The 72089-nt window shown below is 43.1% G+C and overlaps 1 protein-coding gene across 3 annotated transcripts; it reads left to right on the top strand.

Annotated features, from left to right (window-relative positions):
- Positions 1–20585: 20585 nt before the first annotated feature.
- Positions 20586–70822, top strand: PDGFRA (platelet derived growth factor receptor alpha). 3 transcript variants are annotated; one of them, XM_034771897.1, is made up of 23 exons: positions 20586–20766; positions 30315–30375; positions 32144–32458; positions 38538–38801; positions 38968–39098; positions 40503–40674; positions 40778–40967; positions 42602–42717; positions 44473–44596; positions 45611–45804; positions 46316–46410; positions 46518–46650; positions 54214–54318; positions 55587–55697; positions 56018–56171; positions 56677–56843; positions 58402–58517; positions 58940–59062; positions 59659–59770; positions 63611–63710; positions 63834–63939; positions 65735–65970; positions 67197–70822. In XM_034771897.1, exons 2-23 carry the CDS (start codon positions 30327–30329, stop codon positions 67342–67344), a joined length of 3261 nt encoding a protein of 1086 aa, XP_034627788.1. In that variant the 5' UTR covers positions 20586–20766; positions 30315–30326; the 3' UTR covers positions 67345–70822. The 3 variants fall into 3 exon arrangements, with proteins under 3 accessions (XP_034627788.1, XP_034627789.1, XP_034627787.1); XM_034771898.1 differs by lacking the exon at positions 20586–20766 and adding an exon at positions 22224–22445; XM_034771896.1 differs by lacking the exon at positions 20586–20766 and adding an exon at positions 23322–23345.
- Positions 70823–72089: the final 1267 nt, after the last annotated feature.

Raw genomic sequence — 72089 nt, 5'->3', positions numbered from 1 at the left:
TTTAAAAACAAAAAGCATGACATACTATTTAAAGGGGGCACTATCAGACACCAGTTTGTTTTTTTTTAAATTGATCTGTAAACAAAAACATTATAACTAGATGGTGATTAAAAGTTATAATGAAGCAAATTCAATGCCATTATGTGACCTTTTTGGGAACTGGTCTATAGTAAAACGTTGTACATTTAGAAATATTAGTAGCTTTTGAACACAAGTCCATCTGATGTGAGTATGAGCGTGGAAACACATCTCTAATATGGCACCTCCAGGCCCTCTCATTGATTGGTAACTGGTTAAGAGATAGGAAACAGAGCACAGGAATAAATGGTCAGTTCTCAGAATGGAGAGAGGTAAATAGTGGTGTCCCCCAGGGGTCTGTACTGGGATCAGTACTATTCAAGATATTCATAAATGATCTGGAAAAAGGGGTAAACAGTGAGGTGGCAAAATTTTGCAGATGATACAAAACTACTCAACATAGTTAAGTCCCAAGAAGACTGCAAAGAGCTACAAAAGGATCTCTAAAAAACTGGGTGACTAGGCAACAAAATGGCAGATGAAATTCTATGTTGATAAATGCAAAGTAATGCATATTGGAAAATGTAATCCCAACAATACATGTAAAATGATGGGGGTCTAAATTAGCTATTACCACTCAAGAAAGAGATCTTGGAGTCATTGTGGATAGTTCTCTGAAAACATCCACTTAATGTGTTGTGGCAATCAAAAAAGCAAACAGATGTTGGGAATCATTAAGAAAGGGATAGATAATAAGACAGAAAATAACATATTGCCTCTATATAAATCTATGGTACGCCCGCATCTTGAATACTGTGTGGAGATGTGGTCACCCCATCTGAAAAAAGATATATTGGAATTGGAAAAGGTTTGGAAAAGGTTCAGAAAAGGGCAACAAAAATGATTAGGGGTTTGGAACAGCCTCTGTATGAGGAGAGATTAATAAAACTGCGACTTTTCAGCTTGGAAAAGAGAGGACTAAGGGGAGGCTATGATAGAAGTCTATAAAATCATGACTGGTATGGAATAAGTAAATAAGGAAGTGTTATTTACTCCTTCTCATAACAGAAGAACTAGGGGTCACCAAATGAAATTAATAGGCAGCAGGTTTAAACCAAACAAAAGGAAGTATTTCTTCACACAACGCACAGTCAACCTGTGGAACTCCTTGCCAGAGGATGTTGTGAAGGCCAAGGCTATAATAGGGTTCAGAAAAGAACTAGATAAATACATGGAAGATAGGTCCATCAATGGCTATTATCCAGGATGGGCAGGGATGGTGTCCCTAGCCTCTGTTTGCCAGAAGCTGGGAATGGGTGATGGGATGGATCACTTGATGATTACCTGTTCTGTTCATTCCCTCTGGGGCACCTGGCATTGGCCACTGTTGAAAGACAGGATACTGGGTTAGATGGACCTTTGGTCCGACCCAGTATGGCTGTTCTTAAGTTCTTATGTACAATTAATGACAAAATCATGTAAATATCTGGTAAAGTCATCTTCCCTTGTTGCTGTTGTAGGTAAATTACATAATGTATTGAAAATACTATAACTTTCCTGATATAGTACTCTTCAAACTTCCTAATTTTCTTTGAAAACACAACTTCCATCATCATCATCCTGGCAAATCCCAAAGGTATGTGGACTCCTTGAGTATCAGGACCACCTGGATTGATGTCTGACAAATTGCTTAAGAAGGTCTGGCTGGATATTCAGTTTATGTCCATCAATGGCAACCTTATTGCACCATCAAAGTTTTTGGTGCCCATGTGATCGCTGGCCATATGGCCGCATTCCATGCTTCAGAATTTGTTGGTCTTCTAGTCTAATAACGAGAGCTTCCCAAATCAAACCAGTGCTGATGTCAGGTGGGAAAACAGCTGGATCCTCTTGACTTTGGGACAGCTCTCCTCCTACCTGGGGGATTGGTGCGGTGGCTGTGTGCCCCGCTTCTGCCAGCCTCTGTTACCTTGCTGCACTGGGTGACTTTGTCGGACTGGCAGTGCCTCTCACTCTGCAGCACACACAGCACAGCAGGGGTGGGCGGACAGCAGGAACGGGCCACACAGCCATGGACACACAAAGCCATTGCTGCATCAACCCCATGGGCCCGGCGAGGTGAGCCGACCTCACGGATAGGAGTCTGGGTAGCTGCTGACTCAGGTTTGGGGTTGGGATGGAAAATGACTCCACCTGCTCAGGTCAGATCTGGGTTGGGCCTAAAACGTAGACCTGAGCAGACCTCTAGGAAGATTGCAAGTGAAAGTCAACACCAGAGATAGAAGCTGCAGTTTTTCTCTTCACTGTGCTTTTCGCTTCCCTCTTGTGTGTGTTTTGTCTTATTTTGTCTTCTAGGAAATGGGATCAGACCTTAACAACAGCACCAGCCCATCTCAACTAACCTCTTTTCTTTTCCCCACAAAGGACGGTTATTATCATCAGAGATTGTCAAACGAAGGACATTTTCCTTCTAAAGACACTCTCCAGCTAAAGGGAACAAGACTGGATACTGGGCTAGATGGACCTTTGGTCTGACCCCGTATGGCCGTTCTTATGTTGTTGTTGTTTGTTGTTAAACTGAAAGCCTTATTTAATAATAACTGTTTTTTTTTCTTTTCTGTATCTTTCAATAAAAGGTTAAAAGGATTGTTAATGGTGTGTTTCCATGGGACTATGCAGGCTGAGATCTCTATATAGCAAACCCCGAGCCTTGTTTAAAACTATTTCCTGTTGGATAGTGACAGGGTCATGTTAACACCTTTTATTCTTTGGGCCCACTACTCCATGTAAATTAGTACAACAGAGCTCAGGATGTAGCCATTTGTAGCCACAACTTAAAAGCAGAGTAGCACTAAGTAATAAACACAACCTAGGTATATAGCTATAAAAGGTGTAGGGAGAGAAGGAAGGGGGGGATGAGGGAATGGGGAGAAGATTAAAACCAAAAATTGGAGGAAAAATGGGCTTTCATTGTTATGGGTTGGGCTTTTTTTTTTTTTTTTTTTTTTTTTTGTCAGAACAACAAATTTTTGGAAACAAATCCAAAACAAATGGAAAAACAGTTACCACTGACCAGTTCTTATGTTTATGTTAATGCCAATTGTGAAGGCATTTTAGGGTTTGGTCTTACACCGTTCAGGTCAATGGGAGTTTGTCCATTGACTTGAGGTGGGAGCAGAATCAAGTCCTTAAAGAGTAACAAACTGTTCTATGCAATGTTTATAGATCTGAATTTGTGAGGCAAGGAAATGAGGAAAACTAATGTTTTTGTGAGCTGTGCATCTTTCTCAGCAGTTAGTGAATATGCCATTATTAGTTATCGCACCTTCTCCCCAACCTTCATTCACTGTGGACAACTTCCACAGTGCAGAATGTGGAAAAAATGCCCATTTTAAGTGTGTGTGTGTGTGTGTGTGCGAACATGTGTGCTAGAAAGACTGATACATTATTAATCCATGCTCCAGGTAGCATGACATATTTCTACATCTTGTTTAGTGGAAAGAATGTCTGTTTAATATACAGGGGTAAGTTTTTATCTAAATGCTTCTTAGGGTCCTGGTTGGTTCTTGTGCGGTTAGTTCCATTTTAATAATGTTTTTGTAAAGAAGAGTAGTTGCACATGCTACTGCTGCCCAATGTTAACTCTTTTTCAAGAAACAGATACTGTAAATACCATTAACTCTGAGTAATGCCATCTTTCCCCCTTTATTATGTTTCTTGTGAAACCTTTGCAGGCGCAATCACATTGGGCTGATTCTCAATCAATGTAAATCAGGAGTAACTCCATTGAAGACAATACAACGGGTTCTCCATTCAGCTACACCAGTTTTAAGCTGGTGTGATTCCACTGAAGTCAAAATGGTATAAGGAAGTGGAGAGTCAGGCCCAAAGCAGTTACATCAGCATAAAATGGTGTAAGGGCTAAGGATCCAAAACTCTCTGAAGACCCTCTGGAGTCTTTTTATCATCTTCCATGGGCATCAGGATCAGACCTTCTAGATTTAACAGTGGCCTGGAACTTGTGTAACTTTCTTTATCTGCCTTGTTCCTCTCCATGATAACAGCAAACCCAGCCTTTCCACCAGATCTTGTGTATAATCCTTTTATGAGACTGCTGTGTGAGGAGCTTCAGATGTTGCTAGCATGATGCATTCCATAGAATACAGCATATTTGCAGCAGTTACTTTACTAAAAGATAGGAAATAGCTAGATAATGTCAGACCAGTTTGAAATCCTAGGCAGATGGCTCAGTGGGAGGATATATCAGTGCAGATCACCTCATGGAAAGTTCCACACACTATTCTGTTGGGGGCAGGAGGGGGTGATGGGTGAGGTTTGTACCCCTCTTCAAAAAAGAAGGCTGAGGTCTCACCCCCAAACTGGCAGGTCTCAGGGGAGCCTCAAGGCCATCTGTGTGTTGACCATGTCCTTCTGCACCAGCTTTGATTCTCAGCAGCCCTTCTTCCCTGGTTCCTTAGCAGTATAGTTCAATGGCAGCTGTGCTCTTGGAGACTCTCAAGGCCATGGCTGCCTCTGGCATGCTCGTGGGAGTGCTCTGCCAGAAGGACCACACAACTTCAAGCTGTGTTATCTTTACTGACTGGAGTTGGAGGTTGTATGCATTGTCCTTCCCCTAGTCAGTCCACTACTTCCTCCTACCCCTAGTCCCTGTTTTCTCCTCTGTGTAGAGCCTGGGCCATGAAGCATCTTCTGTAAGGTCTAGAGAAAAGGAACAGGTAGTCACAGAGGTAGTTGAACCCCCACATACACATGAGAGGGTGACAGTCCATGCATGGCATGTCTACTCCAGGCCACAATGTTTTATATTTATTGATGAGTATTTCTATAGCATGTGATATATATATATATATATTTGATAGCCATATAGGCCAGGATTTTCTTCAGTCCTGCCCTATAAATATTATAGTTGTGCACACTCCGAAGAATTAACAAATCTGTTACATAAAGCACCTCCCCACCTCACCCTCACTCCAGGCTGTGGAGCTACTTCATGGAGCCTACGTGTGTGCAGTGTATGGAGTAGGCTCACAAGGCCCTTGTGGGGCAAGAAGGGAAGATGCAAGCAGAAAAGGATCCCCAGCCCTGCTCCCTGTGCATGACCATGTGGAGACCATGTGGAGCCATTGTCCCTCCAAACCCATGCAATGGAACCACACAGGTTTTCCTTGCTGAGGAGCTTCTGAACCTGTGGAGGCTGCTCCTGATTTTGGACTGAATGCATAAGATCATTGTAAATATCTGTTTAAAACATGGTGATAAACATATCATGTCACGGGATCTGAAGAATCTGAGCTAATGGTCCTAGTTCTGAGAGATAGGAAACACTTTGAGATTTAAGATATATCCCAAAGAGCATCTCCTTGTTTTTACTATGAGATGAGGTTGTTGTGTTTCACTTCCTGGAATTTTGGGCTGTACTGTTTATGCTTTCCTTGTCTCCTTTTCTCCCTCACAAAATATATATAACATATACGTTCTCAAATCAAAACGTCCTACACAGTCTGGCTGAATGGGTCATGCTTCAAATGGAATCAGACAAAATTGGCTCTCTTTTTTTTGTACCTTTCCCAAACAAAATTCTCGCTCTTTCCCCAAAACAGCTGTTTCCTTTCCATTTATACTCCTAACACATGAGCCTAGAAAAAGTGTGATGAGAACATTACTAACTATTCCCCAAACCTGACCTTTTGGACATGTTATGTGCTCAGACATTTGATAGCTCATGGTGCATAATGTGTGTTATACCTCATGTTGTCCTTGCAGATGTTTCAGTCCCTGTTTTATTGCTGAAATGTCCTGCCAATTTTTAATAATCAAATGTAAAAAGATACCATATGTGATTACTGTAGCCTGGGAGAAAATGCTCTGACATTTAAGATCTGATTCTCTTCTCACTTAACTAACTCTTCCTGATGTAATTCCTTGGATTTCAACAGAATTATTCCTTATTTATACCAATGTAACTGAGAGAAGACTCAGACCCTTGATGTATTTTTCTACACAGAGTTGGCTACATTAATTGCAACCATTAATTGATGCATTTCACTTTCGAAGTAAAATCCTGCTCTGTTTCTAATGAGTGTATCTTTCAGTTGTGTCTGTGTATGATATGGCTGGGACCCTGGGTAATATACTGAATATAGTCTAAATTTATACCTTTGCCTTTATTAATTTAAATAACAAAAAGAAAACTTTAATATCTGCCTATGCTTTCTCACTGTGCTTGGCTATTGCAACTGGCCCTAGTTCCCTCTGCTTGAGAGAGTCTCAAACCCATCTCATGCTCTTGGATTGCCTCTAACTGGACTCACCTGATTTAACCTTGGAGTGACTCAGCAAAAACACCTCTTTATGTGTATGCAGGGTTCAAGGTCCTGACATTATGACAGCTCAACAGAAGATCCTTTCAACCCAATGCAAAGTCCAGAATCTGCCACCCTATTAAATACCTCCCTCCCAGAATAACACCCATGGATGCCATCCTTGTTTCTCTTCTGCATAACACTAGGGGATCCAGTGCCAAAAATTCCATGTTGCTACCAGAAAATCTGTTGTTGTTTTGCGTGGCATTTCCTTTTGTGGTCAGGAATAGGTTCCATGACCCCCTAAGTAACTTCTGGAGCTCAGAAGGGTACAGAAGTTCTCCCACTCCCTCCCCAACAGAATTATCCAGGGTAGTGAATGGGTTATCCCATGTGGAGAGGGACCATAAGACCAAGGAATACGTCCAGGAGTCCCTGGTTATGCTTTCTGCAGTAGCTTCATTCTGAGCAAGCCCTCATACACCATTGCTTAGGCACTAGATCTGGTCAAAAATTTTCACATGAAACTTTTTTTTTTTATTAAAATTGGCCTCTCTTTGAAACAACAAGCTTCCATGAAAAGCTTTTTTTTTTCTTCAAAATTTTCTACTTTTTCATCAAAAGCAAAAAATTCATTTTTAAAACAATTTCCACTCTTCAGGTTTTTTGACTTCCCTCCCCCTTTCTCCCTTTCTCTTGCTTTCCACATTATTCCTTTTCACCACTGAATGCAATAGAAATTAAAATGTTTGTTTTAAACAAACAGCAAATTTAAAACAAACGAGACAGAATATTGAACCCTGTGAACCAGAAACAACTTTGACATTTCAAAATTGTTTGTGAAATTGTTTTTCCATCTCTATTCTTGACCACCTCTGGACATACTCCAATGGCCAGATCCATTCCACCTTCTCAGATACACAAGCACAGAACATCCCTTGGGTTCCCCGTATCCCATGTCCTAAGCAAGACATCACATCTCCCTATAATCCATGCTCCATCAAGAAGCAGAATCTTTGCATGTGGCCCTGTTTACGACAAGCAAAACATATGGGGCTGCTAGTGGCTCTCCCCTAAAGTCTCTATGAACTTTCTTGGGGTCCCCAGTCACTTCATACTTCTGCACAATGGTTCATCCATCTATTTGATTATTCTTCCATTCTAAATGGTAGCTAATGGTGGTCTCTTTGGAGAATCAGCCTCAGTTTGGTTTGTTGCATAGCTGCTGCCAGTGTAGATGGCTGTTGCTACTTCATGAAGTCTGCGCCTTCCCAGGCATACTGCTCCATCATATCCATTAGTTTCCCCACTACCTGGATCTTGGGCTTGAGTCAAGCAGTTGGCCACTCCATCACATGTCAAGCATACACAAGAATAGGGCTTACCTGGAAAGAGTCAGTACTGCTCCACAGAGACTCTCAACTGCTCCAAAACAGCAGTTTTCATGGTTTATAATCTGTAACTGCATCCTCATCCAGGCCCTAATACACCACTCATACCACTTCCATCAGAATAAGGGCCAATGATGTAGTCCAAGACTTTCTCCCACTGAGCAGCAGTACCTACCCATTTGAAAGCCATCAAATAAGTTGCTGGGTCATCTTCCGGTCTGTTCTTGGATAGGAATGGTGCACTTGGATTAAATAGTCTGGAAAACAGCTGCTTCTAGGAATGCTGCTGCTGCTATTGTGCTCCAGCCTGGATCTGCTGCCTTTCCTGGAACTCTTCCTGCTGTTGCTGTTGGGCTGCAGCCTGGGCTTGCTGGTGCTCCTGCCCCAGCTGCTGTTTCTGCCGTTCTGTCCTCTAGTGCCGGATCGCTCCCATTTTCCTCAGTTGTGCAGAGGCTAGCTGATCCGGCTCCTGACATCACATGTAAACCAATGGCATTCCCACTCTGATGCAAAGAGAATAGATACATGGGTATAGTCCAGATTTACCCCCTTCCTAGGCTGTCAAAAAGTAGAAATATAAACCTAAGTTTTCTCTTTGGCTGGTCCTAGTGCTTCCCTTGGCTGGTTCTAGTGCTTCCATATAATACCTCTCTGTCTGCCCCCAGAATGACACTCCAACTCCAGGACTGGTGCTTATCTAGCCTCGCAGAAACTTAACAAAGCTACCTCTGTATCTCTAGGCAGGGTTCAGGCTAACGCAACTGAAGAGCCCTGTTATGGTCCTGTTTTGTGCTGACATATATTCCCTGCCAAAAAAGCCCAGAGTCTCAGAGTATTTTTGAACCCACTAAGGGCTTGGAATCCTAGGTTGAAGCACTGGCTCTTGCCATCTTTTCATCTCTATGGGCAGCTCAGGGTTTTGATATGTTCTTTTCCTTGCTGAAAGGAGACCTTTCCCTAATCATTCATGTTTGCCACATCTGGGCCTGACTACTGCAGTAAATCTTGGTGCTACCCTTGAAGACAACTCAGAAGCTCTAGAGAGTACAAACTGGAGAGCTCAGTAGAGTGGGTTACCACGAGCACATTATACCTATGCTCCATGTGCTTGACTGGTTTCCCATCTGCTTCTGGGTCCAAATCAAGCAGTTGGTTTAATTTTGGTATGCCAGCATCGCTTGGAACAACTCTTCCCATCTGGCTCTGGCCTTATGCAACTTTGTAATAACGAGCTAGTCTGAGATGCCGTTGCTGACAGTTCCAGATGTGCACTCTTGGAGGTTAGAGATAGGATATTCTTAGTGGAGGGCTCCTTGTTTGAGTGCTTCCAGCTGTGAAACACTCTCTCTCTGGTGGTCTGACAAAGCCCAAGTTTACTGACCTTCAGAACTGTGCCACCCACCACAGCTAGCCCCTTTCCCTCCCGTTTACATATTGGCTCCTTCCCATTATCATCTCCAACGCCCTGATATTCCACATATGCTACCTCTTGCTCAGGGACTTGTGGACCAGGGTGGGCAGCTGTGGGCGGTGAGGATGGCATAATGGGTGTCAGAGGAAGGGAAGAGAGCTCTGAAAAGAGCTGGACTAGCCCTAGCATCAGCATCCCTATTTGGTATCCAACAAGGAGTCTGGTGGCACCTTAAAGACTAACAGATTTATTTGGGCATAAGCTTTCGTGGGTCTGAAGAAGTGGATATTTTATCAGACTCCTTGTTGTTTTTGTGGATACAGACTAACACGGCTACCCCCTGATATTTGGTATCCAGTGATTACAGCTACAGTACCCCTGAGACCTGACACATTTGCGAAAAGTGAGTTTGCCGCATCCCTCATGCAGAATAACCTACGTTGCGGAGAGAGACTTAAAAGGCATCCAGCGTCTTCCGGCTTCTACTCTCTGTTTCAAAGTAATTGATGGAGTGGTATGTACATAAGGTGACTGCCTCACCCAGTTTTCCTCCTCTGACCTTTATCTCTATTTAGATGCTAATAATGGTTTAAGCTAATGTTTGCCATTCAAGATCCTAAAGCAAAGCTGTGCATTGGGCTGTAAACCATAACAGAGCAAGTTACTTTTAACTTTCCTCTTTCCTAAGTCAATATTGGGATAGGCTGCAATGAAAAAAAAACACCAACATACGGAAAAGAAGTTAGAACCAGGGCGTTCTTTAGAAGCACTCTGAACAAGCGATTGCACAGGGCAAAGGGCAGTTAAGGGGCACTGACAGGTGCAAGTGTGCTGTGGGACCATTTGTCTCCCAGAAAAAGAAGTCACTCTGTTTCTTACATATTTACAATGGTGTTTGTCCATTGAAACTGTGTAACTACCTATATAGTTTAACCACACACAAGCAAAATTCCATGGCTCTGACTTTCAGTGTTTACACTGGTGACATTAATAACAAACGCAGGTCTGATCCTGAAGTTGGAACGCTAGGATCAGACTGCCAACCAATCCTATATGTACAGCTACTGACATATTTTCTTTGGAGTAAAGCAATTCCCTAAATCTTTCCATTTGTTAGGCTGACTGAATGCTACCTCCATTTTGAAACTCGTGATACTGGGCATCATAAACTCATTTGGGGCACCAGCCCTGTGAAGGCGAATTATGATTTTAATATAACACCTGCTATCAAATATGTCTATGTGCAGCTTCTAACAATTTTCACATCTATATTATGAGCTGTAGTAACATCCTTTTTGGGGTATTTGAGGTAGTACAAACTTGGAACAGAACACTTAGCACCATGCACAGTCTTATATCCCAGTGCAAGTGTGTAAAACACTGTCAAATCAGAATGGCTTTATATTCAGCTTTGCTGAAAGAAATTGTGCTCATTGTGTTTTTATACCTATTTCCAGTTTCTTTCAGTAAAAATGAATAGCAGCAAGAAAGCCCTGTATTTGTCTTTACTGAAAGACATTGGAAATGCCTCTTGAATACATAACGGGCCCAATTTCCAGTGTCTTTCATTTTCATTGATACCTATAGGGCTAAATGTATTACTTTTCTTGCATGAATATGCTAGCAGAATAAGAGGGGGGCTGGAGTCTTTTTTCTCACTCCCAAGACACCCACACAGGAAAACAGGAGGAGGGACCAATAGATAGACTTAGGCTGCTAACTACAGCAGTAGGTATGGGACCTGTGGCTCACAGCTGCCAGAGGCTGTGATCATACAATATGGGGTACCCCCTAGAACCTGCTTTGTGAATGTTGCCAACATGTTTCCTTTTTGGTACCAGAGCACTGCAGAACACTTTTTTCTCTGGTCCTTTGAGCCATTCTGCCTCCATTTGTCTGACCTCATTCTAGTTGGATGCTGTATAATACATTGTCCCCTTTTTAATTCTGAAAAGTTGACAGGTGCTGTATTCTGTTGCAGCTTCTCACTCAGACTGATAATCTCCCCTCAAAGGGAACCAAGACACTACCTTTCTTTAGGTTTGTTTTTTTACATTAGACATCCAGGTCTTGTCTACTCTGTTTTTCATAGAAGACTATGGATGAGTTGTTAACTAGTGGGATTTTGATATCACAATAACAAGAGGGAAGCCTGAGCAATTGATGAGAAATCTCTTCCTCTCTCAGACCATAAGAAATCCCTTGGCAGTTTGTCTGGTTAAGCGTTATAACTCAAAGGTACAGCAAACAGCTGGGGTAAATGATTACTTTGTGAAAAGTTCAGCTTTAACTGATCACTGAGAATACACCCATTTCAGTTCTCTGGTGCCACAAGGAGTCCTGCAGCAAAAAGAGGAATGAAGAGACTTAATAGTCCTGATGTTTCTGCTAAAAAAACAAACAAAATGTCTCTTCTCCTCCTGCCACTTAACCCCCCCCCCTAAAACAAATCTTTCAAGCCTCCTTTATAGATCATAAAGAACAACTAAGGGCACAAACCTAATCCTCCCCTTTCCTGCTGCAGCCCACCTTTAAGACACTCCTATTAACCTGGGGTGAAATCCTGGCCCCATTCTTGTCAACGGCAAATATCCTATTGACTTCAGCGGGGCCAACACTTTAGCCCTGGAACCAGGGCTTAAATTCAGATGGACCTATCTGAAGTGTTGCTCCAGTAAATACTTTCAAACCTGTGGGAGCCCCTGCTCTCCTCCCTCCCCCTGTGGGGCTAAAGCCCCCAGTCCCGGCAATCCTCAAGCTCCAAGACACACACCCCTAGCTGAAGCCTGGAGCCCCAAATGGGGGTGGGGCATGGGGAGCTGTGGGAAATAATCTCTGAGAATTTAAATCCTGCCTGGAACACACCACTCAGCTACATAAATCAAGCCCAGAGACATCTTGGGGTTGCAAAAATTTATGATAAGCTGATTTTATATCAGTGATATAAGCTAAACAAATACATTGATATCAGACAGGGTGGCCATTAAAAGATATAGTGCCATCCTGACACACTGGGAGTTATGTAGGCAGGCCTACATTTTCAAAAGCTACTAGTGATTTAGGGTGCTTCAGTTTTTGAGCTCCAACTTGAGACACCGTAGAGGTGCTTGCTTTTCAGAGTTACTGAGCAAATGCCCTCTGAAAATCAGGCTCTTTCCAAATGTGTCAAGCTGGGCACCCAAAATTACTAGCCACCTCTAATAATGTAGGCCAAATATTTTGGACTATTGTGACCTGCATGTAACTCGTAGCTAGAAGAAGGAAATGTGCTGCTTTATCACATGACAACCCCCAGCCAATCATAATGTGACCTGTTCTTGTGCTAAAATAACAGTTGCATCCTTGATATTCTTTTTAATGAATTTAGTTAAATAATTACTTCTACATTATTTGATCTTCCTGCAGAATGATATATTTATGTGCACACAGTTACTTGAAACATATTCTGCTCTCAAGGGTTAACTTGGTTACTGGAACCAAACTGAACATTTAAAAATGCTGCTACCATAGAGAATAAATGTCTTTAAAACCCTTATAGCATATGTTAAATAAAAGGGCTCCCAAATGATGTTCTGGTTTGAATTATTTGTCTTTGCAGTACATCTTTGGTTTTATTGCCAAAGAAAAGACATGTAGGGCAGCCACATTCTTATCTGTTATACCAGTTTAAATCTGGAATATTTCCACCGAGCTAAATGAATTTACACCAGATTTAAACAAGGGAACATAATCTGGCCCAATTCATATAGTGCTTAGTTTTCAAAATATAATTTGGGTTAAAAACACTTCCTGCAGCAGCTGGATGTTCCTTTCAGGTTTCCTATCTAGGAACTGAGCTGGCAAGGCGTTGTCAGATCTCACAGTATCAAAGGCTGTAAAGGGGAATGGTACTGATAGTCAATAACTGCATAAACAACGTTGTCTGAATTTGGCAACATTGATTTGCTGTTGTAATCCATTAATTGTTGTAAACTGAAAACATTTCAAATAGAACAGGCTGGAGACTTTTAAAAGAACAAAGCCTAAGAGAATTCTGTCCGTAATTAAATATGGCAACTAAGGGGGATTGTCAGCTGGGGTGGATCAGTGCGGATCTACCCCAGTGGAGGATCTGGGCCTTAACCTCTGCTTCATTGGGCCACCTTCATCCCTGCTGCCACTTCCCTGGGGGAGCTATCAGCAGAATGTCATACATGCAGTGAATCTGACCGGCCTCAGATTAGCACTGCCGAGTATGTATACAATACTAAGAACAAAGGTAGGTTCCTTTCATGATCAGATGCAGAAAGCACTGCTGGACCAAACAGATCTAATTCTGTTAATCAATCATTAGGAATGAACTGTCTTGGGGCATTATGAATATTTAACAGTTCATTCCAAAATGAATATTTTTTTAGAGGCAAAAAAAAAAAAACAGTTCTGAAGTGTAGCAAGGCATATGAATACCTTCAGACAACGGCTTTGCATTGGGTCGTCTCCCAGCAAAGCGCTCACATTCACACCTACATTATATAGCCTGTTTGAAACCACCAGCATCCTTTGCAACAGTAAGCAGAAAATCTTCATAAAATAAAATTGGCTGCAAATGAGAAGAATTCATGATGGAGATTCCTAAGCAGGAGTCGTATTTGTCTTTGTTGTAGTGAACAGAGGCAGCAGTTGGTTTCAGCGAGACGGGGGCAATGCTATGTACAAAGGTAAAATTTGAATTGTCGATGCAGAATTTGACCAATGTCACTTTGGTCTGTTGCCAGGCGCCTTGAAAGAGGTTGAGTTCTCTGTTGGACTGGAGTGCCCTCTAGTGGTTTTAACTGTAGCCACCAGGAAATGTTTCAGTGTTTCACAGATTACACATTTCTTCCAAGATTTACTCTTCTCTAACTGTCCCGCCCTATGAAGGCACGAGGGAGTTACTATGATTTTAAGAATAGTGCAGACACCTCCTCCAAATTGCTTGAAAGCGTCCCATATCAACTAAACTCTTGCAACAACAAGCCCCAGCCCACATTGTGCAATACTACTACTGCCGCAGCAGTCTGCAGACGTTTTTTTCCCAACCATCTAACAGATGTTCATACCGTGATATTTTGAAAGTCGCATAGCACGCAGATTAATAATCCTTTCGTTGACTAACAACACACCCCAGATCGTTAGGATTTAATGCTCATCCTCATGCCATCTGGAGGCTTTTATGTTCAATGTCCCTCTCCCCTGCTTTTGAGGACATTCGTTGGCTTTTTCATACCTGTGTCCTACCCTATCCATCTATCTGATCTACCAACGGTACATTTAACTCTGTACCAATTTCTAGCTCTGCCACAGCCTTCCTGGGTAAATCTCTCTGTGCCCCAGCCCCCCAGGTATAAATGAGAATAATGTGCTTCTTTCCCCCCATCCTTTGCCTGCCTGGGCTAATTAGATTGTTAACTCTTCCCAGGCAGGGACTGTCTCTTGCTATGCGGGCACAGTTGGTGCACCAATCCTGGGTGGGTCTTCTAAGTATTGTAATATAAATACTAATATGAGGATATGCGTTTGTCTGTCTCTTAAGAAGGCCGAGGAAAGCAATTTCACTTAGGAACTAATGGCAGAAAGTGGTGAAAAGTGGCACGGGGGACGTATGGAAATACTGACTGCTCCAGCGAGCATATCAAAGAGTCAGTTTTTCCTTGCCTCTCTGGGCTGGATGACCTCACCCCTAAACTGGGTTAGGGCTGCTTCAGGCCCAGAGCAGCCTGTTTATTCTGCCACAGTCAACACCCAGGGCAGGAGCCGAAGGAAAACAAAGCTTGTTTTCAGAGAATAAAGCTTTCAGCCTTTTTGGGGAGGGTGCGGAGGGGGGACATCCTTTAATGTTAAAAGCCAAATGCAACAATGAGTAAAACATCTCCACGTTGCTGCAGCAGTCTCAGTAGAAAAACTTTGGGCACAACTACCTTAGCCAACAATATTGTGAATAAAAATAAAGGTAGGAGGAAGGGGGGGGGAGAACTAACCGTTAACTTCTTTTGTCTGGCTCAGCTCCCCTGCAGTGTCACTGGATCCCTGCTATTCAAAGCCAAATTATGTTGAACAAACAGACTGAGTGGAACTGGTGTTGGGGAAGAAAAAAAAATCACAGGGAGACTGTAAATGTGTGCACGTCAGCAGAGGGCCTGGCTAGCCTTGTCAGACTCAATCGAGGTGACGACTGGATTTCTTTTTCTCCTCTCTGCTTTTGTCTTCACAACGGCCAGTGTAGTGTCTCTGGGAAGCTTGATTTACTTGCTCGGCTAGTTGTTTAGTCTGGCAGGGATAAGAACCCTCTTGCTGTGCCCCCCACCCACAAATGTGGCGAGAAGCGGAGGCGTTGAGAAGCCCCCTTCTCGGGGGTTTGGTGGGGCGCTTCTCCGAGTTCAACGCTTGAAACAAGATTTGTGCTTTGAAACTAAAGGTGACATCGCGGGGGGGCAATACACCAACCCAATCCAAACGCGGTTGTTTCTCCTAGCCTTTCAAGCAGCCCTTTAAGAAATCGTCCTGAAGTGACTCGAATAACCTCTGATGATGCTAAGTGGTTTAACGATTCCAGAGCAAAAGCTGGAGACGCGTGGAAATCAGGCTGCTTATGAAAACGTCCCGAGACGCGAGGGAATTTGGTTTCAGTGTTTCTCGCTTGTAGGGCTCATTTGGACGGGGATCAAAAACGATTTCCCAAAAGCCATTTCCTGTGGCCGCTGATGCACATGCTGCTCACGGGTGCATTCGAATGTAAGGATCGGGCTGGAAAGTCATTTCTGTGATGTTTTCTACAGTAGGGAAGAAGTTCTCACTTTTCTGAATGCTACTCGGCCCCAGGTAACTGTGGTTACAGCTGGGAGTGCACCGGACGTGCCAACCTGAGTGTCGGTGCGTAGCAAGGTTTGGCCAGGCTCTGTGCAGAAAAGTCACAGATCCGATTTGGGAGATTCAGTTTAATGGATCCAGAGATAGCGGTCGTTTATTTAGCAGCCAGCTCAAAACAAGGGATTGATTAGTTCATTCCTTGTAGCTCGCCACCTTAGAGCGTATCGGGAAATAAGCAAAGTTAGCTGGAAAAGTACAAGAGATGCGTGTCCCTGACTTTAAAGAGTGTCAGCTTCAAGGAGATAGTCACAAAGGTAGGGCGGGGAAGAGGAGGGGTTTAGATGAAATCGGTCAGCACAGTGCTTCAAAGTCCATGCTGTAAATGCTTAAACATGGGTAAGGATAATTAAAACCAGACCTCCTCGAGCTGAGACAAAGGACTCCATCCCCGCTCCATCTGATCCCGACCCCATGTACAAATGAAGGCCGTTAAAAACAGTGCCCGATCCGATGCTGCCAGGTTTGGAGGGCGGCATGAAGGCACACATAAAAGCCAGGGAGCCCAGCGAGCTCTGTCCCGCTACAGTAGAGGACAGGGATCCAAATTAACAAACCATTAGCCTGCCTAATAGCTCAGCTAGTTAAACTCAACCCATCTCGCCCCTGGGCCAGAGGGACGCGCAGGAAAGGGTCATTATTTACAGCAAATTGTTTCTTCTCCTGGGGACCAATAGCGCTGCGGGGGCCAGAGAGGCAGCTTGAAGGCTCCCAGCGCAATAAACAGACCACATGAACAGCTCTGGACAAGGAACTGCTGCTCGCTTCAACCTCACTCCCCGGCTACCCCCTTTTCCATGTGGATTCCTCCCCTCCGCTTTTGGACCCACCACGAGATCTGGGCTTTGAAGCACTGGCGAACTGATCTGTGGATAAGATCTACCATTGCCCTGCTGGCTGGGCCAGCGCTGCTGTGTATACACACGCTGAAGTATAGGTTTGAAGTGTAAACATGTACTTTGAGGCAACAGCCCTGTCAGCTGGGCTCCCGATGTTTTGTTTAAGACGCGAAGCTCCCATCCGTCTGCCACATAAACAGTCTGGGAAAGAAAGTCCCCCCGAGAGCACAATGCCCTCGGTTTCAGGCTGAACTGCCCTTGCCATTAAGTCGTTGGAAGCGTTTGTAACAGAAAGGGAGGCATTTGAACCACGTGGGGTAGGGCCAAAAGCCTTACAGCAGCGAAGGAAAGCAGCCGAACGCTTTCTCTTTGCTCTGCGAAATGAATCCGAATCCAGCTGCGCTTGGATGGAATTCGAAGTATAAGAAAATTTGTCACAGAAGCCGAACGGGGAAGGAATGTGAACGGCTTAAGCCGTGTTTGGGGGGAGAGGGCTTGTTTAGGAGGACCGACGGTTTGTTTCAACACGTCACCCTTAAACAGGCTGATTCTGGCAAAGCCATGGGGAACCACAGTGCTGGGGGGTTGGGGTTGTTTGAAAATATCCAGATGCTGAATTATATTTGAAACTGGTTTCTTAACCATCCAGGTTCCTTCTCTCCTTCCACTAACCTCAACCCCTCCCCCCAAGCTAGTGCTTCACGTCCATTCCTCACCGTTGCTTGCAAAAGTGGGCTACATGTGACACTGGAGTGCCACCTCATCAATGTTTTTGCACGCCCCGCACGACTCAGTGATCAGTGACAGGATCCCTGCATTTCCCAAGCCTGTTTCTCAGCACAATAAGTGGAGGAGCGGAGAGGAGTGGGACAGGAGCACAGTGGGGTCTCTCTCTCTCTCTCTTTCTCTCTCCCCCAGCAAATGGCCCGGAGGCGGCCGGGATAGTAACAGGGGCAGAACGGAGCCCTCCAGCCAAAGGCACGCATATGGTGTGCATCTCCACTGCTTTCTATCAACCAGATACCTAGATAAGAAAAAAATAATAAACACCCAGCCTTGTAAATGGGAAGGTTTCTCGCCCTGTTTCTAAGCTGGGGACCACACATGGCCCCCTGCTTTGCTCTGTACAACAATCTTGTAGGATCTTAGAACAACAGAATGGAAAGGGCGTCTCGCTCTTCCCTGTGTAAGCCATGCAGGGCGAGTGACACAGAGGGGGCTGGAGTCAGCTCGCCTGGGTAATGAATAGGGTGACTTAGGTGACTGATAAGATAAACGGCTGAAAATGTCGAACTTCAGGCACCGGTCCCTGCAACAAGCCAGAAACAGAGTCAATACAAACTGGATTATTAGCGGTATTTCCTGCTTCGGAGGCGTGTACACGTTGGGTCCGATCCTAACCTCAGCTGGAGGCAAAGGGAGTTTGGCCACTGATTTCCGTGAGAGCAGGACAGGGCCTATGGCTTGTAACTAGCCACGTTGTATTTACCCTGAGGGAGGAGAGGCACTAGATACATATTTCATGTGATAGATGGCTGATAGAGCCAGTGATTAAGACGCTAGGTCCCGAAATACCAGATTATCCTCCAAAGAACTGTACTGCTAAGGTGCCTTTACTTTTTCTCTAAACGCTGTAGGATCCCACATGGAAGCAGTTAGCGAATGTTTGTTAATGATCATAACAAAAGCATTATTCAAATTAGACAGGTAATTACAACCAGAAGGAACATTCCTTTCTTTTCTTTCTCTCTGTTCTCTTTCTCTCTTTGCAAGAGTGGCTCTCCCTTCACATCTGGTCCGGGCACTACAGCATCAGATGTCCCCTTCATCGTTTTAGGGATTTAATACCCAGGCGATATTCACGCAAATAAATCCCAGCCGAAACAAAGCTACTTTGCAAAGCTACTAAAGAGTTCTTTGCGATCCTGGAGTGAGGCATCCGAAGAAGTGAGGTTTTTACCCACGAAAGCTTATGCCCAAATAAATCTGTTAGTCTTTAAGGTGCCACCAGACTCCTTGTTGTTGTGATTGATGTGAGCCTTGTTTTAAAATTCCGAATTTCACTTTTATTTAAACCCTTGTAACCATGCAGGGTTGATCATTTTCGTTAGAGGCTTTGTTTTTCCTCTCTCCATCACCAGTTAAAAGAGCAAGGCCATTTGTAACCTTGTAGCTAAAATAATTCCAAGCTACATATATTTTTTCCTTGCTTGCTCATCGATTGGAGCCTGGTATTTATTTACAAGCATTACGGTATCCTGTTAGCATTCCGAACAAGGGGCTGTTCATATATCTGCCTCCAATGATTTCCTGAAGGAACATGTGGAAGCAATAGTGAGGTTGTGCACTCACCCAAGCCGAAGATGCCTTGGTGGAGAACACGCAAAAGGCTGCAGGCACTGGGAGCACCAAACAACCCAGTGAGGGGGGACCCTGCAAACGCAGCCAGAGGGCTCTCAGTTTGAATAGGATTACACTCCCTGCCTTTCACAGCTCTCGCTGCCCAGTCCCTTCGGGGGATTTGCGCTTCAGAGACCAATTCTCCTTCGTTTGGGAGGGAGAAAACCACCAGAGTCTATTGCATGACTTTGAGAACAAACTTCTTTTGTTTAGTAGCGAACGAAGGACGAGCGCCTATAAAGGCAAGGCGGGAAAAAGGGAAAGCTGTGCAGAAAAAAACCGAGGACGCAATTTTAACATAAATTCCTCTAGGACACCCTCCCCGGCATCACGCACCCCTGCCCACCCTAAGTTCTGCCCTGGAGAAGGGGATGTAAAACGCACCTCAGCTCCCATTCCTGGGGCTGCAGTGCCCCCTCGCACCCAACAGCTGAATAACTCCAGTGGCACGAAGCTGTGCTCGCTGTGCCTCGTTTGGTAGGAGCTAGCCAGAAAACGAAGAGCAGCCCCATCTGACTCCCACGATTACATCTCAGTCTCTCTCTCTCTCTCTCTCCACACACACTTATCTCCAGCAAATAGCAACAATCGAGCCCGACGAGATACGTGTATCTCCCGGCTGGGGATCAAAGCTCTGGCCGGAGACTATTCTAAACCGAGCCATTCAAACCCCAAAGGCTTCGACTGCAATGTCTGTTCAAGCTCCTTAATGCTTTGCGGTGGCTTTGGAAGTTGAGCAAGTCTAGGAAGAGAGGGCTAGAGCACATGATCCTCCCGTGTGAAACAGCAGGGTTCGGACAGCGTTCTCTTTCGTTGTTCCTTTCATTCATAAATACCAGGAGCTCGCCTCTATCTGTGAGTGCCAGGCGCTTCACAGCCATCCATCCATCCTCCTTTCTATAGCAAGCCCCAGCTCAGTCGGGCATCAAAGACATCACTAAGCTACCAATTCATTTCCATCTCAGCTTCTTCATCCATGCCCTGACACTGGGAGAGGGACCCCAGCCTAAGCAGCCGCCCACCTGCCCAGAGCGTGTGTGGAGGGAAGCTCATTCGTGCCATTGGGAACACGGTGGGTTTTCAGGAAACTTTTTCCCCCTGCAGTGCAAAACTCTCAAATTCGCCCCCCATTCCCCGGCCATATGGCTCCACTTGCCGCCCCTCCTCTCCCCGGCTGGAGGTTGACTGGCCCCCCTGCCTGCGTAAGAGCCGCTGGAGGCTGGGCTTCAGGCGCGGACCGGACCAGGGCGGCTCTTATTCTGAAGGGGCGGGGGGGGGGGGCTCACTTCCTGACAGCTATTTACTTAAAGCAAATGATTAGTTTTGGAAGGATGGACTCTAACATCGAATCAATTACAAGACGCGGTCTCTGAGAGCACTGCAGTCTGAACTGGAGGGAACGAGGGAGGAGGAGGAGGAGGAGGAAAAGTCAGAGAGGACGTGGACATATTTTTGACTCTTTCTCTAGACTTTTCATTGCGGATTAACGTGTGAACGGGAAGGTAAGGGGGGGGAGTTCCACTTTTTATGCTCATTCCAGTGGACGTTGCCGATCCGGATCCAAGGAATGGAAGGTTGCTGGGGATCAGCCCCTGTGTGGACTGGAGAGCCAGGGCACGGGGGCGGCTCATCTCAGGGGATCCTCGCTGAAAACCCTAACTCTGGAAGTTTGCGCCTGAGACTCAAAGGGCGCTGGAGACTTTAGCTCCTCGGCGGGCAGCTCCCTCCTTGCGGGGCTCGCACGGGGAGTTGCTAGGGCTGGGAAGGTGGTTTATCCCGGGAAGGTGACGCGTTCCCCCTCCAGTGAGAACGCTCTGAATGGAGGCAGCGCGCTTTGTTGGAGAGGGCTGTGGAGATGGGCAATGGGGGGTTGGATGGAGACGGGAGGCGGGCGAGGTCGGGGCACTCGCTGGACCCCGAGAAAGGCAGCGAGGGCACTGGTCGAGGAGCGAAGGATGGACACGTATGACCGATCCCCTTCGGCTCCGGAGATGGATGGAATAGGAGCTCCAGTGGCCTGGGGGCAGGGGAGAGAGCAGCGATCTCCCGGGAGTGGCGGGGCCAGGGGCCCCCGACAGTCCGGACTGGGGGGCGGCAGCCGGGGACCACCCTTCGGGGGACGCGGGGCCCCTGTCTGGACGAGGCTGCCCCGCTGGCGGAAAGGCTGCGCTAATGACAAACACATTTGGGCTGGGGCGGAGGGGCCACCGCGCCGCATTCCTGCCGCCGGGCTGGGAGCGATTCCGCGCCCCCCTATCGCCAATCTGGAGTGAAGCCCTTTGTGTGAAGACAGGGATCGGCGGAGGAATCTCGTAACGGGAAGGGAAGCGGCGAGTTTGCCGAGGAGCTCGGATCAGCTCTCGGGGCAGCGTACGCGGGGAGCTGAGAGGGCTTGGCGGAGGTAAGAGGAGGGTCTTTCTCGGACCCTCCCTTGGTCGCCGTGGTCCCAATCCCCCCTTGGCTTTTATCTAGCCCTCCTTCCCTCCATCAGGTCCGATCTGCCGTCCCTCTCTTCCATTGTCCCTCCCTCGTCTTTTCCTACCCCTCGAGCCCCCTCCACTGGCGGGGGACTGTGTGTCTGCAGGGGCAAATCATCCCCCACCCCGATCCTTGCGCCCGGCGGTTTTTACACCTCGCTCTCCGTTCTCCCTGCAAGCGGGGAAGCTGAACTCTGCGCTCTGGGCTGTTACCTGGCGGTGTCCCAGTTCACACACACCCAGCTGCGCTCCTCGTGCGATGCCAGAGCCACAGAGCTGCCAGCATCCCCTAGCTGTCTGCCCCGTCCCTGGCAGCCCGCCGCAGCCCAGACGGACGAGCCCTTTGGGTTGTGCCCAGGGAGTGTAAGGGACCATCAGCCCTTGTGCGGTGTTTGTGAGGTGTTTGGTTGGATTTTGTCGGGCGCTGAGGTTGAAACTTGCTGACCCTGCCAGGCTGGAGTCCCCTGGAAAAGTCCCGAGACGACTAGGCAATGGCTTCTTGGCTCTTTGCTGCATTGCTCAACATTTTTGGACTGGGACCCACAAGCGAGTAGACACTCCTAAGAACAGGGCTGGACCGTGTTTTGGAGCAAGATGGATGGATCTAAGGAGCCAGCACCAGCCCTCAAGACTCAGCAACACGTCTGGGAACAGAGACTGGGGTAAATCCCAGAGGAGAGCGTGCTGCCTTTAGTTCCTGTGAGGTAATTACAATGACAAACACCGCTTTAACTGCGCTGCTGCCTGGATCACAGAGTATTTTCTGTCCGGAGTTTTCAACCCCACCACATGCAAATTCTCCAATTGCTTTGGCGACGTCCCACCTAGATGTCCAATAATCCCTGCTTAGAGCGCCTTGCAAACAACTGCATCCCCGGGAGCAGATTTGGGAGTGAAATGTCTGGCGTGCACACCTCTCTCTCCGTGCCCATTCATCAGACAGGTGGTCCTCGGAATGCGGATTGCGCTCGCCCCACCGAGCGCGTCCAGCTGTAACTGCGTCGTGTGTCAGCCATGGAGCGTTCCCGGGTTGAGAAGGTTTGAGGTCAGGCAGAGGGAGAAACTCTTTCCCTCTATCCCTAGTGGACGCTTTTATCTGCGCAGGGTAGTCCTCAGCCTCGGATCGCCTAGAAGACCGGGCATCCTGCATAGACAGAGTGAATCCCTAACCTCTTCAAGCCCCCAGGAAAAGCGGCTTTAGGGGACCCTGCAGATTCCCCACAGCCGCTGTGGAGATCTGCTGGCACATGGAATAGTGTGGCCTAGGATTCGTATCTGAAGTGGGCCCCTAAGGCTTGGGGAGGGGATTGAAAAAGAAGTTCTGAACAAGCGCGACAGATCAAGGAAATGTGGCGCTTGGAAAACATTTGACTCACCCCAGTGAAGACCGATTTTGTGGGGCTCTTCCCCACCTCTTGTTTCGTTTCTGTCTGGCTCGCCTAAGGGTTGTTGCTTCAGCTTGGCAAAGGTCTTGCTATTGTTTCCTATGAAAATAGCGAAGTGGCTGAAATTTGACGTCACTGCTGGGGTCTCTCATTGTTCTTGAGCTCTTTAAATTAATCCTTTCTCGCTAATTCTCAGCTCCCTCGGCTTTTTCCAATATGGTAAACATTATAGATAAGTATTCCCTAAAATGTGTTGACTTTCTTCGCTTCGGGGTACCCTAGCATCATTTGGCCTTCACTATCTCGGAGTCAGTCAATAAGTGGCAAGCGTTGGCCAGACGTTTAAAAAACAGAACAGGGGGTTTGAAAGTGTGAATGTAAACATTCCCCGCCCCCCCCCAAACTAAACAAACTGATAACATCAAGGCAGTCTTTACAATGTCCAGTTGTTCTCTGGCAATGGAGACTGACTGGGCTTCCCAGCTGAGTCCTGTTTGTGTATGTGTGTGTGCATACAAGCCATAATGCCAAAGTCCTGTAGACTTTAACAGAAAGGGGTCAACACGGTTGGTTTTTTGAATGTAATCCAGAATTATATTCTCCGCCATAGGATTTTGGTTCAAATAAAGGACATCATTTTTTTATTGAAATGTATGGGGGTTTTAGAGTAGTTTTCATAGCACCCTATTCAATTTCCATGGACTTTACTGGTTTCATCTCTATTAAGTTCTCCAGGAATTTTCCATATGTGTGAGTGTGTGTACTTTGGTTTTGAACCCACACTGAAATTTTAACGTGACCTAGTGAGAGCGGAGTTGGGGAGAAGAATGGTTTGATGGATCTGACACAGTTTCCTCCAGGTTGAAATCTCAAACCTTGGTTTCTCGCAGAGAATTGGTTGCGCCCCATAGGGAGAGAAGGAAATTAGTGGCCTCTTCATCTGAGTCAGGTCTGGGAGGAGGGGAAGGGAAGAATTACAGAGCTCCGTCCTTCAGCTGTGTGTGTGTGTATATATATATATATATATTCTATAGGAATGTTGATTCTGCAGTTTTTTCCCTGCCAGCAATTAGTGCCATACGTTTCCGTGTGTGCATAAGGGAAACATCTCAGCCTCCTCCCATAAAGCTGGGGGCGGGATGTAGGTGGCGAGAACATACCTAACCGTTCACCATTTGTTAGCATCGACAGTTAAAAAAAGGCAGCCAGAGAAACTTTCCCCCGCAAACAAAGCCTGCCTGGTTTAACAGAAGTGCTGAGGTTGCTTTCGGCAGCCCCAAAGCTCTGGGGAGGGAGTGGGGGACAAGGCGTTAGCTAAACGGCTAGCGCCGGAGAGCAGGGCTGGTGCCTGTGTGGTGTGAGGTGGTGGATAGGCTGGATGATGCCAGACAATGTTTTCCCATGGGAAGAGGCAGGAGTAGATTATCCAATCTGGGGCAGGCTGGGCTCTGCAAAAGCCGTTTGCAGTGTTGTACTGCCCCCTAGCAGTCATTCTTATGGTTACCGCCTGAGCCCTACAATGTTTACGGCATATTGGCCAGATTCTAGACTGTGTCTGAGTAGTACCGTCCCCTAGGTTAGTTCCACTGCTTGATTTCAGTGGGGTTACACTGCTGTAAAGCGGGAGCAACACACTGAGGAATCAGGCCTATGGTTCTTGACCGCAAGAATTTCCAATCTCAGGGGCCGATCCTGGCATGGGATCTACTAGTGCAGTTCCCTGCAGCAACCCAGAATCCTCGTGAAGTCAATGTCACTCCAGCCAGACTCAGGGGCTGTGTCAGTGGATTCAGAGACAGGATCAGACAAAAACAATTTCTAGGACAGAAATCGAAGATTTTGAGGTTCACCTTCCATTTGGCTCAAGCAAAATTTGAACTATGGAGATCTGGCTTTTAAAAAAAAATGCCCTAGAATCAGGGAATATGATCTTCAAACAAGCATCTTCATTCTTAGCTTCTATTCAGTTTTTTTTTAAAGAAATGTCCCTGGCTAAGCAATGATTTGAATGAAGAGAAATATGTCCAAAAACTTGATAAAGTGTCAAGAAGCATGAAAGTATATGTAAAAAGTTCAAGGGAATTTCAGAATCCCCAAACACCAGGTTCCCCTGGTCATCTTACTTTTAAATGATGGCTCTGTTTCTGCAATTACATCAGTGTGTGTGGGGAGGGGACGCACAGAACTCTGCCAGCGTGGCTCTGACTGTAGGATTGGGGCCATATTTGCTATTATTTGTCACCAGATGTGTAGGCTACAAAGAGATCTTCATACAGCAGGGTGGTTTATACAGATTTTGGTACCAAGGAAAGCAGGATGTAGTAAGGTGCATTTTCAACCTCATTTTCTTTGTATTGTACTCTGGGTCAAAACTAGGGTTTGGATGCATATCTAATGATGGCCTTGAGCCAAAGAGGTTTGTTTCAGCTGTTTCAAAGAGCAGGGTTTTCCGAAGACTGCCTCACTGCGCCCCCCCCCCAAAAGTGCTAATAGCTTAAAATGCAAACAGACAGAACCTCCTGCCCCCATCCCCAGGCTTTCAAGTTAAACTTTCCTTTGGGTTTCCCACTTTAAACTGTCTTCTCTTTTTTAAAAATTTAGACCCTGATCCTGCAATTTGATCTGCAAGGGGAAAGCTTTATTTCTCTCTATGAAGTCAAAGGGGCTAAACATGGGGATTGCCCCATTCATCAGAACTGCAGGATTAGGGTCTTAGATTGTAAGCTCTTTGGGACAGATATTGCTGCCTGTATGTCCTGTATAGTGCTGGACACACTGTAAGAACTTAATACAGAGTTAGAATTGATATTTAATAACTATTTAATAATATTTGGGGGGAGGGATAGCTCAGTGGTTTGAGCATTGTGGTATTTAATAACTGTTACTTTGCTGTGGTACAGGAGAGATATTCAGGCCACCCTGAATGTAAATATTTTGAAAGGAGCAGTAGAGCAACCCTCTCTTTAAGAAAAAATATTTAATTTTAAACTGCACTTTGCTAGTGTATTTTAAGTGGACAGACACAGAAGTGTTTTTGGTTTTGGTTTGCGTTGTCCTTTCCTCTTAGCATGCACGGAAATCTTCAGAACTTGCTATTGTTCACTCAGGGCTGGCTCCAGGCACCAGTTTACCAAGCAGGTTCTTGGGGCAGCCACTTCCGAGAAGGGTGGCTGGTCCAGCTGTTCGGTGGCAATTCGGCGGACTGTCCCTCACTCCCGCTCGGAGCGAAGGACCTTCTGCTGAATTGCCACCGCAGATCGTGATCGCGGCTTTTTTTGTTTGTTTGTTTTTTGTTTGGCTGCTTGTGGCGGCCAAAAGGAGCCAATGACTAAGAAAAGTTACAGGGGGCAGTGTCCACATATTTACATCAACATAGTAAAGCACACCATTTTCATCCAATATTTTCCTTTTTCTTACCTTGATCCAGCCTTTTCTGGAAAAGCTCAGAGCTTCCCCAGAGAAGCCAGTTTTAGGGAGAACCTGCACTAAATGCATCAAAATCATTCCCAAATTAAGATAATCTCATCATTATGTTTCCAAAACCTGAAGAGATAATAGTATTTTGACCTGCTTCTGCAACAGTCTCCACTAGTACTGCAGGTGTGAGTAAACGTTGCAGGATCAAATCTTTTTACCAAGACTATTGCTCATATGAAGTTAAAATAATTTCCGTATAAAATGACAGTTTCAAGTTGATCCAGGGAGACTTGGAGTCGTTCAAATTCCATCTACCACCTCTGAGACTGACGCTCCTTTCTGCCAAAGAAATGCAGTTTGGCTGCATTAGTGTGGATCAACACTGCCATCATGTGGCCAATTGGATTAAATGCAGGTGACTGGTACCAAATGGGAAATGAGGCTATTTTCTGTAATTTAACGATGGATATACAATTTTACTTTCCTGGTGAAGATCTTTGCCTAATTTATGACAGAATGAAAGATTAATATCATTCTTTCCTCCCCATAGTGCTGGTGCTTTCCCTCTAGCATGTGCAGAATGACTGACTGGGTCTCTCATTATTTTCTATATGGATTTTTCCATCAAGGTTCACAACATTCTGGATACAAATTTTACAAATTTTGTTTTGAATTACACACCACACTCAATGGACTACTCATGGTGCTAAGCATTGTATTTGATAGCAACCGTTTGGCATACCAGATCCTTATAAATAAAGATTTTGATTATATTCCTTTCATGATTTAGTATCATCTAAATAAGTAACTGAAATATTAACATTTAATGTAGATCACTTAAAAAATCTAAATAAATACAATTACTGCTTTACTCTATACACTCTGCTTTATATATATTGGCAGACTAATTTGGAAATTTGAGCCAGATCTAACATTCTTTGCATGCCTCCCTATTCCCATTATAATCAGTGGGTGTCCTAGGGTGTACAAGGAATGAAGAATCACACCATATTTATGCATACACTGCACATGTGCTTATGACCTTGGCCCAGATCCTCAGCTAGTGTAGCTCTATTGGCTCAATTTACATCAGATAAGGATTAGGTTCGTGGGGTGTTCTGAACTGAACCTGGGGTGTTTACTGAAGCTGACTAAATGAAAATAGTTAAAATAAAGAGCATGGAGGGCTGGGATGGACTAACTCTTTCTCTTGTCTGGGATGAGACATTTTTTTTTTGCCCAGTTAGAGGCTGGAACTAAATATACTTACTCCCACCAATAGTTTGCCTAAAGTATTGGTACTGAGTTAGGCAAACAGGCAAAGCAAGCATATGCAAGAACCCATTGGCATGGCATTGTTCTTTAGATGCATGACAATGTGCAATTCCATTCAAACTGGAATCATGATGAAGAATCATATGTGTATCCCTATTCTCTCTTTCTCAGTTGCTGTAGGTTCCTCTGGACCTTGTCCCATAGGTTAATATGTCATCGATGGAAGGTATCAAAGGAATAAGATCTCAAAGAGCAGCCAGTCTGTCAATGAACATTTAGTAAATCCCTACATTGCTGCATTGGATTCAGGCACTTAGCTCCCATTGGCTTGCATGGTAGCTAAGTTGTTTGACTATGTCACAGCATAGTGTCATCACCCATAGTTACACTGGGTATTATAGGCCTGATTCTCCATGTACTTATACTGCTTTTATACCAGCATCACTTGCTTCATTGACTTCAAGTGAAGTTACTCCAGATTTGCATCAGGGTAAGGGAAGAATAAGATCCACATTATTTCTTTATAGACTGCATTGTTTTCAATGAATAGTCCATAAAAGCAATATATTGTGGTAAGAGATCCTTCTATCTGTAAAGGCAAAAGGAAACCTGGCAGACAGTATGGGTAACACTGTCTTGGGGAACGCGAGCTGTTAGCAGTCAAATCAATAAGGCAGAGTATGGGAATTCTTTAAAGATGTACAGTGGGTTACTTTATCTAAAGAAATACAGGATATAAATGTGATAAAAGTGAGAAAAGAGGCTGAAACCAGAGGACTTCTTTGATGTCCCAGAGTCTGTTATCAGTGGGAGGCAGATACATAAACACATGGCCATTATTGTTAATTGCAAAATCAGACTGAATGGCTTGTCTTTGCTGGAATGCTGTCTGTTGAATTTCTGAAGCTGTTGCATATGTTCCTTTAGCTGGTACACCTCTACCCTGATATAACGCGACCCAATATAACACGAATTCGGATATAACGCTGTAAAGCAGTGCTCCGGGGGGAGGGTTGGGGGGAGGGGAGGCTGTGCACTCCGGTGGATCAAAGCAAGTTCAATATAATGCGGTTTCACCTATAATACGGTAAGATTTTTGGCTCCTGAGAACAGCGTTATATGGGGGTAGAGGTGTAGTTTGTAAATCTTTATGTTGCCACCACACTGCTCAAGTCCTTCACAATGTATGAAACACATTTTGGTTTGCAACACTGCTTTATATGTTTGTTCCACATGTGGCAAGAGGCAGGAAAGACCGTCTTCACTGTTGAGGATATGAGAGAGATTCCCAAATCTGAGCCATTCTTTTTGGGTGACAGATCTGAGGAACTGACCCAAAAAGAGGTGTAATTAGAGGAGGTTTTGGAACAAATTGATAAACTAAACAGTAATAAGTCTCCAGGACCTGATGGTATTCACCCAAGAGTTCTGAAGGAACTCAATGTGAAATTGCAGGACTACTAAGTGTCATCTGTAACCTATCATGTAAATCGATTTCTGTACCAAATGACTGGAGGATTGCTAATGTGACGCCAAGTTTTAAAATAGACTCTAGAGGTGACCCTGGCAATACAGGCCAGTAAGCCTCACTTCAGGACGGGGCAAATTGGTTGAAACAATCGTAAAGAACAAAATTGTCAGATACATAGATGAACATAATTTGATGGGAAATAGTCAACATGGTTTTTGTAAAGGGAAATCATGCCTCATCAATCTACTAGAATTCTTTGAGGGGGTCAATAAGCATGCGGACAAAGGAGATCCCGTGGATATAGTGTAGATAGACAGTTATTTGTTGCAATTACCCCTTGGACACTGCCTGCTGTCTTATGGCAATTTGCTCTGTATAGCTTAGAAGGCCAGAAAACTCCAAATAATCCATTATTCTTCATGCTGCTTGGGAAAAGAGGTACTGTAGAAACACAGCTGCAGTCTTGTGCTCTCTCTTGTGTTTTACTAGAGAGCTTCAGCGTGTGTTTTAAATAGAAGGTCTCTTGATCAAGGGAATTCGTATTAAATGAAACAAATGCATTTATTGAACAAGCTAAAGAGTAGATACAGTGGTAAAATAGAACTTTAGCAGATGATGGTATTTTGTAGTATAGAAAGTGGTTTTAAATATATTCTTTCTCTCAGAATTGCTACCATCCCATTTTGTAAGCAGTCCAAAGGCCAGATCTTGCCATTAGTTACACCGATGTAATTCCATTGCAACTTCATTCACTTCTGTGGAGTTACTCCATGCATAGAGCAATGTAATTATGGGCCCAGTTCTGCAAGGTGCTGTAGGGATTGTGGGCAGAAGGTGCTCAGCACGACTGGGCCACGAGTGCAGAATTTGTGTCCATATCCTTTCCCGGAGAGAGCTCTGTATGCAATATGCAGTATGTACTCCTAAACTGGCGATGGAGTCAGAAGCACTGCAAATAGCTCATTGCTTTTATCAATCAGTTCACTAACTTTACTTTTTCCTGCTTTTCTATTTTTCTGTTTCAGTTGTCCGCAGTGATGGGTACTTCCCCAAGGACATTCCTGCTCCTGGGATGTCTCCTGACAGGTAACATTCCTAAATTCCCTGTGTCGCTTCATTTGTTCTCCTTTGTAAATCTGGGCTTAAATCAATGCTCTACAGTCAATGTTTCAGATAGATTTGTTTTCAGTGTGATCAGTGATCATGAATTACAGCACAGATGATCAGTCAAGCGGCTGTAAATTCTTTTTTTCTGACATTAATTATAATAAAAGCTGCCGGGAACACAGTCCCAAGCCTGTGATTAAATCTACTGAAAATATTCATATTTTTATGGACAGTCCATCTTTTGTTACTGATTAAGGATCACAGCTTGGTGCCTGTGAGCAGCCCAGTTAAATGGATATGATACAAGGGAGTTCCCTTGTGGAGGGGAATGGAATCCACTGTGAAGGTACTATTGTAGCCTCAGGGCTATAGTAACCTCTGCAGCTGCTTCTCTCTCTCCGGAGGGAAGAGGTTTGGCCAGTGGATCTGTGTCACTGCTGATGCACCAGTCATGCCACGTCTCTCCTGCCAGAGTTTCTTCAGCAGCACATGGGAGCAGAGCTCCATGATGTGCAGCAGAATGCAGGCTGCCTGGGTGGGATCCCTGCATCCTCCTACTCTGTGCCACATAACTGCACTGGCGAGCAGGCCTTCCATATCAGCAGAAGGAAATGGGGGGCAGGGCAGGCTTTGCCTCAAAGTGCCAAATATAAAAAAGGCCAGCATTACTAGCTAATATAGGTAAAATACTTGCAATGGCTTGAGAAGCAGAACAGAGACCACGATGGGCCCAGTCCTTGGCTACACTAAACCTGCTTTGTGTTGGTCCTCTGGCATACAAACCGTTTATCTACCTCCCTGATGATTTCTCTGGGGTCTCGGGGGCTGTGGTGCTGGGTGGGATTCTCACTTAGGGTGGGGACTGAGCCAGCCTTTGGCCAGCCAAAGTACAACTTGCCCAAACCTGAGAACCTGGCCTTGTAAATCCAGATTGCACATTAAAAGCACTCCATTACAATATCCTGTTCAATGAATTATGGTTTTATTTGATTATATCTTCCCTACATTTCAACTAGAGGTGGGCCTGAGCCACTTAGGGTATGTCTACATGGCAATGCTCCCCCCTCACGCCCCAAACTCACAGTAGTGAATCTCAGAGCTTGGGTCTACAGACTTGGGCTTGCAAGACTGACAGTATGGCACTAAATATAGCCACATAGACATTCTGGCTTGAGCTGGAGCTTGGGCTTTGAGGTGGGCTTAAAAACCCGAGCTGGAATCTCTGCATGGCTATTTTTAGCACCATAGCACAGTCCAAATTTGTAGAGCCAAACTCTGAGACTTGCAGCCGCAGGTTTTTGGGTTTTTTTTTTTGCAGTGGAGACATAACCAAAGTTTGGATCCAAGCTACTTCTGTAGCCCATTGCAGAAATAGAGGTCAGCTGTAATATTCAGATACAGGTGTTGATCTAGCACAAAATGCTCCCAAAGTCTGGGGCTGTTTGGATCTGGGGTTTTGGTTGAGAGCCATCGCTAATTTAAACTCTTTGTCTTTCATTTCTCGATGCAAGTCGGACTGAACTGAAATGAACAGTATTTTGTCTGAGAGGTTCAAAGAGGAATTATTTTGCCCTCTATAGGGAAATGCTGTGACTGCTTTCAAAAGGGCACATTTACAGAGAGATTAGTATGTCTGGTTTGTTCATAAACATGGCTGTTTTATAGATAAATCACTCATCCTTTCTCACATATATGTGGTGAGCATGTTCTGCTTAGTAACTGGTTACTTATTCATTTCCTTTGACAGGACCATGGCTAACTTTCTGCCAGCTTCCATTGCCGACTGTTCTTCCGAATAGAGATGAAATGGTCGTGCAACTGAATGCCTCGTTTACTCTGAAATGCTCTGGAGACAGCGAAGTGACCTGGCAATACCCAATGGCTGAAGGAAGCCACAGAATAGACATTAGAAATGAAGAGAACAACAGTGGTCTCTTTGTGACTTTGCTGGAAGTGGGGAATGCCTCAGCTGCTCATACCGGATTATACACTTGTTACTACAATCATACTCAAGAGGAGGACGGGGAGGTGGAGGGGAAGGATATCTACATCTATGTGCCTGGTGAGTGGGTTATGCTGTGTTACAGCAGAAAGGTTTGCCTGGGTTGCTCTGTAGGAATATCAAGGATCCTATTAAGCATTTAAATGGAGAGCAACCTCTTGATCTGGGCTGGGCATGCTCCTCTTCACATTGATTTTGTTTGGTATGAATTAGTTCTCATGAAAAGTAATGAATTGACAGTCTTGGAGGCTGAAGCTTTCTCTCCACAAAGCGCAGGAAAAAGGCAGTGCTCCCCCAGTGGATACCTCAATTCAGACATGGAGACCAGCTCTGTGAGTGCACACTGTACGTAGTTGTCTCCATGCCTATTGGCTTCTTTGCTAAGGCTTCCAACCAGGGGAACACTAATGCCAACTCTTTGGTGGTGGCTTGTGTAATGTGTTCTTTGGGACCTGTACTGAGACCAACTAACTTCATGAATACCACTATATAGTCAATGAATGGCAATGGCTCTTGGTCTCTATTGACCTAAATTGGATTTGAACTGATAGCTCAGAGGCTATATATTGCTACTTTCAAATATCTGAAGTGTGGAAAGGTATTAGTTGATAGAAAACTTGAACTGCAGTGCAGGCGGATGCTCACATATTTACAGGGTGTAGGACTCAAAGGCGATTAGTAAGATGTAGCTGTATTGGAACGCCTGTCACGAGAGAAGTGGAAACAAGAAATGGCAGTGAGTGCCAGTCTGGCAAAATAATGTGGTGTTTTCATGCATCATTTGCCACAATTTTCACAGCAAGACCTGCCTTTCCTGCCCCCAAACTTCCTCTCATGCACAGTGGAAAAATCTATTGGACCCAAAGAAATGACAGTGGCAAAAACAATGAGGCAGTGTTGTCTAGTGGATAGAGCACATGACTATGACCCAGGAGATCTGGGTTTCATTCCCGGCTCTGCCTCTTGCCCTCTGGGTGACCCTGGGCAAGCCACGTCCCTTCTGTGTCTCAGTTTCCCCCATCTGTAAAATGAGATGATACTGACCTCCTTCATAAAGCACTTTGAATCTACCGAGTTAGGTATTATACTATTATTATTAATAAGAACACCACTCAACAGGGATCTCAGGGAACATCACCCCCCCTGGTAATCTTCCCATTCCCTTTTAGAAGTGCCCATCTCGTCCCCTCCTCCCCCACACACTCTGGGGGGTAGGGATGTCATAGAATGTCCTTCTGTCTGCCAATTCTCTGAGGTTGGAGTCAAAAGTCTATTAAACCTATTTGTCATGGCTGTAATAGGAGTCACTAGCTGAGTTATGACTGACTGTCACATGAATCCACGAACGCCAACGTCTTTAAAAAGGAAGAGACTATAACATTTGACATCTGGGGATTTTGGTGTGGGACACGGGAGGATGAGTGGGTGGATGGGGGAGCAAGTGGGTGGATGTGAAGATAAATGGCTTTACAAACTTTATTGAGAGCCTTTGTAAAGCATTATACAGGACTGCCTGGGGTTCTATTGGGAAACAGGGGATTAGAGACAGCACTGCAGGGACACAAAGTACCAGACTGGTAGACTGGCAGTGAGCATTCTGAGTGTTATCCTGCAAGAGCAGTACAGGAAAACAAGGGAAAAGAAAAGAGGTTGCAAGTCACCCTGTAAAACTTTAACATGTTTGTGAAGGGAAAAAAAAGATGCCTGGACTACAAAAAGATTATGTAAGGGGAAAGAGGCAGTATCAGAGATTTTGTGAAGTGCCCTAAAACTTTGAAGTCTGTTTTGCAATGGCATTTGGGTTTTCTATAGACCATAACATGCAATGTTAGCATGACTCTTCCATGATTTCCCTCTACATTTACCATGAAAAACTTGCAGCACCAACACTTGTTCTTAAGACAGTTACTGAAGCATGGGCAGAGCCTGTGGGCTTTATCCCTCAGTATCAAGTCAGTTCTAAGTGGCCCACTACAAAAATGATGCTGCTGGATAGTGCAATAGCTCACTATTAGCTCGAGGACAAGGAAGATGAAGACAGATATCAGAAGACTCCTTCAAGAAGGTTTTTTTTTTTTATGTTCCTGTGATGTACCAGGGTACAATCCAAACTAATGAGTAGTTGTGTCACCCCTGCCCTCTAACCTGTGGTGCCCTTTACGCTGCTTTGCTGCTGTAGCCTCCAGCTTGGACTGGTTTCAGAGTAGCAGCCGTGTTAGTCTGTATCCGCAAAAAGAAGAACAGGAGTACTTGTGGCACCTTAGAGACTAACAAATTTATTAGAGCATAAGCTTTCTTGGGCTACAGCCCACTTCTTCGGATGCATAGAGTGGAACATATATTGAGGAGATATATATACACACATACAGAGAGCATGAACAGGTGGGAGTTGTCTTACCAACTCTGAGAGGCCAATTAATTAAGAGAAAAAAAACTTTTGAAGTGATAATCAAGCTAGCCCAGTACAGACAGTTTGATAAGAAGTGTGAGAGTACTTACAAGGGGAGATAGATTCAATGTTTGTAATGGCTCAGCCATTCCCAGTCCTTATTCAAACCGGAGTTGATTGTGTCTAGTTTGCATATCAATTCCAGCTCAGCAGTCTCTGACTGCTCACAAACAGCCTCCAGCATGCAAGTCACTCCCAGCTATGTATGTGTGTGTGCTGCAGCCAGCCGGCCACTCCTTGGCCTCAGCAGCCTTGGTTATACTGCAGAGTGACCTCAGCACACTCCAGGTCTTAGATTTCCCCCCAGAAATGTATGTCTTGTATTGTCCAGCCCCCTCCTAGACAATACACATTCATACAAAGTCTGTATTCCTTTAATAGAAATAATATGCATACACCTTGTGACCTCAAATGGAATTTCACAGACACATCCATTTAAACACACTGGGTTAGATAAAACAAGTTTATTAACTACAAAGAGAAAGATTTTAAGTGAATGCAAGTCAGAAATGGTTATAAGGAAAGGATAAGATGCAGCTGGGGCCTAACTTAAACTATGTTACATTCAAAGCAATGTTTTTCTCACCACAGGCTCTCAGAAGTCTTACTGACCAAACTTCTTAGGCCAGGATCCCTTCGCCAGTTCAATGGCTGCTTCCTGTGTCCCTTCTGGTCAGGGCCGGCTCCAGGCACCAGCTTAACAAGCAGGTGCTTGGGGCGGCCAAGGGAGAGGGGCGGCACCTGCGGCAATTTGGGGAGGCAGGTCCCTCACTCCCAGTAGGAGTGAAGGACCTGCCTCTGAACTGCCGCTGCCGATCGCGGCCTTTTTTTTCCCCAATTGCCGCTTCTGATCGCAGTTTTTTTTTTGCTTCGGGCGGCAGAAATGCTGGAGCCGGCCCTGCTTCTGATGTAGTTAAGCAGTGAACAGAGAGAGAGAGGAAGAGAGGAGGGATTCCTTTGGGGTGTTTGTCTCTTTTTATAGTGTTAGTCCCCCTCCTGGAAAACATTTCCAGCTGAGATTCAGGAGACAAAAAATCTATGGAGAAGGATGTTCCCTGCTGTTTTTTCTTACCTGTTTGAGGTTTCTTTGTCTACCCTGCCTGCTTGATGACTTTGTTTATTGCTTAAATGCAAAGTAATCAGAGCGCACATTCCTTTGTTTGAGACAGACAAGTTTGCCAACCTCAGTTTGGAACATGTGTTAAGATCACCATACAGTGGAATCTTATAACTTCACCTACAGTGTTGTCACACATATTTTATCAGGAGAATATTGACTAGCAAATGAGTTTGCAGATGATACCCTGCAAGGCATACTTTGTACAAAGATTATTACAACAGTGGGTAGGGTGTGGACACAGGCGTACATTCTGTCACAGTCCCCTAGACCTGAGCCTACCAGATCTGCAAGGCATAGGCATCTTGTAGTTTTTTTCCCCTCACTAAAGAGCCAGCTGACACTGTTGCAAAAGTTAATCTTTTTTCACCTAATTTTAGGAAAATTTCTGTTTCCACCATGAACTTTTTTTGTTTTTTTGTTTTGTGCAAAGCAATTCCTTTCCCTACAATAAATTATGAGGGCTGTGGGGGAAAGCAAATTTCTTTCTTAAAACCAGGATGCTTTATGACTGTTACATAAGGATGTAATAGCCATACAAGCAGGAAAAAAACCTAAGTGAAGCCTCTTTCTGTTTTTAATTACATTTGGAAAGCAAATGTACTGAGTTGAGTGGATATGAGTTCTATAGTGCTGTGTTTGGATTGTTGTTACAAGGAGCCTGCCAGTGTGTTATACTCTCATTATTAAAATTGATGATGAACCTTGGCTCACAAGCTCTTAGGTTTGCAGCAGTTATTTGTGTGTTTAGAAGTGGCAGATTATGATCATTTTCAGAGCTGCTGTTTTAAAGTTGGGTATGTTTTGTAATTAGATTTTAAACCGAATTTGGATTGGATGGCTATTGGAACTGGGGTACATTGTGTTGGTTTTAAAAAATATTGGGGATTTGTTTGCCTTTTTATGGTTGTGCCTCATAATTCGAGAAACCACATGGAACAACCATAGTTAATGACACCGAGGTACCATGGTGATGGACACATAGAAATACATAGAATCAGCTATGTAGATAGAAATATTTTAAAATAACAATCTAACTAATTTAGCTGAAAACTAATCCAATCAATGTCTTTGGTTTCTAATACTTTTTATTTGGGGGGGGGTGAAGCAGAAGAGAAGGAGGGAGAGGAACATTAAAAAGTGTTTTTTATAAAATGAATGTTTCAGGAACTCTTACCGTTGATTACAGGGGCTCTAAGATTACAGTTGAAAAGGAATTAGAATAAAAGAAGAAGAACAGGAGTACTTGGACATTCTATATGCATCCGAAGAAGTGGGCTGTAGTCCACGAAAGCTTATGCTCTAATAAATTTGTTAGTCTCTAAGGTGCCACAAGTACTCCTGTTCTTCTTTTTGCGGATACAGACTAACACGGCTGCTACTCTGAAAGCTGTCAGAATAAAAGAAGGAAATGATGGGTGACTGGAATGGGGAGACTGGGGTTCCCTCACCTTGGATTCCTTTCTACAATCACACACGCCTGTGGAAAGTTCAACATCATGTGCTTTATTTACAATGTGCTATACAAACACTTGTTCCCCATAGCTTAAGGCTTTTACCTCCTCTCCAGACACAGGATGTGAGGGGGGAGAGCTCTCACCTCCCTGATATCATGGACTTCTCTAGCCCTTTCATCCTCTTCCTGTCTCTTTCTTCACTGTCCTCAGTTGATAAGCTGAATCACCTTGTTAACTGGCTAATCACCTTCCCGGGTTGTCTCATCAATTTGCCTCATGTGGGGACTCTTACAAAGTGCACAGAGTGGTGAGTCAGCTTGTGTAGCTGCTCTCTGCGGACAGGAGAGCTTGTCCACACCGGTGCTTCCATCATGGGGGTGTTTTTTCACACCCCTGAGCAAATTAAGTTATACCAACAAAAGTGGTGGTGTAGATATGTCCTTGGGCTATTCATGCTCTATCACAGTGGTTTACACCAGTGAAAGCCAGGACATTTATTCTAAGCAGCCTAATCTCCTTTTTGTGTGTGTCAATTAATGTAGATCCAAAATATAAATCAAGGCCCCTGAGCTGGAAGATGGGACTTCTACCCTGAAGGTTTGGCGGGAAATTGTTGTTAGTGGGGTTGCATAACAAAAGGCAGAGTGTAGCCCTTCATTTTTATTTTATCCCACAAGAATGGGCAACAATTTTCACACCTAAACATTAGTGGTTTTCTGTCTTTTTGCCTTTTGCCTCTGAATAGCATTGTAGGAAAACTCCACTAGAGCCACATCCAGAGGAAATAATAACACTTCTCTTTTTCCTGGAGGCCTTAAACTTCCCAGACTGGTACATTTCTGTTACATAAGATCCTGACTACTAGTTGGACTACTGGGATGTCTTCTTACATGTCTCATCAGATGGCAAATGTCATTATGGTGAGAGTGTGTCGACTCTGTGTGTGACTTTAACATAGTTGTGGTTTTACATATGATAAAGGAAATTGCTGGAAAAGTAAAGAAACAAAATATATTCATTTCTATCAAGGTGCATAATTATCTGCTGATGTCTCCATTCTTGTACTATGGATACATTAAAAATGATATAATGTAAAAATACATATCTTTTTTACAGATCCAGATATACCCTTCGTTCCTCTACTACCAGAGGATCAATTCATCCTAGTAGAAGATGGTGATTCCACCATTATCCCTTGTCGTACAAGTGACCCTAATGCTGAAGTAGCTTTAGTTAACAGTGAAGCCAAGGTCGTATATGCCTATTATGACAGCAAACAAGGCTTCCTAGGAAATTTTCCTGCAGGCTCATACACATGCCAAACAACTGTTAAAGAAGTGGAGTTCAAGTCAGATCAGTTTTTCATCTACATTTTGAAAGGTACTCTTTTTCAGTTTTTAAAGGAGAGTAAAAATATTGCACCTGATTCTCTTCTTGCTTGTACCATAATTGCGTAAACGAAATTGGAATCTAGTCCTTGAAGTCCACCATTCATATACTGCACATGGTTTTTAAACTTGGTACACTCTCTTTCTTTTTCCCTCAGCTACTTCAGAGCTGCCAGTTGAGATTGAGGCCCTTAAAACTGTATATAAAACAGGCGAAACGATTGTTGTAACTTGTGTGGTCTTTGACAACGAGGTGGTTAATTTACAGTGGAATTATCCAGGGAAAGTGGTAAATATCTCATTTTGTTTCTGCATAATTGTAGTTATCAGTTGGTGAGGAATATGGGGATGTGAAGGGGTCAGTGCTTCACTGTTAGAACGAGGACAGAGGAAGAGAGAAAACAGAACCATTTATTTTATTTTCAGGTTATCACTATAGAAAATCAGTATCAGGTGTTAGAATTCATGTTAGTAAGAATGCAAAGCATTCAAGGGAGATGAGGGGTGACTGGGAGCATAAGACGTTATCAGGGAGTGGGATTGTAGCGTTGAAGGAATAAAATCTCTGTGAATTTGTGCTTTAGAAAGTCTGGTGGAACAAAAATGGAATGTTCTGGAAATGTGTCAAAATGTCTGCATACAACACTGGTGGTGAAGTGAATCTGACTCTAAAATGACTCTCTTCAAGTCATAGTCTCAGACGGGCTGATTTTTCTCAGTTACATTGGTGTAAATGAGGAGTAACTCAGTTAAAGTCAGTGGAGTTACACTAATGAAAACCTGTTGTGAGAGGAGAATCAGTCCCAAATTCTCATAACGTGTGTTCTGAAGTGAAGGTTTCTCTTCAGTGAAATCCCATTTATAGTCAGTGCTCCACATAAAGTGCAGGTGTGCTGCTGTGTAAAAGGTCTGATAATTGTGGGTTATTGTAAAGTTGCAGAATAATTGTGACCTAGAAATGCAGCTTTCATTTAAAAAAAATTAAGAGCCTGAAAAAAAAAAATACTTCATATAGGAAGGTTTCATTTTATTTCAGTTTTACAATTCATAACTTCAGTCTCCTGCCAATCATTCTAGTTTCACACAATCCCCAACATATTTTTGGTTCCCATCCCTCAATATGCACGTGCTGTCTTCTCTTTGAAATATTTTTATTCTCAACTGAACACCCCCTCTCCCACCCCTGCCCTTGCCAATGAATTATTCTCAGAATTAGCACACACTGAATATAGGAACTAGGAAATGGGTATGATCTGTCAGGAAAAAGATATTAAGAATCCTCACCTTGTGGGAACTGATCAAAGAATATTCAGAACCAAAATCAACAGCATCATCACCAGAGTCAAAGGATACACTCCCTTAGCTTGCTTTAGCAGTAAAATGCTCTTTTAGGCTCTCCACCTAATTTTTAGATGATACTTTACTCCAAATGCACAACATAAGCAGTTTTTAACCTATTCACCCTTTGGCAGTTGGCTCTAAAATTGTATATTCTTATGGGCACACCTGCTGCATCCATGTCTGAAAATTTGTCCCTAACTGATTAAGCCATTCCTTTTGAATATGGAATTTGGACCATATAGCAGTAAATCTTTCATTGCTCTCCTTCAAATGGAATCTTAATTCTTTTATACTGTATTTATTTCCTGCAGCTGGGTTGTTTAAATAATTTTTTTTTCTCTCCAAAACACAGAAAGAAAAAGGTGTGATAAAAGTTGATGACATTAAAGTTCCCTCCCAGAAGCTGGTTTACACTTTGACCATTCCTGAGGCTTCAGTGAAAGATACCGGGGATTATGAATGTATGGCCCGACATGCAACCAAGGAGGTTAAAGAAAATAAGAGAGTAGTCATTACAGTTCATGGTACAGTCTAATTCTAGTGTCCAAAAATTGTTAGCATGCTGGCAAATACCATGTTTGAAATAAAGCGAGTAGCATTATTTATGTGAATCTGTATCATTTACAGATAAAGGATTCATTCATCTGGACCCCCAATTTAGCCCTTTGGAAGCTGTCAATTTACATGAGGTCAAAAATTTTGTAGTGGATGTGCAGGCGTACCCAGCTCCAAAAATGTTCTGGCTGAAGGACAATGTGACTCTGACTGAGAATCTTACAGAGATTGTTACCAGTGCAAACAAGATCAATGAGACAAGGTAAAGAAAGGTTTTGCCAAGGTGACAATCTGAATTTCTCTTCCAGAAACCTTGTGATTTCATTTTATCAAATCTATGACTAGAATTTGGTGAGAAAAATCAAGACATTATATACAACCTCATCTTTCTTGCCTTGCTATAGCTTTTCATCATCACCTCCTCTTTGACATCCTGTCCTCTGTGGACTTCCATGTCACTGTCCCCTCTTGATTCTCTTCCTGCCTTAATTACTGTTCTTTAAATGTCTCCTTTGGGGGCATTGCATTACCACTCCTCCTCTTTATTGGAGTCTGTCAAGGCTCTTTCTTTTCACCCATCCTCTTCTCCTTTATACCTTATACTTGGGTAGCCTCACTCTCTTACATAATTTTAACTATCATCTCTCTGGTGTCAATTCTCAGATATACTTCTCCTATTATGGTTCATTCTCATATCTCTCACTGTGTCTCTGATAGCTCAGCTTGGATGGCTTGCAGTCAACTCAAGATTATCAAACCAAACCAAGCTCATATTTTTTCCTTCACACATTGTGCCCTTATTTCATTTTCCATTGCTGTTGACAATGTTATCATTTTTCTGTCACCTACAAACGTAACCTAGGCAGCATATTTGATTCTTTCTTCCTCTTTCCCTCCACATTCTACTGCTGCTTCCTACACAACATTCATAGATTCAAAAGCCAGAAAGGACCATTGTGTTCATTTTGTCTGACCTCCTGTATAACACAAGCCATAGAACTTCCCCAAAATAATTCCTAGAGCAGATCTTTTAGAAAAACATCCAATCTTAATTTAAAAATTGTCAGTAATGGCGAATCCACCATGACCCTTGGTAAATTGTCCCAGTGGTTAATTACTCTCATCGTTGAACATTTACACCTTATTTCCAGTCTGAATTTGTCTAGCTTTAACTTCCAACCATTGGATCATGTTATACGTTTCTCTGCTAGATTAAAGAGCCCGCTATTAAATATTTGTTCCACATGTAGATATTTATAGACTATCATAAAGTCACTCCTTAACTTTCTCTTTGTTAAGCTCAATAGATTGAACTCTTTGAGCCTATCACTATAAGGCGTGTTTTCTAATCTTTTAATCATTCTTGAAGCTTTTCTCTGAACCCTCTGCAATTTATCAATGTCCCTCTTGAATTGTTTGTACCAGAACTAGACACTTCATTCCAGCAGCAGCCAAATATATCAAAAAAACTTCCTGATTTTCCATCCTATGAGCTAATTCACTTGTCCAACTTGTGATCATCTGCCACCTTGACTACTGCAACCTTCTCCAATCTTATTACAGTGCTGTCTTCTGGATACTATCCTGGCCCCTCTCCAGTTTTTCCAAAATGCTGCTCCCAAAATAATCTCTTGGTCATCATTTTGATCACATCAATGCCCTTGCTAAATCCCTGTTGGGTATAATAATGCTTGCGTGTTTCTCATATGAGAGAATTAATTAACATTTAAACAGCATTTTGACAGGAAGAGCACTATAGAAATGCAAAGTATCACTACATTATAGTCACCATATACCTACATTAAATATATAGATTTTTTACTAAAAATTGCTTGATTTTTTAAATTATTTGGATTAATTTATTCTTATGTTTTGTAAAATCTCTTGTTTCTATAGGGTCCAAAGTATATTAAAACTGATTCGGGCCAAGGAAGAAGACAGTGGAGATTATACTTTGGTTGCTGAAAATGGAGAAGAGACTAAAAGCTATACTTTCTCGTTGCTAATACAAGGTAAGCATATCAAGAACCCTATTGGACTGGGCAGAGGTAGCTGTAGACAGCAAAGACTTAAGTCCATTTAAGCACCAGGTGTCCTGCTAACCTACAGATCTACTAGAATGAAAGGCCTGGAAGCCAGGAATGGTTGTGTTCTAATCCTGACTGTGACTTCTTCAGTGGCCTTGTGCAAGTAGTTTTATCTCCCTGCCTATCCTGAGTTACTCCATTCTGCAAAATGGAGAGGACATTTGTTAAACTACTTCACAAGGGATTGCTTTGAAGACGAAGAGTGCTAAGTGTTATGATTTCAGCAGCAAATTAGTTTGGCTGCTTCCCTGCCATGTCGCTTACTAGCACAATACTAGCTGATTGGCTGGAGCTGGATTGGTGTTTTCCAAGAGTAGTTCCTACCGGTATGTCAATTGTACTGACTGGTCACTCAGGTAAGACCCTTAGGAACAACAGTTCACCTTTTGCCACTCCACACTTATACAGTTTATCATCCTCTGCAGAAGAAGCACATTGTGGAAATAATATTTCCAGTATTGCCAGTCCCAAAAGTTCAAAATAATGAGTCAGATCCACCAAAATCATGAGTTTACTTGTGGCTTTTTTGGTCTACCTTTTGATTTTTGAACTCGCTCTTCCATGCCAGTTTGTGTGTGACAGTTACAGTGTCGCCAACTCTCCCAAATTTATAAAGTGAGGTGACTTTGGTCCCCTCTGCAGGAGTTCTCACTGGCTGCCTGATGGTGTGGAGCTTCCAGCTTCTCCCCAGACTCCAAAATTCTAACTAATTACATCAGCCCCATATCTGCCCATCCGTCAGCCCAGCAATTAATTACCTCCCAGCCACCACATCAGTTCTGCCCCTTACCCAGCTCCCACATCAATTCTGTCTCCCCCAACCCAACACTTGCTGTTTCCCAGGCCTCACCTGCTCCTTTTACAGCTCCGGAGGTTTTTTTACCCCAACCTCTTCCCCTGTCTAAGCTGGGTGTTGCATGGATGTCGAGGGGAAGGAGCAGAGAGTAGCCTGACCCAATTTTCACAAGGAGGGAAGGGAGAAAGGAGCAGAGCCACACTGAGGTGCTGGGTGCTTTCTGCTCCCTCCTCCTGTGAAAATGGTATCTGCTTCTCCCTTTCTTCCCTCCCTACCTGAAAAGTCCTCTTGGCTCCTGAGGGGCCAAGCTCCAGCTGCTTCCTGCAGGCGCTCCCATGTTACAAATAAGTAATAGTAATAGGGATATTGATAAATGGCTGAGTTCTTGGAGGTGGGTGGGAGTGGGGTCCTCTGGTTTTCTCTGTATTTTTCATCTTTACTCTTCCTGTGCTCTCAAATGAGGCTGAGTAGGGAAGGATAAGGCTTTCTCTGCATCCAGTCAGAGACATCTAAATTGCCACCCCGCTGGTGTCTCTCAGGAGCAGTGTGAGGCTCTCATGCTCTCTCTGTGCCCCAGGACCAAGCACACCCCTTCCACAGCGCCCCCTTCTGTGACTGTGCTGTAGCCTGAGCCCTGTTCTGCCCCGCAGGATATAAGTAACTTTCATCAAAGTCAATCTGAGTTAGTCATATCCTTCCGGGGAAAATCAGAGTCTGGAGAGCAAGCCAAGAGCTTAGGACCCAGACTTGGATTCCCTGAGGAGCAGAGCAATAGGCTGGTCAGACAAATGACAGCAATTGTAAACGTCTGTCCTGTGCCATTTGTAATTCTAACCCAAATAAAGGGGGGAAATTCTAAGATGCTCTTTTCAATTCACTTCTAGTTTCAGCTTCAATTCTAAAACTGGTGGATCACCACGGCTCTGGAGGGGGACAGACGGTCCAATGCTTGGCAAAAGGGACGCCTTTCCCTGACGTGGAATGGCTGATTTGCAAGGACATTAAAAAGTAAGAAAAACAGATGTGCCTTTATCTCCATATGTGAACGTTTTTTCTTGACCAACATAATTTAAGCTCGTGACACACATTCCTTATCAGTCCTCTGGAAACTATGATTCTGGTTTGTCTTGCCAAAGTGACAAGTTGTTTATGCTTCATCAGCATATGGATGGGGTGGGGGTTAATATCATTCCTACTGATTTTGTCCTGTAGAACACATATGCAGTACCTATTTAACAGGTTTCTCTAAGATGTGGTACCTAATTAGTGGTGAGTGAGCCTCAGGGAAGTTTAGATGAGCAAGTCAGATGCTTATCCACATATCTTTTGAGGCTTTCCTGCCATCTCCTGAGCAGACTAACCTATCCCATAACCCTTTCACACTCCCCCATCCACCTTCTTCCTGCAACTGAGCCTACCACAGATAATAATATTTTTTACATTCAAAGTGCTATAGAAATGTTAACTAATTAATCCCCTCACATTTGTTGATCTAGTTTCGGGGTCACCCCTTCTCCCCCTCCTCTGGAGACAATCGCACAGAGAGACAACAAGCCTGGTGGGGCCCAGCAGCCCTGGTAACCTCAGATACTTTCTGTTGTCGTTATACCTACATTTCATGCTACTGTATGGGATTTCCACCTCTCTTCTGTCCCAAAGAGATTTGTGGAGCACTGGGGCTTCAGAGGCCAACCATGAATTCTGGGGTGTAATGAGAAAGCCCCAGAGCAATGCAAAGTTTGGACTAAGCAACAGTGAGCTGCCAGGCCTGCGGGGCTCCATTACTAGCACTTCAAAGGTGGCAGTGCTGGTAGGGATCAGAAGTTCATTGGCTCTAGGAGGAGGGGAGCCAGAGGATTGTTAGGAAGTGGGTACATACTTAAACATCTTTGGTCCTTAAAATAATTCTTACTAGAGAAAGGGAGTAGGGAAAGGGTGCTTAGGGTGATCCTCATTTTGTTTTCACTTGCTTATCCATCCATAAATCTGATGTCTATATTCATGGATATTCTATTTCTGCAGATGCAGTAATGATACCTCATGGATGCTTCTGACTAACAACATCTCAAATATACACATGGAGGCTTATCGGGTTGATAAGGACCAGGTGAAAAGCCAGGTGACCTTCCAAAAGGTAGAAGAAACCCTGGTAGTACGGTGCATGGCGAGGAACACTCTTGGTGCCGTTACTCGGGAACTGAAGCTTGTGGCTCCTAGTGAGTTAACTTTGTCACTCCTGAGAGATTTAAATAGTCATTTCAAACTCCCCCTCAAATAAATCCAATCAAATCTGGAAATTATTATGCAGTGTGAATGTCTAATAGGTAAAACACCAGCTCTTTGAAAGTAAATAATGATGAAAACAGATTTGGCAGCTCTTCCCCAGACATTTGAGCAAGAGCCATTCTCCAGGTCTTAATTCTGAATCCATCTTTCCCATATTATGTGGTTCCATGATCCAGCTCTTCATTTTAGTTACTAATGGCCATGGAAGTCTCTTCCAGGCAACCACTGTTGTTCCTGAAATAGGAAGGCAGGGTTATTATAGGCAGTGAATGACTTAATGCCCCCTGCCTCTGGAGACTGCACTTTTCACATCTGCAGTGCACAAGAACTTTGATGGCAAAGGAGATGGGAGTCTTACAGTCACCTACAAACTCCGGCCTCTGTCACATCCCTCTGCATTCAGAAGGCAAATCTAAATTGAGGCCTTTTCTTTTACTACAGCATTGCGATCAGAATTAACTGTGGCTGCAGCAGTCCTAGTGTTAATAGTGATTGTGATTATTTCACTGATTGTCCTGGTCATCATATGGAAACAGGTAACTTAAAATATGTAATTTCTATACTGAATTGAATTAGTGATCTGACCCATTCTTAAATCAGGCATGAGCCTGACAATTTATGTTTCATTTATTGTGTATGGCAGAAACCAAAGTATGAGATAAGATGGAGAGTAATTGAGTCTATCAGCCCTGATGGCCATGAGTACATTTATGTGGACCCAATGCAACTGCCCTATGACTCAAGATGGGAGTTTCCTAGAGATGGATTAGTACTTGGTAAGAACTTTGAGATCCTCTTCTTTTGTAGAGATAAGATGTTGATTTAATGCATGTGGGGAATCAGAGCTCTTGACCTGCACCCATTGAGTGAGCTCTGTGAAGAGCCAAACTGTTGCAGATAAAGTCTGTTTATATAGAAAGAACTTTCTATATTGCTAAATGGAATGATCAGACCACAACAATTCTATGCCATCCAGTATTAATAGAATTCTTAACCTGGTATATAAACAAAACCAGAAAAGTCTTGCAAAACATCTAGAAATCAGAATGCCCTGGCAACTATACAAGTACCACTGCCCTGTACTGGACAGAAGCTCAGACATGCCCAAGTGTGCTTGATTATGTCACCCTCTAGTGTCTGGACCATAGACCATATAAACCGTAATACTACTAAAGTTAATGGAAATTCTCCTTTAGTGGCATTGGTAGGAGCTTTGGATTTGGGAACAGAAAGTCCAAGGACAACTGTGAATCTCTTTGGCCATGGTTGGCAATATAGCTGATGACCATTATGTTCTGTGCTGCTGCAGAATCTTTACAAAATTATTAACAAACAAACAAACAAACAAACAAACAAACAAACAAACAAACAAACAAACAGATTTTTCATGGAAAATTATTCTGAATACAACAAAAATACATCTATCTACCTACCTATCTTAGATCCTTGACTTTCCTCCGAAATCCTCTTTTCTCCTTTTTCTGTCACATCACCAACTTCCCTGACACCCAGGCTTGAAATCTGGGAACATGTTTGACTTCTACCTCTCCTTCACCTTTCACATCCAAGCTTATTCCATAATATTTCGAGGATCTAAATTTTTCTCTTTCCAGACAGCAAAGCTCTCTCCTTTTTTGATTACTGTAATCTCTTTGTCTCTGGCCTTCCTTCTCTCCACATGGCTCCCCTCAAGACCCTACAAAACTGTCACTGTTTCTTTCAGTCTTTCCTTTAGCTATCCCTGCTTCACTGCCTCAAGTTCAACCTCCTTGTCCTTGCCTTCAAGGGTCTGTGGAACTGTCCCTGCCTACTTATCTGCCTGTCTCTCTCCTCACACTACCCATTGACCACTCTTCTCTACCAGAGATGTCTGCCTTGAGCCCCATACTTTAGTGTCTCCTATATCCCTCTTCCACCCTGTTTCCACACTGCTTCACACATAGTGCCTTCCCCAAAAGGTTTGTCAGGCCATTAGCCTCTCCTTCCCTCCCTAAATTCCCGCCTTACGATACTTCTGCTGAGATGCCCACAAGAAGTGAGTCAGCAATGACATTTTTATTTTATAAGACATTTATAGTTCTATGTGTAGAGACCCAATGTAATCTGGAAGTAGTTATGCAGTTTTATTAAAATATTTTAAAACTATAAATCCATGATGTCAAATGCCATTGTCACATAAACTTCTTTCTGTGAACACTGCTTTTCTTCTTTCCATCCCTGCTTTACTGTTTTGTTGTCTCTTTGTCATGTCTCATGTGGAATTCAATTATAAGCTCTTCAGGGCAAGGGTCTCATACCATTATAGATGACCTGTAAATACCCAGCACAATTCTGGGTAGCGTGATATAATAAATAATTGTCTGTCTGCCTGCCTGCCTGCCTCTTTCTCTTTCTCTCCTATCTATCTATAGCATCTTAAGCATTTCTAACATCCCCATTATGGAGGTATTTATGCACCAAATAATACACAAACAAGTGAAGAAAACCATGAAAGGTATTTTTTTATACACTTTACAAAACATGTTCTATTTCTATTTCCTGTTGTGTGAGTCAATATAATCAAAAGCAGTTCTTGCCAGAGAGAGGATTTCTGTTGAGTCTCAAGTGAATGTATCACAAGGAATTTCTGATTCAGAAATAAATTCATTTAATTAAATTTGCTCTGCTAACTGCAGACCAAACCCTGGTGGATACTTATGGGAATTATTTGACTACATCCCTGGCTTTAATTATGTGTATAAAACAATTAACGGAATTGGGTTGTTAACAGTCCACCACAGTAATTTTTGTCTCTCTTTGACTCATCAGCATCAGTTTACTTCAATGCATTCTTGTTTATGAGTAAATTCAGGAAGGTTAACTTTAGAAAATGGCACTGCTTGTTCTTGCAGCAATCTGGATAGCACAAGTATTTTTCTTGACATGCTGAATATATATTCATCATATATATCTTTCTTATGAGGCAGTTTCATCATATGGGCCATATTCTGTCCTCATTTATGCCAGTGAACCCCATTGACTTTACTGATATGATGGGATCTCCCCCCCCACCCCAAATGGAATTTCTGCTATTCTATCAGTTATATAGCAATGCACTAAGTTACTGAAGATCTTAAAGGTTATCCAAAGCCTTTAGGAAAATTTGGGGATGTGGCTTAACTGGTGTTGTTCCTTTAATGTGTATAATTCCTCTTCTAGCTGTGTAAGCCAGCCAGCATCCTTCTACCTGCTTTCAGGCTTGTGGTATCTGGAGTGCAATACCATGCTAGGTGACCATAGTCTGCTTTGGGTTACTGGAGTTTCAGTTGACTGGAATTCAATAAATTGAGGTCACACTGACAATTTTGCTTTGTTCTTGTTCCCGCAATGTATTACAGTGACAGAGTGTGAGTAGCCCAAGCTGACTCACCACTCCGTGCTCTTTGGAAGCATTCCCACCTGGGGTAAATTGAGGAGGTAATAATTTAAATTCTCAGAGATTAACTAATTAGCTGGGTGATTCAGCTCGTCAGCTGGAATTTACCCTTAAAAGAAAGAGGCAGGAAGAGCCCAAGATAGAAGGCTGTGCCTTCAAGCCAAAGAAGCCTAAGATTTCAGAGAGATGAGAGCTCTCCCTTGCCCTGTGCCTTGGTAGTAGATGAAGACTTGGGGAGAAGTTATGCTGTGGGGAACAAACATTTATAGAGTACATTGTAAATAAAGCACTGGGTGTTGAATTTGCCACTGGTGTGTGTGAGGACTGTTTGCAATAAAAATCCAAGGGGAGGGAACCCTGTCCTGTGAAAATAACATATAGTGATGTGGCTTAGATACTATAGACATGATGAGTTAGGACTACTGAGAGAGAGAGAAATTATATTGCAATGATCTGATCAATGTGTTTGAACACCACTACCCTCTGCTGGATATAATCAGAACTGCCCTGCTATGTGTCATAGGCCTTCCACTGCTAATAGCTAACTGACATTCTTCTTTCCCTGAAGTGGTAGGGAATAGTGTTTTTGAGTACCAGGATTTGAGTTCTATCCCTGCTATTGCTGTGGATTTCTGAATGGCCATAGTGTGTGACATAGTGACACCCATGATCTCCTAGATGGCCACTGATTTGCCACAATAGTCTTATTAAAAATCCAGTGCTACTCTGACTGCTGAAGCCAGACAGACACATTATTAATGGCTTTGCTCTCATTCCTAGACTATCAACAAGATTTAAAAATAGGGCTGTCAAGCGATTAAAAAAATTAAACGTGCTCTTAATAATAGAATGCCATTTATTTAAATATTTTTGGATGTTTTCCTACATTTTAAAATATATTCATTTCAATTACAACACAGAATACAAGTGCATAGTGCTCATTTTATATTTATTTTTTATTACAAATATTTGCACTCTAAAAAACAAAAGAAATAGTATTTTTCAATTCATTTAATACAAGTTCTGTAGTGCAATCTCTTTATCATGCAAGTTGAACTTACAAATGTAGAATTATGTACAAAAAAAAATTACACTCAAAATTAAAACAATGTAAAACTTTAGAGCCTACAAGTCCACTCAGTCCTACTTCTTGTTCAGCCAATCGCTCAGACAAACAAGTCTGCCTGATAATGCTGCCTGCTTCTTGTTTACAACGCCACCTGAAAGAGAGAACAGGTGTTCATTGTTGTAGCTGGTATCACAAGATATTTATGTGCCAGATGCACTAAAGATTCATGTGACCCTTCATGCTTCAACCACCATTCCAGTGGACATGTGTCCATGCTGATGATGGGTTCTGCTCGATAACAATCCAAAGCAGTGCGGACTGACACATGTTCATTTTCATCATCTGAGTCAGATGCCACCAGCAGAAGGTTGATTTTTTTTTGTGTGGTTCGGGTTCTGCAGTTTCCGCATCGGAGTGTTGCTCTTTTAAGACTTCTGAAAGCATGCTCCACACCATGTCCCTCTCAGATTTTGGAAGGCACCTCAGATTCTTAAACCTTGGGTCAAGTGCTGTAGCTATTTTTAGAAATCTCACATTGGTACCTTGTTTGCGTTTTGTCAAATCTGCAGTGAAAGTGTTCTTGAAATGAATAACATGTGCTGGGTCATCATCTGAGACTGCTAAAACATGAAATATATGGCAGAATGAGGGTAAAACAGAGCAGGAGACATACAATTCTCCCCCAAGGAGTTCAGTCACAAATTTCATTAATGCATGATTTTTTTTTAACGAGTATCATCAGCGTGGAAGTGTCCTCTGGAAAGGTGGTTGAAGCATGAAGGGACATACGAATGTTTAGCATATCTGGCATGTAAATACCCTACAATGCCTGCTACAGAAGTGCCATGTGAACATCTGTTCTCACTTTCAGGTGACATTGTAAAAAAGCAGGCAGCATTATCTCCCGTAAATGTAAACAAACTTGTTTGTCTTAGTGATTGACTGAACAAGAAGTAGGACTGAGTGAACTTGTAGGCTCTAAAGTGTTACAGTGTTTTGTTTTTGAGTGCAGTTATGTAACAAAAAATCTACATTTGTAAGTTGCACTTTCATGATAAAGAGATTGCACTACAGTACTTTTATGAGGTGAATTGAAAAATGCAATTTCTTTTGTTCATCACTTTTACAGTGCAAATATTTTGAATAAGAAATAATATAAAGTGAGCACTGTACAGTATATTCTGTGTTGTAATTGAAATCAATATATTTGGAAATGTAGACAAATATCCAAAAATACTTAATAAATTTCAGTTGGTATCCTATTGCTCAAAGTGTGATTAAAACTGCAATTAATTGTGATTAATTTTTAATTGCAATTAATTTTTTTGAGTTAATCACGTGAGCTAACTGTGATTAATTGACAGTCCTATTTAAAAACCAGCCTAATAACTCAATTATGTAGCTGCTTCATGCACAAAACTCCATTGAAAGCAATGACCCTAAATAGCTCAAAAGACTGGATATGGCTTACAGAGTCTATCACTTATTTGTTAGTCTCTAAGGTGCCACAAGTACTCCTGTTCTTTTTATCACTTATTAGGCACTATCACAGACTAACATCTTATGCCAGTGACTGTGTTACCATTTGGAGGTTGGATTTGAAATGAGTTAATTGTCACAGTCCAGATTGAAGTGAATAGTCTCCATTTTACAGGTCTACGTCTGGAGCAGCTCTGCTGAGTTCAGTAACTTACCAGATTTATACTTGTGCCCCTGAGAGCAGAAATTGGCCTAGAATTGCCAAAAAATGGCCCCTCTCTTCAGCAATCTCACCAGAGAAGCAGAGGAGCAAATGGGGATGGAGGCTGAACTGAGGCATTTTCTCATCTGTGGATATGGCCCTCTCTTTCAGTATGAAGAAACTTGTTATCCCTGCTGTCTGTCCATGTAGAGAAATAGAAGAATTCACTCTCTAGGGGTGTTCCTCTGGCACCTTTATAGTAAAAATAAAAGAAAATGTATAGTCTAGTGGGGGGCTGCCAGTCAATGTCTCTGTACCAATAGCATAAGGAGCTTTGCTCTGTGGCAGATGCAACATCCAGCTCTAAGCAGTTAATTCCCACTTGATATCAAAATGCAAGTGTAAAAGACATAGGGGGCAGGTCTTTAAAAAATATGTGAAGAGGGGGTGAAAAGGGGAAATAATGCGTCCCTGACATTCAGGAAGTGCTCCCACCATTCTCCACAAACCCCCAGATTTAGCTGAGATGCCAATGAGGGGGAAGCACTTCTCATGCTCACTTTACGATACGATTGTGGGCGGAATTGGAGAGTGCAGATGACAAGATGAAACCGCATCAGCAACATGTTTTAAGGGGCTGCATCCTGCCATGTGGTTCACAGATCTGCAATCTGAAAATGTTCCATGGCTAAATTACACACTCAGGATGGTGGAAATTTTGTAGGAAGATTCTCACATCCTGACTGGTAAGGGAACCTATTGGTGCACAAGAAGCTGAGAGAAAAAAATTCTCATATTGTTTTGTAACCAAGTTGTGAGAGACCTTAGGAAGGAATATAGTTAGACCAGCACTGACCAATTTTGAAAATCCCATCTTTCCTGTCTATCTTGGTGATACATGCATTTTTTTGGCTGGAATTTTCATATAGGAGTTGGTCTATTAATTATAGATAGGCCATGTACTGTGTATTATGGTTAAGATAAACAGTAGCTTCTCCAGACGCATCATCTCCAGAAGCGCAGGAGAGGGCAGGTGAAACATATGACAGATATGTATAGATTGCATGAACATTAAAAGTTGCAATATTGTATTTCCTGACAAGAACGGAAACCGGATGACCTTTCATTTGTACTGGTAGTAAAAAAAAAATGTGCATCAGGAATGTGATCACATATTGACATCTGGAATTTATGAAATACATGGAATGTACTAATTTGGGTGTATTTTTTGCATATTGCATATTTCATTAAAAGTCTGCCTCAAGCCTTCATATCAGTTCCATACACAATTCTTCCCCATACTGAATCCACAACAGAAGACAGAATATGCTAATCAACAATTTTTGTCTGAACTGATCTGTGGGCAGAATAAAGTGGGTTAAACATGGGATGTGTTAATACAGCACTTGGAAACTGCCACAAAATCTATTCCTGCATATGAAACACATTTGTATATTAAACTTCAGAGGACTTTTCCCTCAGGTGTAATCAACATGTATTTTAAATTCTCTCAGATTGTTGCTAGTCCCTGCTTTCGTATTCTTAAACTGAGCTGGTACCACCATCAAATCTATCGTATTGCTAGTGTGGACATAAGGGTCTAAGGCACTCTGCTGGATTATCCTTTAGATTGATAGTTCTGTATGACATGGTATCTAATGACAGTAATGGCATCAAACTAGTGATGGAGAGTCAAATTCAGTCCTGGGGTAAGCAGGCACAACTCAACTGAAGTCAGTTACACCACAGCAGAATTTGGAACAGAGAATTTAGATTAGACATTAGGAAATCAGTGTTCTATAGTTAAAAGTGTTCAGACGAAGGATTAGAGTAGTGGACAACTCTGAATGAAACAGAGTTTCAGTGATGTCACCTCCTGCCCTACTAGCTGATTAATAATGTGCTTTTGTCCTCTTGTTTACTTGTCTTTCTTTAGGAATATTATTTAATTCAAGCAATTCTTTTTCATTTCTTGTCCTCTTCTGCTTAACTGATTTTTTTGTTGGTGATAGGAGTAGACAGTAATAATAATAAATCCTTTTGGATGAACAAGTATGCTCATTCTGCATAAATAGGAACACATACCAGCAGCATTACATAAAGAGCAATGGCAGCAGAAACTGAGATAAGCAATCAGCAACTGTTCATTGAATAACAAACTCTATTGTCTGCAGGTCGAATCCTTGGTTCGGGCGCGTTTGGGAAAGTAGTTGAAGGAACTGCATATGGATTAAGTCGCTCTCAACCAGTGATGAAGGTAGCTGTGAAAATGCTGAAACGTAAGTGATCCTCATGGTGTCAGTGTCCAAGCCAGCTGGTTCAAGCTGATGCAGGATTATTAGCATTGTCTTAATTTCTCCCTATATATTAGAAGGTTATATCTTAATTGCATTGGCTTAGACATCATGATAACTTAGAAAGTTTGGAAAAGGATAAATAATCATAACCTTTTTGAACAGATTAAAATGATACCATGGTGCAACTAAGTAGACTCAGTCAGGTTCTCAGGTAGTGTAGATCACTTGAGTTCCACTGAAACTAAATCAGCTTATGCTAGCTGAGGAGCTGACCCAATGACTTTAAAAGAAATTTAAAATTAATGTCTACAGCATAAATGTGGTAATGGTCATTCTTCACACAGGAAAGAGCTACATTAGTGGTAAAAAGCGCAATAAAGTTTTGGAATCTAATATCTCTATTTTTGTAAGTATTTCTCATAGTGGTGTTCTGACATGAGCATAGTGGTCTGGTGTTAGCAGATATAAATCTTACAAGCCAGATTGATTGGTGCAAGATTGGAGGGATTGGACAAAAGGATTGTGGGCCCCTGATTTTAGGGCTGTCTGGCTGCCAATCTGAACCTGCATAAAATAGACTTGCCGCAGGACTGCCTACTTTGTTCCAGCTGCCCAATGCCCCTAAGGGCTATTCCAGCCAGTGGGTGCTGTCAAGGAGTAGGGCTGCTCAGTAGGGAGCTTCCAAAGAGGCTCTGTCAGTGCTTAATTTGTGCCAGGGCTTGCCAGGGCTGAGCCCCAGTACATCTAGGCTTGGTAGTCCATAGCCCTGGCACCTCTGGGCTTGGTAGTCCATAGCCCTGGCACCTCTAGGCTTGCCATGTCAGTTATGAAAGTAAAAAAAAACATTATTGAGCCCCAGCTCCTAATTGCTTGAGCCTGGCACCTCTTTCATTACAAATTAAGCACTGGTCTCTGTGCCACTTGGAGGTTTGCCCACCCATGGATGAATCCCCAAAGGGTCAGCTAACCTGGGATTATGACTGCTTTGTACCACAAAGAAGGGCAAATTGCTTGGGCCCACTAGTGAATTGAGTCAAGTGAGTCTTTATTAGTGACCAGTAATTCTCATTAGACCTTCAGAAATGCTATCACCAGATAAAGTGCAAAGGCTTCCTTAAGAGGCCTCTGTGTAAATGTTTAAACCAACCAAGCAATATATCATATTCAATATTTGTATTAACTGAATGATATTAACATTTGCAAGAACAAGGATCATTGACCATTAACTGAACTATTTATTTTTCTGACAGCCACAGCTAGATCCAGTGAAAAACAGGCACTAATGTCTGAACTGAAGATAATGACACATCTTGGGCCTCATTTGAACATTGTGAATCTCTTAGGAGCTTGTACTAAATCAGGTAGGTTTATCTAACACAAAATCAATGTTTGCCAAGCAACTAAAATCGAGCCTGTAACCACCCCAAATTAGAGCGTTCCAAGCAACTAAAATTTAGTATTTAACATAGTCTACATGTTGAGCAAGTGCTTTTTAAAATAATTGTGAGTAAATGGATGCCTGATAAAACTGCCTATACATGCTAGTAGTTATACTCCCAGTTCAACATACTGGCATGCATAATCCTTAACACTCGGTCCCCTGTATATTTGGTTTTCCATTATCTTTTCAGTGATATATATATTTTTATCATCAAGGTATTATTTTGCCTTCTTTCATTAGGTCCAATTTACATCATTACTGAATACTGCTTTTATGGGGATTTGGTAAACTACCTGCATAAAAACAGGGATAATTTCCTGAGCCGACATCCAGAAAAGCCAAAGAAGGACTTGGACATTTTTGGGATGAACCCAGCTGATGAAAGCACAAGAAGGTGGGAAAGGACAAAAAGGATTATAGTTTGCCAATTAAGGGCATGATGTTACAATGAAAATCTTCATTTAGGCAAATAGCCCCATTGGCTTCACTATATGGGTTTTCTTGGCAGGACTGGGCCCTATGAAAATTGTCTGAATGAATGGTATACTTTGATCAACTGTAATATTTAAAATAAATGCCACAGGAAGTAATATTAGCTGAGTTCCTGCAACTCCCATTGAGTTCAGTGGGATGTGTGAGTGCTCAGCATTTGTGGAAATCAGGTAACTTATATTTAGACTCCTATATCCATATTCAGACACCTAATTTTGGCACTCAGCTTTGAAAATGTTGGGCATGGTTTTATTTATTACCATGAGAAGTAATTTTTTATACTTCTGTACATCAAAGTGACATGAACTATATCACAATGAATTATGACCCAGATGCAGAACCATGAAGATGCCATGTGAAATATGAACCAAATCACTGGGCAATATTGTCTTTGTTTATTATTTCAGTTATGTCATTTTATCCTTTGAAAACAATGGCGAATACATGGACATGAAACAAGCTGATACGACTCAGTATGTGCCAATGCTGGAACGGAAGGAGGGTTCTAAGTATTCGGATATCCAGAGATCAATGTATGATCGACCTGCTTCATATAAGAAAAAATCTGTGTCAGGTAACTGCATTCATTGTTGTTAAAAACCATTCTTTCAGAAATGCATGTGTTACGTCTGCCCTCCAGTGGAAGGAATTAGAACTACTCCAATATCTGTGGCAAGCCTCCTACAGCTTACCAGGGAGAAAGATTCTCCTTTAGCTCAAGTGATAGGTACCTATGCTTGTGGAGCAAGAAGAATGGAGTTTTATCTTTGCTGCTTCTGCTGTGAAGTTCTCAGCAGCCATGGTGTATAGCATGGTGACATTCAGGGCAGGTCTACGCTACAGCCAGGATCGACGCTCTGAGATCGATCCACCAGTGGTCGATTTAGCGGTTCTAGTGAAGACCTGCCAAATCGACAGCAGTTCGCTCTCCAGTTGACCCCTGTACTCTACCTCTGACAAGAAGAGTAAGGGAAGTCGACGGGAGAGTTTCTCCTGTCAACGCCCCACGGTGTAGACCCCAGGGTAACTCGACCTAAGATAGGTTCATAAAATATTAGGGTTGGAAGAGACCTCAGGAGGTCATCTAGTCCAACCCCCTGCTCAAGGCAGGACAAACACCAACTAAATCATCCCGGCCAGGGCTTTGTAAAGCCGGGCCTTATTGACGTAGTTGGAGTTGCGTAGTGTAGGTCGACTTACCACGGTAGTGTAGACATAGCCTCGGAGTCTTAAGTGGCAAAGGTATTGTTACTTTTGTATGTTTTGCAAGATTCTGAGCAATGAGACAGTAATAATTAATAATAATGAATATTTTTTCTTTCTCTGTTTCCACTTTCATTGACTGACACTTATGAAAAGGAAAAAAATTCCCGATGCTTTTCTGGATTATGTAACGATGGTGATGAAGGGCAATGCATCCCATTCCTTTCCCCTTTTCTCAGAAACTCAACTCATTGCTTCCAAAAGAGGCTTGCTCACTTCTGGCTCTAGGCCTGAGGTCTTGAGTCATTTGCAGACCCAGAGTTAGTTGGCAGATGAGTGCACTGCTGCTTTGCTCAGGGCCACCAGGGGTAAATGAATAGCCCAGTCTGCTCTTTGCTGTCATTATTTTTTATTATTAAAAAAAGAATGATTGCCATAGAATTCCTGATCCTCCAGTGACAGTACTGGACATGTCCTAATGCATACTTGCTGAGAAACATAACAGTGCTCAGCAAAACTGAAATGGTCAAAAATGTACAAAAGTTTTAATGGCGTTACCATCTCTAAACCAATGTCTTGTTTCTAACCACATGTCGAATAGTAAGAACAATCCACATAATGTAGGTGGCCCTTTCTAACTTAGATTTCTACAATCCCCTGTAAAAAAAAAAGTCTATATACAGAAGACAAACAAAAACTATATTTAGTATTGGATATTTTTTTCTTTTTTTAAGGAATGCAGTCTGTATCAGTGACTGATGCAAACATGCAAAGGGATTATTTATTCTGAAAAGATGGTTTTGGGCCATGATCCTCTGCTAAAGTCATCACCTTGGAAGCATAGAAAGTAGAAAGAACTGGGCACTGGTTTGATGACCTGAATACACTTTTATAACACAGGCATATTTTCCCTCCGCCTTTTTCAACAGAACCAGAAGTCAAAAACCTGCTTTCTGACGACAATTCTGACAGCCTCAGTTTGCTGGATTTACTAAGCTTCATGTACCAAGTTGCACGGGGGATGGAGTTCTTGGCATCTAAAAATGTGAGTGCCATGAGGAACTAAACAGAAATGGCCTAGTCTTTTTTGGATTTAAAAACCACAACATGAAAGAATGTCCTTTTAGGGGTCTAAGCACCCTCTCCATTAACTAGAAACACAAGACAAAAGTGATTACAAAACCAAAGCAGCAGCATTTTTCTTCCCCTACACCATGTCAGCCACCAGTCAGAATATCGACTGCAAAGCAGAGCTTTCTCACACCACGCTGTCCCAGCTGACAAGACCCACCCCATCCCACAACTGCCCTTCTTGAATGCTGACTCAATAGGTGGTCCAATTGTAACTGTGCTTGCAAGGTCAACACATTTTGGGTTTTTTTCAGGGAGGGGATAGTGCATTCCAAAGGAAATGGGCCTTCATGGGAATTGGTATCTCTTTAAATGACTTATGATCTCTCCATGCAGTGTGTGCACCGTGACTTGGCAGCTCGTAATGTCCTTCTGGCTCAAGGAAAAATTGTGAAGATCTGTGACTTTGGTCTGGCTAGGGACATCATGCATGATTCCAACTATGTCTCCAAAGGCAGCGTATGTACTTGCTTAATCTTTTTATTTCAGTATTTAATTGAGATGATAAGTGTCAGTATAATACTCTCGTTAAAGTTCTTCTAGTCAGTGTTTGGTTACACTAATGGACAGTTGGATGAAAACAAGAGAAACAATTTTTTTTTCAATTAATTCACATGACTTCACAAAGTCTGTTTGAAAGATGAAAAGTCCTTGGCCAGAACTAGTATTTTGCAGGGTGAGATTTTAACTGGCAAGTTTTGTGACTGGATGAATTACTAAGGGAATGTCATTGTGATGTAGCATAACATAGCAGTCAATGACACATTTGCATAAGCATATCACCGGTGTACCTCCCATATCATGTCCACAAATCAACTGAGTCACTTGCTAATAATTTAGCAATTCAGGTATTCCTGGATTCGTTATTTTGAGGAGTAAGTAGAAGCTTTGCTCATAATCCTGTAACCTCTTCATATTTCCTTGAATAAAAAATATTACTAACTACTTTATCAAATGTGAATTTATTAAGGCAAACCTTCTTCCTACTGTCAAATGATACATCTGCTGTACTGAGCAGGATTTCTGTAATGATTGATATGTTTATTTTGTTGCAGACTTTTCTCCCAGTGAAATGGATGGCACCTGAAAGCATTTTTGACAATCTGTACACAACATTAAGTGATGTCTGGTCTTATGGCATTCTGCTGTGGGAGATATTTTCTCTTGGTATGTACTATGAGCACTTCTTTACATGCAGTACTTAAGCTGGTTGAGTTCATGCTACATTAAAATAAGAACTGTAAATATTATTGTGACAACAAACTACAGGGGTGAATTGTGTAAGGTGCTATGCAGACATGAAGTAAAAAGAAAGTCCCTGTCCCAAAGAACTGACAATACTGGTTTATGACAAGGTGGGCAGGTTGAAGGCTGGTGCTGTTGATTACTGCTGACTTTTGAGTTGGCTGCTAGTGAGCTGAAAGCCATCCTCGTCTCATTTACTTCCATTTACTGGACCAACGGAGAAGGGCAGACTGCATGCTGGGCTCTGGGAAACTTTCCTAGGCTGAGGGAGGCTCAAAGCAAACATGCTCTGGGCAGCCGGGCTACTGGAGCTGGCTGTTTGCACTGGCAGTTCCAAGCAGCAGAAGCCATTAGGTGGCGCAGCGTAGCACAAAGCACAGCTGCCCCAGGCATTCCAGTGACTCCATTCCGGTCTGGTAGGAAGATAGTGGATGAGATGAGTCTGCCTGAGATTACAATGATGAGAGCAGACTATAACTGCGTAATCCCTATTGAACAGCCCCAGGCTCACCACATGACAATATCCCTTAAAATGAGCAGAGACTGTTAAGCTCTAGAATGGCTTGTCACATAAATACTTCTTAAAACAGCAACAGATGCACATCTATCAACTGTGTTTATACAGCCCCAGCACCTTAGTACCTGAGCTTCTCACAATCTTTTAAAATTTCCCAGCACTGCAGTGAGGTAGGAATAGGGTGACCAGATCATCCAAGCCAAATATCGGGACACGGTGCGGGGCGGGGGGGCGGGGCAAAAAAAAACAAACAAAAAAACACACCCTTCCTCCACAAGCGCTGGAGGGAGGCCCTGGAGACGCAGGGGAAGCGCGGGGCTGGGGTGAGTGAGAGTCCGGCCTGGCCCCGAGCAGGCAGGACTCAATGGGATGGTAGGGAGAGTAGAGGGGTGGCCCGCGGGGCCAGGCGACGGCTGTTCTCCCACCCTGGGCAGTGGGACTTGGGAGCAGCCGCTGCTGCAGCTCCCACTGCCACGAGGGGAGGAAGCGGCTGATGGCCAAGCTCGGCGGCTGTGGCTCTGACGCCCGGGCCTGAACCCCCCGAGCCTGGGCCTGCTGCAGGGACCCAGCAGTGCGCACGCTGCGCCCAGCCCCTGGCCAGTCACGTCTGGGCTGCTGCCCAGCTGGTACAATCCCGCGGCAGCCCCGGAGTGGGGGCAGCAGGCCCCAGCCCCCCCCGTCCCGCTCGGGTCCTGCAGGGGAACGAACGGGCCTGGGCTGCTGATGCCTCCGCCCTGGGGCCGCCGCGGGATTGCACCAGCTGGGCAGCAGCCCAGATGCGACTGGCCAGGGGCTGGGCTCAGCGTGCGCGCTGCTGGGTCCCCGCAGCAGGCCCAGGCTCAGGGGGGTGGGGGGTGTCAGGCCGAATTGGGACAGTCCGAATAAAATCGGGACGTCTGGTCACCCTAGGTAGGAATGTATTATAACCCCCATTTTGCAGATGGGCAACTGATGCCCTGATCCTCAAATGTATTTAGGTGCCTAAATTCTTTTTAAATCAGTGGGAGTTAGGACCCTAAATACCTTTGATCTGGGCCAGGGAGACTAATGCTATGTCTACACTGCACTGCAATGTACCAAAGTGCTGCACTGTAACTCCCCTACAGGAATGCTGCAGGTGCAAACTAAAAGGTTCCTAGGTTGCATTAATGTAATCCTGCAGCGGAGGGCCTAAGACACATAGTGGGGCAGTTCTGAGGATAGTGGTGTTCAAATACAATCAGATCATTGCAGTATAATTTCTCTCTCAGGTAGTCCTAACTCATCCATATCTATAGTATCTAAGCACCATCACTATATATGCTTACGTTAATTATTAATACGAAATAGGAACTTTTTAGTTTGCACCTGCAGCATCCAAACATGGGAGTTACAGTGCAGCACTTTGGTGAGCAGTGCTGTTCACACCCCCATAGTCTGAACTGTGTGGCAGTGTAGAGAAGCCCTAAGAGACTTGCCGAAAGTCACCCAGAAAGTCTGTGGCAGAACAGGGAAGTGAACCTGGGCCACCCAACCCCAGGCTAGTACCTGGACCACTGCACTGTCTTTCTTTTCTCTCTCCGAGCATAATAAGCTTCACAAATATTGCAGATTGATTTTTCTGTAAGTAGGGCCTGTTACAATTGTTCCTAAAAGACATTTCACATAAAACTGTTGACCATATTAAGCTCTCTTTCTGCAGGACAGTAATGTGAGCTCTGGCATGTGTATTTATTTATTTGTATTACAGAAGCCCCTAGGAACCTCAGTCATGGGCCCCTTTGTGCTAGGTGCTGTACAAACACAGACCATTAAAGTCATGCTATGGTTCTATGGAAGAACAGGTTCCAAAGATGTACATTAGAACCTCAACAACTCATGCCAGTCCTGACGAGAGCCATTGTGAATAACTGAATTTTATAAAGGGCCAGATTCTGCCAGACTAACACACGTGGAGTGGATTCTATTGAGTGCTGAGCTGTTGACTGGCCCCTCGATTCCAATGGGACTCCACCTGGAGTAATGTGCTGTTCAATGTCAGTAAAAGTGGCAGAATATTGCCCAAAGTGAACAAATGAAATAAAAATAATCAAGGATAATGCATCATGAAACGTACTTTGTTCATTCATTTTGTCAACTGTAGTTTGGCTTTAATTCTGATAACATTTCATAATACAGTGTTACCCCTTTTGGGCCTGAGTGGTAAACCAATATTCATGGCCAACACCCACTTGATATTGATAACTTCTAGCATAACAACACTAATCCAATTTTTTTCACAGGCAGAGCTTTCGCCCAGCATATACATTTACAATAAAAAACATATAAAACATCCGCTGACAAGTAAAAGCCAATAAAAAAAATAGATATTGTACTAGTAAATATACTGTAGCATATGCTGTATAAATAACAAAACCTTCCCAGTACGTTAACATATGTTTTTACAGCACCTGGCAAAATGGATCTCTAATCTCAGTTGGGGCCTTCGGGCATTACAAGCAATCAATAATCACAGTAATAATGAAACCTCACTACAGTGTCCTGCTATTACATCTCTGTCGAGAGATGGAGAGACAGCAGAGATTATGGATTATTTTTTATTTAATTTTCAGATTTAGAGCATCAATCCCTAACTCCTGACATATCACAAGATTTAAAAAGAACAACAATCCAGTACAGAAATCCAGTACATTGATTAAAGAGCCTTAGAAAAGCCAGCTCAACTCCCCCCCCGAAATCTAGCTCACACTCTTAGCGCTTTCCAAAATTTCAGATAGCATCTAATGCAGAAAATATTAACTAGACACATGAATTGAGCATCATCCTAAACCCTGACTCCAATCTCCGTTTCCAGCTCATCCAGGGGCGGCTCCAGACACCAGCGCATCAAGCGCGAGCCTGGGGCAGCAAGCCGTGGGGGGTGGCAGTCAAGCTGCCTTTGGCGGCATGCCTGTGGGAGGTCCCCTGGTCTCGTGGTTTCAGTGGCAATTCGGCGGCGGGGATTCCGAAGGCACAGCCTGCGGACCTCCCACAGGCATGCCGCCGAATCTGCATGCCCAGCAGACCGCCCGCAGGCGCGTTGCCGAAAGCCGTGCTCGGGGTGACAAAAAACATAGAGCCGCTCCTGAGCTCATCAAATACCCAGCAGAAGAGATTTGTGGTTTAATGAGGGCCTGCTGCGTGTTTGGTTTTTCATATATTTAATTGTGGTTTATTAGTATTCAAACAACATAAAAGAGCCACTTTTGTTGCCTTTTACCATTAAGGTGGCACACCATACCCTGGCATGATGGTTGATTCTTCTTTCTACAACAAGATAAAAAGTGGCTACCGAATGGCAAAACCTGACCATGCTACCAGTGAAGTGTACGTATGCTCTTTTTTGTTTCTCCTATACCAAAATCTACCTCCACTTGATTTTGTTTTTGTCTCTCTGGCTGTTGATTTTCAACTTCCAGCTGATGAAACTGGTTTCTGTCTTATTTGCAGGTATGAGATTATGGTGAAATGTTGGAACAGCGAACCGGAGAAAAGACCTTCTTTTTACCATTTGAGTGAAATTGTGGAGAATCTGTTGCCTGGCGAATACAAGAAGGTTTGTTCTCTGGAATTTCCATCGCATTTTGTATCTGTTCCCAGAGGAGTTGTAACTCAGCTGCTCAGATCATCTGTGCAGTAAGCATGTCATTAAGCCATGTGAATGAAATGCTTCAGATATGCTGTTGCAGTGTATAAGAGACTATAAGGTTATAAAACTAAGGTTGCTGGTGGGAACCAATTTTTTTTTTAAATCATAGAATATCAGGATTAGAAGGGACCTCAGGAGGTCATCTAGTCCAACCCCCTGCTCAAAGCAGGACCACTCACCAGACAGATATTTACCTCAGTACCCTAAATGGGCCCCTCAAGGATTGAGCTCACAATCCTGGGTTTAGCAGGCCAATGCTCAAACCCCTGAGCTATCCCCACCGCTGTACATAAGGGACAGCACTTTCCATTTCCTGTAGGCCCATTATCATCTTAATCCTTCTGTTAATCACAGAGCTGGTCCTATATATTTGCATAGGCTTTTTTCAGAAAATTTAAAAATCCTAAGAAAGGCACCAATTCCCCTGTGTGTATAATCTCCCTCAGCCTACATCAACCCCTTCCCCCCAGCTTGAACCCTGATGCCCAGGCACGAATGACCCCTTTTCACACACACACACACACACACACACACACACACACACACACACACACACACTCTTATCACTCACTCCTGCTTCCATGCACCCATCATTTATTAGTGGGTTCCCCCACATGTACATATTCCTGCTTCCCCCATAGCCATCACTCACTCTTGCCCCTCCATTCGTTTCTGCTGTTCACCCTCACTCCTGTGCCTCTGCTCCTCACTTCCTCTACCCATTCATTTTTCACTATTGGGCCTCTTGCCCCACAACATTCAACCCTTATTGCTGGGCCTCTACCACCCCATACATCATCCATGCTTCTCTGTATACTTCCCAGCCCCTCATTCCCAGGCCCCTGCAAACTCACGGATGGCTGAGTCCCTCTTCTTCCTCTTCACAGAGCTCTTCATTATTTCTGCCCCTCCTCAACACACACACACTCCATCTTTGGCCCCATTTGCATACAACCACACTTCCTGGGCCCCAACCAATGGAGTGAGAGAGGAGAGGAATTCATCATCTCGCCTTCAGGAATATTCTCTCATTCCTTCCTTGGAGAAGGTGCCAGATCTGGTCAGTAGACTCAGGGGAAGGGTAGCTGCCAGGAGCCAGAGGAATTTACTCCTGCTCCCTGCCCAGGGGCGGGGAGGGAACCAATGGGGATCTTCATTGTCACTCCTCATTAGCTTAGAGGAAGGAGAGCAAGTGGAAGAGCTCTGCACACAGAAAATAGAAGGGAGAGAGATCATGCAGCGTCAGTACTCCCTGATCCCCACTGATACCAGCACTAATATTGGTAACCAGTCTCATGGCATACATGCACCGCTGAATAATTAAACTAACAACTCCCTGTTTGGATCCAGAGTTGCATCTGAAAGATGCCATCACTTGCCTGCAGAGATATTAGTGCACCAAGGTGTGCACATAGAGGTGTACAAGCACTATTTTAAAATGAAACCTACCCGACCATCTTTTAAATATTAGTACCTATGTGTATTATCAGGCCAGAGGCACTTGTCCAAAGAAGCCTTGTATAACACCTCAAATAAGCCTGCACAGCTCAGCTTAGGGCAATAGAGCCACACCAGCTCACACCAAGACAGAGTGCCTACTGGTTTGGTTTAGTTACGCAGCACAGCTAGTTGCAGCAGGTTGCTGAGGAGTGGACACCTTCTTGTACAGCATCAAAGACCATTTTAAAATTAATCTTTTCAGAGCTATGAAAGGATTCATCTGGACTTCCTGAAAAGCGACCATCCAGCGGTCACACGCATGAGAGTGGACTGTGACAACACCTACATCGGTGTCACTTATAAGAATGAAGACAAGCTAAAGGACAGGGAGAGTGGATTTGATGAGCAGAGGTTGAGCGCTGACAGTGGCTACATCATCCCCCTGCCCGACATTGATCCCGTCTCCGAAGATGAACTTGGCAAAAGAAACAGGCACAGGTAGTTGCTGCTTACAGTACATTATGGGCCAGATTCTGCCATCCTCACTTACCCTTCTATACCACCTTAGTCTGGTCCAGATTCTGATACTCTTACTCTTCTTGAGTAGCACCTGACTAGAAAGCTAGCCCACTGACTTCAGTGGGGCTACTTGTAGAGTTAGGTACTATTCATTATGAGTCAGGGTATAGAGCGCAGCTCTCTGTGACTAGCCCCAGTGATTTCAATGGGGCAGTCCATGGAGCCCAGTACTCATTAAAGCCTGGGACCGCCTACACAAGAGACCTCCTCTTTTCTTGTACTGTACTGCCATAGAGAAGAAGGGGTCTGGCAGGATGTTACCCCTGAGGCCCCTCACCTTTGGAATTAACTTTCCAGCTTGCTCCAATGTAACAAAATTGACTGGCCTTTGTTTTTCCGAGAATGAGCGAGTTGGAACAGGGTTTGAGGTATGTGAGGGATTGATTTATTTTATTTCAGAACTGCTGGTTCTTGTAATGGGGTTAGGCTATTTCAGAGAGTTTTTTGTGATTTTTAATTGGTGACAGAGCCTTTGGATGGGATTCTTATCAATGGATTCTTATCAATATAAATAGATACATAAATAAAATACCTAATGTGAATGAGGGTAGCTGAATCTAGCACAATGTGGCTAGCAGTGTTTTTAGCTACATTCATTTTATACTCTGTTTATTATAAAGTTAAGATCCTAGGAGACAAGTTTTTGTATCTTTAGACTATTATCAAGAGAAACTAGAATGAGGTCATTTTTAACCATGGGGCAGGAGTTTCCAGGCCTGATCTAAGCACCTATGGTCTCTGTTGTACCATCTTTTCCTTAAGCTTCTCATTTCCTCTCTTTCCCAGATTTTTCTAATTAGCCATTTGCCATAGCAGTATCCTATATTAGTTGGTGGGGACTTCTTTCAAGTCTAATGTTTCACTCATGAATACTGAATGGATGAGTTGTCAGGAGGCATTCTCAGAAAAGTGTGGTCAACTTGCTGTCTTGAATTCCAAAATTATTCATTACCCTCTGGTGACTTCCTCATACCAGATGTCAATCACTCTAAGAAAAAGGTAGTTAGAGATCACCTAAGATAACCCAAGGTGCCAGAAGGTCGGTGCATAGATCCACTTCCATGTCAATGGATCAACTGTAGAAATTCAAATATCATGTTTATTTCACTATGTATTATAGCTCCTAGTTTCTTTGCCTCTTACAGTTCCCAGACATCTGAAGAAAGTGCTATTGAGACTGGTTCAAGCAGCTCTACCTTTATCAAACGAGAGGATGAGACCATTGAGGACATTGACATGATGGATGACATTGGAATAGATTCCTCAGACCTGGTTGAAGACAGCTTTCTGTAATTCACATGGAATTAATGGACATCTTTGAGCTATGTCACAAGAGAAGCTCGCCATGTGATCTAAGGACTTTTTACTCTGTAGAGAAAACCACTTTATTTGAATGCAAAGGATGTAAGGAAAGTAGAGATTTGTTTCCAGTGCACAGAGGTCATCCTGAATATGAAAGAGTGAGACATGCTGAAGTCAGCTTTTCAGTGTTGCTTTTTGTAGTACTTCAGTAGCATCTCAGTGGTATTTGCAGTTTGAATAGGTGGAAGGACAAAGGCCATAAACAGACCGGTTTTGTGTTTCAAGGGCATTCCTGACTCTGATGGATAGAATTTCCACTGCAGCAAAACGTCATCATTGTAATTATGTAAATAACTGTCTGCTCAAGGATCTTTTGAGATGTGCATTGAATATATTCTGTGGACTTAGAAGAGATCACTCAAGATTTCTGTGTACTTTGCCACTTAATCTCAATATCAGCTGCTGCTGAACTATCGTGAATGAAGTACACGCAAAAACCACTTTTGAAACTTAAAGGTACTGGAACTACATAACATTTTACTTTTTACAGTTAATGCAAATAAAAGGGAATAATAATAATTAATTAATTAATTAAAAAGCCTTCTATAATAGGTATTAGAAGCCTAGTGAGTCTTTATAGAAGATAGCTGTTTTCATAATACTACTAGTACTGTCAGTAACACTAACTGTATAGTTTATAACTCATTGTCCTTCAGCAAAAGCACAATTTTAAGAAACTTTAAGTAGGTAAAGAGATTTAAGATTCAAAATGTTTATATGAAACAATTGTATTTGACTGTATACAATATGATAATGGCTCTGGTGAGCTAAAACTAGTTTCACATGTAGAAAAGAACTTTGTGTCTTTTAAAACGCGAAGAGTTAGTTTTCCAGCATCGGATGAGTGGCTTTCCTAATAAGATGTTCTAAAAACAATTAAGCACCCTTTGATTTACTGAGGTTTTTTAAATTTAAAGCTATTTTTAAACCTTTCATTAATTTACACCTTGTTTCCCAAGTTACTGTAAAAGGGAAGTATGACTAATCAATAGCAACATCATTGTTAGTGTTTAAATAATATTTTGCGCATCTATTCAAAAGAGAGCTTATTTTGGGGTCAAATGTGTATAACTGATTTGATATTTGAACTGTTCTGGAAGCAAACAAGGTAGCCTTGTTTCTTAGCCTGAGACTCCAGATTAAATGTGCAGTCATCATTTTGCAACACATGTTATTATCTTAGTTTTCAGGTTTCAGTAGACACAGAGGAAGCTGGCTCTGTTATCTTTACCAACCCTAACTAAGACAAGTAATTGCTTTCAAGTGTGTTGGTTATTTTGGTCTGACTCCTTCACTTAGAAAAGAGGGAGTACAAAAATTTAATCCACTCTTGGTTCTACAATACTTGTTTGTTGACATCATATGTATGTAGAATGTGCTATGATTGCTGCTGTCACTATATGATGTGTTATTGATACGTGATGCTTTGGAAGTCTTACAGATGAAAATAAGATACATGCCAACTATGGACCAAATCCTGTTTGGTGCTCAGCTTTTAAACTCAGTAGGAATTGAGTGCACTGAGCACCTCACAGAAAGTGCTCAATAACGGAGATGACACAATCAACACAAATGAGATCCAAACTCAAAGCTTGTGTGGGATTTTTTTTTTTATTACATGTGGAAATGGACCACCAGTGAGTGACTAAACAGAACAAAGTGACAGGATTCTGAATAACCAATTAAAACTAAACTTGAAGGACCAGTTAAGCCCTCAGAAATGCTGTGCACCTCCTCTTGACTTTACTTATTACGGAGAGTTGTGGGTGCGCAGAGGAGAGCAAAATTTGGTCCCAAATGTAGTACTGCCATTATTACAGATAAATCAGTGTAGGTTTGAATTTCAGCATTTCACATAGCTAAGGCTACATGCCAAACTATGCATGCATGCAGTTATGGATGCAAATGAGGCATTTGCAAACAAAAGCCAGATAAATTCAAATTGGAAGTAAGGCACAAATTTTTACCAAGGAGGGTGATTAACCACTGGAAAAAACTATGAAGGGAAGTGATAGATTCTCAAGCTCTTGATGGCTTCAGATCAAGTCTGGATGTCTTTCTGGAAGATATGCTTGCTTACCGGTAAACTCAAACTATTCTTTAGTCAAACACAAGTGAGTGGGCTCAACACAGGGGTAACTGGATGAAATTTAAGAGCCTGGGACATACCGGAAGTCAAACTAGATGACCTAATTTTCCCGTCTAGCCTTTAACTCTTTGAATCTATGAAACACAAATGGCGTATTAGATAGCTGAAGGGTCATTTGCACTTCGCCCTGGCACCTCTGGGCTTGCTATGTCAGTTATGAAAGTTAAAAAACAATGCTTGAGCCCCGGTACCTAATTGCTGGAGCCCCAGCACCTCTTTCATTACAAATTAAGGACTGGCCAATTGAGACCACAAATTTGTGTGTACAGTCACATAACTTCATGTTCAAATTAGGCAAGCATTTTTGTATATGACCCACGTTTCATCGTGTTTGAAAATCAGGCTGTGTAGGTTCAGTGATACCAAAAGATAGATCACGTAACATTCTTATATTGTCTCCCTTCATCTTCTTGGTTTCATGCTGAATCTCACAACACATCTTGGGACTGGACCTATGCTTTAAATCGGCACCAAAACATTTACTGGCTATCTAGTCCCATTGCAAGCTTAAGCCCCTCAGTCCTGCGATGAGTTGCATGTAGATGGAAGCCTGTTGTGCAGAACCCCATTGAAGAAAGCGGAGCTCAGTGCCGGTGAAGGGGTCTGTCCAAACACAGCTCATTGCAGGATTGGGGCCGGAGATACTCGCCTGGAAAAAATTATTTGGATTGTAGTATAGTGGGGAGTTGTTTTGTTTTATGTTTTCAGCATTGCAGATTTTTTTTCTTTTATGGCTTAATTTTGAGAAGCCACCAGAAGAGAAATTCCCAATTCCTTCTGTATAATGACAATCAAAACTTTCCTATGAAACACAATTTCTTATTTTGAATGGCCAATCAAATCTTAAAATTTGGGCTGCAACTTGTACAAAATGGTCCTATTATATGATGAAGGACGTAAGATATGGTGATGTTATACATCAATATGTATATATGTATTTTTATATAGACTTCTAGGATACTGCCAAAACATTTATGACAAGCTGTATCACTGCCTTTCTTTATATTTTTTTAACTGTGATATAATCCACAGGCACGTTAACTGTTGCACTTTTGAATGTCCAAAAATTATATTTTAGAATAATAAAAAAAAAGTAAGTGTTTCCAAAGTGGTGGTGTTGTGAAGTGTTTGAAGAAGGGCTAACTGATATGCGTGACCGAAGGTACAACATGTATTACATATGCCCCTGTTCGTATTTTGTCTTAAATCCTGTAAATTAAGATCTCTATATTTCAATAAATTATATATAATTTAAGGCTATATAGGGGTCTATACTCACTTATTTAAAGATGATCACTTGATAATAAATCAGACTTGCTCAGTTTGTCAATGACATTTCCTTAATTGAGTTTTCTGCATGCCATGAAACAGCAGGGACAAAAAGTATTTTGAGCCTCACAGGTGAGTGTAGGGCAAGGGGCTTGAGTGTCACATGACATTTGAAGTACGCAGTGCTCCCCTTTAAAATGTAGCAGGTGCTCTATTCCAGCACCTGCCTGCCAACTACAGAATGCAGATAAAAAGGTGGAGGCCAAGCTGTTCTTCCAAGCTGGCAAAATGTCTCCACCAAGCGGTGCTGTGGAGCACTGGCCAGTATGGTAGCTGCTCATCCAGTTTAGGTCCCAAGCGAATGCTAGATTGGGATCCTGGCCTGCTCATCTGTGAGTGTGCTGCTGAAGAAGATAAGATGCTTCCTGTGCTCTCCTCTTCTCTCCACAAGGGCAGCTGCATAACACAGGAAAAGATTTTACCTCAAGTTTAAAAACCAACAAAAATATAGTACTGAAAACTGCAAGGTGGAGGTTTCCCACTAGCATTCTTGATGAATACGGGGCTTTAGATACTACGTTTAGAAGGCTGTATTGGCACTTTCTCTGACGATGGCTAACTTTTTGAGCTTGTCTCAAGTTCAGTTTTATTTAGAACCAAACAAATGCCTCGCATGGGCCTATAGTCCCACACGACGTAACTTAGTACAACTGATATAATTGTGTGCGTTTCTTGAGAGGAATCTCCAGACTCCAGCATTACAGCTGTCAGATTTGCTCCTTCTTTCAGTAAAGTCTGTTGCAGTTTGCCATAGATTTCAATGGAAGCTAGCTAGGGCCCAGGTGTGGAAAAATATCAGTTACAGGATTTCAGACTAGCAACCTCCTGTTTGTTGCTTCTGCCCATATTAGATGAACTCTGAGTACCATATCAACTATCTATTGAATCAGATTCTCATAGAACAAGAGAACACTTTATTTAGCTACAAACAGTGCATAGACATCCCCGAAAATGTTTCAGGCATCCCCTAGGGCCTAATTTGATGGTACAAGCAGCAGTGGGCCTCACTTACTTTCCTCTTGCCACAAGGGGGCTTGTCTTAAACAGACTGCTGCTTGGGCCCAACTGTGAAGAAGACGGGTTCACTATGTATTCATCCTGCAATTTATGTCTTGCTGCTACCCCTCCCAGTTCTATTTTCACCTTTCTGGAAATTCAGCAAATACACATTAAAAACCAGAATTTTCTTCCCTCTTGA

The sequence above is a fragment of the Trachemys scripta genome, chromosome 5 (genome assembly GCF_013100865.1).
Source record: "Trachemys scripta elegans isolate TJP31775 chromosome 5, CAS_Tse_1.0, whole genome shotgun sequence".
NCBI classification, from domain to species: Eukaryota; Metazoa; Chordata; order Testudines; family Emydidae; genus Trachemys; species Trachemys scripta.
The sequence above is the reverse complement of the archived record's forward strand: the minus strand, read 5'-3'. Positions and strand labels throughout refer to the sequence as shown.

What these genes read in the sequence shown, in the direction of transcription:
- PDGFRA (XM_034771896.1), top strand. An exon ending in TAGAGATGGATTAGTACTTG is followed by an intron (nt 46,651 to 54,213) that starts GTAAGAACTTTG and finishes TATTGTCTGCAG; the next exon opens with GTCGAATCCTTGGTTCGGGC. An exon ending in AGCTGTGAAAATGCTGAAAC is followed by an intron (nt 54,319 to 55,586) that starts GTAAGTGATCCT and finishes TTTTTCTGACAG; the next exon opens with CCACAGCTAGATCCAGTGAA.